Genomic DNA, 57,161 nt, shown 5'->3' on the forward strand with positions numbered 1-57,161 from the left:
AAAAAGTCTTCCAGTCTATCGACACAGGTATCTTTGGCTTATTTATGTTTTCTTAAAATTCTTACAGCAATGGTTTGTAATTTTCATTATACAAATCTTTCACCTCCTTGGTTAAGTGAATTCCTAAGTATTTTTTATGTCATTGTAGATGGAATTGCTTTCTTAATCTCCATTTCAGATTGTTGTTACCATATAGAAATGCAACAGATTTTTATAGGTTGACTCTGTATCCTGCTACTTTGCTGAATTTGTTTATTATTTCTCATAGGTTTTTTGGGGGGAATCTTTAGGGGTTTCCACATATAAGATCGTATCGTCTTTATACAGAGATAAATTTATTTCTTTCCTTTTAATTTGGATACCTGCTATTTCTTTTTCTTGGATAGAACCTCCAGTACTATTTTGAGTAGAAGTGTTGGATGGGGCATCCTTATCTTGTTCCTGATCTTAGAAGAAAACTTTCAGTCCTTCACTATTGAGTATATTTGCTGTGAGTTTTTCATATGTGGCCTTCATTATGTTGAGGTAATTTTCTCCTATTCCTAGTTTTATTGTGAAAGGGTGCTGATGGATGTTTTTTTCTACATCAGTGGCATATTACATTGATCATTTTTCATTTTTTTGAAGGATCCTTACATTCCAGGAATATCTCCCACTTGATAATGTTATATACTCCTATTAATATGCTGCAGAATGAGAAGGTACTTACATTAAAAATTTTTATTTAACAAACACAAGTTATATTTTATGTAATCACTCTTCTAGATATTTTACAAATATTAAGTATTTTAATCTGCATAACAACTCTAAGAAGTAGGTATTATTTTTATCCCCATTTTATAAATGAGGAAAGTGAGTCACATGGAAGTCAAGCAAGTTTCGAAAAGTCACTTGGCCAAAAAAGGACAGGCTAAGATTTAGATACAGGTAGGCTTGGTTTCAGAATCCAAGTTCTTTACTATTGCTTTGTGCTGTCTCCCAGCAAGCCTTTTCATCAAATGCTATTTTGACCTAGATTTTCCTCCTGAATCAGTTTTAGGTTTATAATATTTATTTCCACTTAAGTGTCCATTTGCAGGCTGCCATTCTGTTAAATAATAGATAAACCCATAATCAGCTTTCCTACACACCCTGGAGTGAGAGCCAGGCTGTTATTTCTATCATACATGACACATTCCCCCCCTTTTCTCTAGTTGACTACAGATCTTTATCCTATTCTGGAGAACATTTGATCAGATAATTTTCACTTATAAATTCATAAATTACATGTAGTACCAAGACATTTATTATCAGTGTCTGAGTTGTCAGATAAATTCTGAGACCATATGTGTGAAAGCAATTTGTAAGCTGGGAAGTACTATGTGTCAGTTAATAATAAGGCATTATTATATTGCTCCAGGTTTTTCATTAAGTTCAGCTTTCGTTTTAGGATAAAAAATTTCAATTTCCTAACATCTTATAAAAATGAAAACTTTCTCAAGTTTTGAGGAAGCTTATTTTCACATGCCTGGATATTTAAAGACACCATAGAGATCATCTTATCAAATCTCTCCTTTTTTAATAAAGAAAGTGGGATCTAGAAAAGATAAGTGATTTTCTTTAGGTCTTATTGCTAAATAGGGACAGGTGCAAGATTAGAAAATCCTGCACTCCTTACCCCAAACCTAGGTTTCTTTCCATTATTGTACCAGCTCAACAAACATAGACTGGGCATTTACTATATTCCAGACATGTAATGTTTAGCTTATTTTTAATGTAAAAATGTAAAAAAATATAAAAACATATTTTAATTCATAATTTTCACAAAAAAATAAACATGCCTCTAATGCATAACTTTGTCATGTCCAATTTGACAGTCTAATATATGAGAAAATGGAAAGGAACCTCATTTGTTCAATATCATAGTAGAATTATAAATTTCTATAATTTTTCTAGGTAACAATTTATTCATTTTAAGTGCAAAATAAGCTTAATATTGCCATTTTAAGTATTATTTAAATTTTTCTCATATATTTTGATAATTATTTTGTTGTATTTTCTTTTTTCTCTTTTTTCCATTTTTTAAAAAAATTTCAGTGTAGTTGACACTCAATGTTATATTAGTTCCAGCTGTACAACATAGTGATTCAACAAGTTTATACATTATGATGTTTACCACAAGTGTAGCTACCATCTATCCTAATATATCACTATATACTATTAGTATACTCCTTACATTGTGATTTTTATTCCTGTGACTTATTCATTCCATAAAGGGAAGCTTATTTCGCTCTCTCCCTTTTTCCATTTTCCCTACTTCTTTTTTCTCCCCCACTCTGGGAACCATCAGCTTGTTCTCTGTATTTATAATATCTAGCTATTTCAATAAGTATAGTTGAACTATCTACCATTGAAATGGCATACAGTGGCAATAAGTGCCACCTGCATAAACTATGGTGTTTTTACCCTGCAGAAATCTATTACATAGGTATATACTGCCTCCAATCTGAAAGTTAAAACCATGAGTATTTATCATTTTTATTAAAACTTTATTAGGAAAAACTCCCCATATACAGAAAAATGAAAAAAAAAAACACCAACAACAGCAATTCAACACCATATACCTTCCATTAACATCTACCTGGAATAGACTTAACATTTGCCAACATTTTGTCATACTTTCTTTGCTTGGGCATAGCTAACTTTTTTTCTGAACCACTTAAAATTAGGTTGCAGGGGCACCTGGGTGGCTCAGTGGGTTAAGCGTCTGCCTTTGGCTCGGGTCATGATCTCAGGGTCCTGCCTGGGATCCAGGTCCCAGTCGGTCTCCCTGCTCAGCGGAGAGCTTGCTTCCCCTCCTCCCTTTGCTGTTCCCCCTGCTTATGCCCTCTCTCTCAGTCCATCAAATAAATAAATAAAATCTTTAAAAATGAATAAATAAATGAAAATAGGTTGCAGGAATCATGACACTTTACTCCTAAATTGTTCAGCAAGCATGTTCTAAGAGTAAGGATGTTCTCTTTGTTGTTGTTGTTTAAGTTGATTTGTTTATTTGTTTTCACATAATCTCTACACCCAATATGGGGCTTGAACTCATAACCCCGAGATTAAGAGTCTCATGCTCCAGCAACTGAGCCAGCCAGGTGCCCCTTTGATAGCTTGTCTTACCACACTTCTTTGCAACAAAAATAAGCACGTAAATTTTCATTACCAAAAGCATTTCTTTCCTCTGATCATAAGGCTCTAAATTTTGAAAAAAATTCTTTTGTATTTATTTATCACTCCAGTGATCATAAGTATAAAACTTATGAAGACAATGAAAATATATTGCACATTTTTATAAGTAATTATTAAACATATAAATCCAATTTTATTGGAAATGCATTTCTTAATGAATTGAATGGGTCATTTAAAATTTTTATGAATGAATATAACATTACTATAATGAGAGAGGATTTGGCATCAGTTTTTTGTTTGTTTGTTTGTTTGTTTAAGATTTTTATTTTACTTACTTATTTGAGAGAGAGAGCACAAGCAGGGGGAGCAGCAGGCAGAGGGAGAAGGAGAAGCAGGCTCCCTGCTGAGCAGAGAACCCAATGTGGGACTCCATCCCAGGACCCTGGGGTCATGACCTGAGCCAAAGACAGATGCTTAACTGAGTGAGCCACGTAGGAGCCCCTCAGCATCAGTTTTATTCCTAGTTTTCTGTTTTAATAGATGTAAGCACTGAGAAACCAGTTTACATAAATAAGTAGCTGGGAATGGAAGGAGTTTTGTCAGAGTAATGCCACTCAATTCTTTGAACTTGAATTACAGGCAAAAAAAATCATATAATAATCTATCACCAAAAATAATTTTTAGAGGTGCTTGGGTGGCTCAGTCAGTTAAGATTCTAACTCTTGATTTCACCTCAGGTCATAATCTCAGGGTCATGGAATTGAGCTCTACATCAGGTCCCATGCCCAGTATGGAACCTACTTGGGATTCTCTCTCTTTTTCCGCTCCTCTCCAGCCCCACCCCCACTAAAAGAAAAAAATATTCTAAAAAAGAATAATTTTTACATGGGGTGCCTGGCTGACGCCAGGTTAAGTGTCTGAGTTTTGATTTCGGCTCAGATTACGATCTCAGGGTTATGGAATCCAACCCCTGTTCAGCTTCATGCTAGGTGCAGGGTCTGCTTGAGATTCTCTCTCTCCCTCTGCCTCTGCCCCTCCCCCCACACACACTCTCTCTCTCTCTCTCTCTCAAAATAATAAGTAAAATCTTTACTACTAATAATAATTTTGCTGATTTCTCCACTGACAACTCAATTAAGATCTCCTTTAAATTTCTGGAAAGAAAAAAAAAATTGAAACAACCTGACTTTTAAAGGATTTGCTCCCCCGTCATTCACTTTCTTCATATCAACAACCATATTCATGTTTTTACTTTCTATGGCCTGTAAGTTTTTTGTTTGTTTTTAAGATTTATTTATTTATTTTACGGAGAGAACTTGAAGGGGAAGGACAGAGGAGGAGGGAGAAACAGTCTTAAGCAGACTCTGTGCTGAGTGTGGAGCCTGAAGAAGGGTTTTATCTCACAACTTTGAGATTATAACCCTGAGATCATGACCTGAGCTGAAATCAGGAGTCAGACGCTTAACCTACTATGCCACTCAGGCGCCCCTATGGCATGGAAGTTTTAATACCTTGGGAAGTACATCTAGAAGAATTTGAGATGTGAGGAAGATTTATTATTATGGAATAAGAAAAAAATTGTAAAAGGAGAATCTACACTTCCATCACAAGCTCATATTCAAGCAGATTTTTTCTTTTTTTTTTTTTTCTTAACATATAATGTATTATTAGCCCCAGGGGTACAGGTCTGTGAATCATCAGGCTTACACACTTCACTGCACTCACCATAGCACATTCCTTCCCCAATGTTCATAACCCCACCACCCTCTCTCTACCCTCTCTTCCCCCAGGAACCCTCAGTTTGTTTCATGAGATTAAGAGTCTCTTATGGTTTGTCTCCCTTCCGATCCCATCTTGTTTCATTTTTTCCTTCCCTATCCCCAAACCCTCCACCCTGCCTCTCAACTTCCTCATATCAGGGAGATCATATGATAATTGTCTTTCTCTGATTGACTTATTTTGTTCAACATAATACCCTCTAGTTCCATCCACGTCATTGCAAATGGCAAGATTTCATTTCTTTTGATGGCTGCATAGTATTCCATTGTATATATATACCACCTCATCTTTATCCATTCATCTGTTGATGGACATCTAGGTTCTTTCCATAGTTTGGCTATTGTGGACATTGCTGCTATAAACATTCGGGTGCACGTGCCCCTTCAGATCATTACATTTGTATTCTTAGGGTAAATACCCAGTAGCACGATTGCTGGATTGTAGGGTAGCTCTATTTTCAAGAGAACCTCCATGCTGTTTTCCAGAGTGGCTGCACCAGCTTGCATTCCCACCAACAGTGTACGAGGGTTCCCCTTTCTCCACATCCTCGCCAACATGTCATTTTCTGACTTGTTAATTTTAGCCATTCTGACTGGTATGATGTGGTATCTCATTGTGGTTTTGATTTGTATTTCCCTGATCAGGCAGATCAATCTTTAAAAAGAGTCTGTATATTAGTTGAGGATGTAGAAATTGACTCCTTAAGATTTATCCTCCTGTGAACCTTGGGAAAGTCTTAGGTATCTCACAGGCTAAGCATCATATCTCTGGGAACACTGAGAGGTAGGCTACATGTCTGTTTGAGCAGCTCTGCTCCATCCTGTGACAACAGGTAACATGAGTGATAAATAAATCTTTATAACAGCAAAATCTAGATCACGGATAGAAGCGAGAAATCTAAAGTGAGGTGCTATCACAAGAACCTAAAATATTTGAGAGACAGATGACAGGTAGCAAGAAAACAATTTTCAGAGGATGGAAAGATAGCAATCCATGTTATGAGGTGATAAAGCATTTCATAAAACTGTTTCCTACAGTTCATTTGGCAGACAGAGCATATAATAAATTTGTAGCTTAAACAGCAGATTGAAAAGAAAAAGGAATTTTTAAAAAGATTTTATTTATTTTTTGACAGAGAGAGATCACCAGTAGGCAGAAAGGCAGGCAGAGGGGGCGGGGGGGAAGCAGACTCCCCACTGAGCAGAGAGCCTGATGCAGGCTCAATTCCAGGACCCTGAGATCATGACCTGAGCCGAAGGCAAAGGCTTAACCCTCTGAACCACCCAGGAACCCCCCAAAAGGAATGTTTTATGTTCATTCTTGTTGGCTTGCATTTGACAAGATATTACAAAAAAGAAATGAGGTGAAAAAAGAATTGACTGGTTTGCAAGAAAGAATGAAGAGAATAAAGAATCACCAATTTGAGGACTCATGGGGTTGAAATAGGCAACTACATCTCAACCTCAAATAGTTAAAGATAAAACTGAGATATGCTTGCAGTGACAAAGAATAACTAGAAATCAGCCTGAAGGCAATGCATCAAATTACGAGAATGGCTGTTTCATCAACTTCTTAAAACTCTGAATGGTTTAATAGGTCCCAGATCAAAAGTCCAACCAACCAAGGTTATATAGACACAATGGCTCAGAGAAAAGAGGCTAAGGAGAAGTGACTCTCACATCAAGTCTGATAAAGTTATGTAATCACTATGAGAGACAAAGGGAGAGGAAGGGAGACAAGGAGGGAGGGGGAGAAAGAGAGAGAGAGAGAGAATATGAATATGGATAGGGGTTAGAAAAACAAAGAATTTTACCAAATGAGAGTTATGCCTTGGAAGGAAGTATGGAGGTGACTATTAACTTGTGAAGCTGATGAAAATGACTAGTTTTGGTTTCTTTCCCTTTTCATTAAGTTCCAAGAGAGTTGCAGTTTCAAAATAATTACTACACTGGACTAAATAAAAGAGATCATAACCATTCACCCTTAGGACTCCAATATCTCTGGGAAGAAAGGAGGAGGGCATATCCCTCCAACACCCATTCCAGATGTGGCCAAGGATAACGATGGAAAAAGTCATCCACAGAAAGAATCAGGATCAACAGAGAAGAGTGAACTATGGGGTCACTGACCGGAGGCAGAGTCAGGGCAGGGCTTCAAGAAGAAATATTCTTCATTCCCCAAGGTGATATAAGATCCTCAAAAGAGCTGCCAAACAGAACTTCAGAACTGCCACAGATTGGTGTCTGCCTCAGCTACACGTGTCCTTCTTGAAAGTAATCTTTACAGTGGTTATCTTTTCCATGGGACAGATAACTTGACTTTTCAGGCATAGGTTTTTATGTCAAAAGGAACCATATCTGTATCTCTTGTAGAGGTGACTGCATATCACTCAGAGATTCTGGGTTTTGATCTGGATGCCCTGAGTAGATAGAGCTTCAAGGATGTCTACCTTGGGAAGAGGGTGAATGTATTTTGCATGCACGAGGGAGTATTAAATGAATATTTATTGATCACAAGAAAATATTGCTACTCCCCAATATTTCTGATTTTTTTCCTTTAGGCACATGGTAGGACTACACTTCCTTGCCCCTTTGAAGCTAGAAGTGGCCATGTGATTTCTTTTGGCCAATAAAACTGAATAGAAGTCAAGAGCATCAGTTCCAAGAGGAAGACTTTAAGAGATGTTACACCATTTGCCCTTTTCCCTCCCCTTGCCATGGTTCCCAGTGATGTTTCAGAGAGTGAAGCCTCTGTGATTTTTGCATCTTTTAGTGAGAACAACATGGAGCAGAGCCCCTGCCAACCTAAGATGACACAGAGCATGAGTAAGAAATATACTCTTGCCATTTTAAGCTGCTAAGATTTTGAGGATGTTACTGAAGCAAAATTTTGCCTAGCACAGAAACAAACAAAAAAAGATAAACAGAATACAGCTTGCCTTAACTGAAAAAAAAAAAAAGAAAGAAAAGTATATTATCTTAAAATAATAAAATCTAAAAATAGTCTTTAAAATAAATTTCTTTTCAAAATTTGGTTGCAAACACCATCAGTGTCTAGCAGAAAATAAGGAAGCCTTCTGTTCATTTTAGCCCTTAGAATTTGCAATGAATGTTTAAAAGAAACTTCATAATCTTAATACAGCCTGGCTAGAATTGCACTGTACTACAAAACACATTAAAAGTAATTATGATCGGGGGCACCTGGGTGGCTCAATTGGTTAAGTGTCTGCCTTTGCCTCAGGTCATGATCCCAGGATCCTGGGATCGAGTCCCGCTTTGGGCTCCTTGTTTAGTGGGGAGGCTGCTTCTCCCTCTCCTTCTGTCACTCCCCGTGCTTGTGCTCTCTCTCTCTCTCTCAAATACATAAATAGTCTTTAAAAAAAAAAAAAAAACAGGGACGCCTGGGTGGCTCAGTCAGTTAAGTGGCTACCTTCGGCTCAGGTCATGATCCCCAGTGTCCTGGGATCCAGTCCCACATCGGGCTCCCTGCACGGCGGGGAGCCTGCTTCTTCCTCTGCCTCTGCCTGCCACTCTGCCGGCCTGTGTGCTCTCTCTCTGACAAATAAATAAAAATAAAATCTGTTAAAAAAAAATCCGTGATCCCCAGTTTGCAAAGAGCCAAGGTGGAGCGGGATTGTTGCCAACAGATGAATGACTCTTTAAAATGGTAGCTGAGGTGATAATAACATTGAGGTTTCCACATCCTTTATGTATTCACTACAGAATCTAACAGTGCTTGACATGTAAGAGGCACATGGTAAGTATTTGAAGTATTGGCTACAGCTAAACCCAGTTGCTCACTTAAAAATCTAGTCTCAGTTGGTTAAGTGCCCAACTCTTGATTTTGGATTTTGGATCACATCATGACCTCTGGATTGTGAGATCGAGCCCCATGTCAGGCTCCATGCTCAGCATGGAGTCTGCTTGAGATTCATTCTCTCCCTCTCCCCCTGACCCTCTCCTGCTCTCTCTCTCTCAAAAAAATAAATATTTTTAAAGAAAAAATAAATATTAAAAAAATATTTTTTTAAATTTAATTGAGAAAAGCAGGGGGCATCTGGGTGGCTCTGTTGGTTAAGTGGCCAACTCTTGAGTTCAGCTCAGGTTAGGATCTTGGGGTTGTGGGGCTGGGCTCTGCATTCAGATCCCTCTCCTTCTGCCCCTCCCCCTGCTTGCACTCTTTCTTTTTTCTCACTAAAATAAATAATAAATAATAAAATAGGTGCACCTTGGTGGCTCCATCAGTTAAGTGTCTGCCTTCAGCTCAGATCATGGTCCCAGGGTCCTGGGGTTGAGTCCCACATCGAGCTCCTTGCTCAATGGGGAGCCTGCTTCTCCCTCTGCCTGCCACTCCCCCTGCTTGCTCTCTCTCTCTCTCTCTGACAAATAAATAAAACCTTTATAAATAAATAAATAAATAGATCTTCAAAAAGAAGAAAATTTACTCTCCAAAATCAGCCTGTGGAGCTGGGCTATCCCTGATGAGTGGTGCCAGTGAGGGTAGTGTAGAGGTACTGGGGGAAGTAATTCTGATATCATGGTAAAAGGCAAGCTAGGTTGTTAATCCCCAGATCTTTGTTCCAAGAATAACAAATAAAAAATCCTGGTCCCCTCTATTCATATTGCTAATGATTCCTCTGCCATTTAGTTTCATGAGTCAATAGATTCTTCTTTTTGCCTAAGGTAGTCATGTCAGAGTTTTGTCACCTAAAAAAAAATGCCATCTACTATAATCCTTTCTCAAGGGATTAACATAACAGATATGAACAAATAATTAAACAGTGCCAATTGGTATTGTGGAGCATGTAGAAAGGCCAAACCTAGAAGTCTAACAAAGTCGTTGGGCATAGTGGGTAGACAGATGTAGGCAAGCAAACTTTGAGGCTCAGTGACTTGTTGACCCAGGGAAACATGTTTGAATATTCTTTCATCAGATCTATGAACATTAGTGAAAGAAGTCCAGAAGGGCAAGAAGAGTCTAAATCCAAGAGTGTCAAGGAAGGCAAGGAGAGCTAAAGACTTCAGCTTTGGGGCTGGTATTGGGTTTCCTTTTTTGTCAGCAGGCAGTTTTGTGTTTGCAGCTGAGAAAACGGAGCGACTCACAGATGCTAGAAAACCCAATTACAGAAGGTGGGGGACTCCTGACACACCAGCCATAGTAAGGCCACAGCAGCCCTAGGCTTGCTGGGCCATCTGTAAAATGTGTTTGGCCTGTGGGGCACCTGGGTGGCTCAGTCGTTAGGCGTCTGCCTTTGGCTCAGGTCATCATCCCAGGGTCCTGGGATCAAGCCCCGCATTGGGCTCCCTGCTTGGCAGGAAGCCTGCTTCTCCCTCTCCCACTCCCCTTACTTGTGTTCCCTCTCTCGCTGTGTCTCTCTCTGTCAAGTAAATAAATAAAATCTTTAAAAAAAGAAAAAAAAATGTGTTTGGCCTGGTTCACTGACTAATTGGTTCAATCCCAAAGAGCAATTAAAAGGTAGCTCAGCTCCCAGATCCCAGCCAGCTTGTACTATTGTGGAAACATTTTAGAGATGTCTGGGTGGCTCAGTTGGTTAAGTGTCTGCCCTTGGGTTGTGATCCCAAGGTCCTGGGATCGATGTGGGCATTGGGCTTCCTGCTCAGAGGGGAGTCTGCTTCTCCCTTTGCCTGCCACTCTCCCTGCTTGTGCTCTTGCTCAGGGAAAAAAAGTATTTTTTAGAGCACACCTATGACTAGAAAGAATAGCTTAAGGTAAACGATTTTAAAACTAAAAACATTATTGGGGCGCCTGGGTGGCTCAGTCAGTTAAGCAGCTGCCTTCAGTTTATGTCATGACCCTGGAGCCCCAGGACTGAGCCCGGCTTTAGGCTTCCTCCTCAGAGGAGAATCTGCTTCTCCCTCTCCCTCTGCTTCCCCCATCCCCCGCTTGTGCTCCCTTTCTCACTCTCAAATAAATAAATAAAATCTTTAAAACTAAAAACATTATTTTTGACAGATGTTCTCTAAATGAAATGATTTATATCTAGTTCCTGCAGGCAGCCCAACAGACGTATTTTCATTACTTAAATGTACATTAAAAATACTTTTATTGCAAAAAATTCTCATATACAGTAGAGAGTAGAAAGTAGAGAGGTTAGCATAATTAACTTCCACATACCCACGACTGATTCAATTATGACATTTTGCCATATTTGTTTTATCTCTTTTATGTTTTTTAATTAGTTTTATTTTTTAAAGATTTTATTTATTTTTTATTTTTTTTTTTAAGATTTTATTTATTTGACAGAGATCACAAGTAGGCAGAGAGAGAGGAAGGGAAGCAGGCTCCCCGCTGAGCAGAGAGCCCGATGCGGGGCTCGATCCCAGGACCCTGAGACCATGACCTGAGCCGAAGGCAGAGGCTTAACCCACTGAGCCAGCCAGACGCCCCAAAGATTTTATTTTTAAATAATCTCTACACCCAGCATGGGGCTCAAACTCACAATCCAGAGATCAAGAGTCGCATGCTCCCCTGACTGAGCCAGTCAGGCGCTCCTCATCTGTCCCTTTTATTTTCTTCTTATTAAAGTATTTTAAGGGGGCACCTGGGTGGCACAGTCAGGTAAGTATCTGGCTTCAGCTCAGGTTATGATCTCTTGGCGTCCTGGCATGGAGCCCCACTGAGCAAGGAGTAGCCTAGTCCCTCTCCTTCTGGCCCTCCCCACTCGTGCACACTCTCTCAAATAAATACATGAAATCTTAAAAAAAGAAGATTTAAAATAGTTTAAGGCAAATTCAGACATCACTTCACCCTCACATATTTCAGTACTCATTTTTAACGAAATGGCATGTTTTTACACTACCACCATGCTATTATCACACTATAGCAAGTGGTGTTGGTGCTTTTTCCCACACCACGTTGGCCCTTACCATTTCAGTGGATGTTCTTGGCTTGCGGGCTTTCTCTGGCCACTTAAGAGACCACTCTGCCTCTCCCTCCCGTGGGCTCAGCTGAACCAATGCCTGATGGGAGCTGGTATAAAAGTAACCCGGGTCTCTTGACCTGGGGGTGGGGATTGGCTCCGAGGTATAGTCCACACTACTTCCCCAAGTACATCAGTGAGATCAAGTTCCACCTGTCCGCAGTGGTTAAGTTGCTTAAGAGTGCAGCTTTTAAGTTGCTTAAGAGTGCAGCTTTTATTGGCTTCTAGTCCTTCCTCATTTCACTTCCTCTTCCTCTTCCAGTGTTTTCTGGGATCTTTCCTCAAATATACTACTTGTATTTGAATCTTATCTCTGGGTCTGGGAGAACCCAAACTATGAAACTCACCTAACCAGACTTACAGTAATTCTTTGGTATCATCTAATACCCAGATCTTATTTGAGATTTTCCTAATTATATCAAAATTACCTTTTTATAATTGGTTTGTTAAAGTCAGATTTTTAAACTAATTGCATTTGGTTGTTTCTTAAGCCTCTTTAATCTAGAACAGTCTTCTTCCTCACCTCTTTTTGATGACATTGACCTGATTGCAGGGACCAGATCAGTTGTCCTATTCAATTTACCACATTTTGGATTTATTTGCTTCCTTGTTGTTCCTTTATCTCCTCTATCTCCTATAATGAAAGTTAGCTTTTAGAAACTTGCAGATTCAGGGGCACCTGAGGGGCTCATTCAGTTGAGTGTCTGACTCTTGGTTTCAACTGTCATGACCTCAAGGTCCACGCTGAGTGGGGAGTCTGCTTGAGATCCTCTCTCTACCTCTCTGCCCCTTCCCCCGTGCTTTCTCTCAAATGAATAAATAAATCTTTAAAAAAAAAAAAGAAACTTACAGGTTTAACTTTTTTAGGGAGCAAGAATACTTCACAGGTAGTGTTAGCGTGATATCAATCCTTTTAGGAGACACAAATAGCCTGGTTGTCCCGCTTGAAGTGACACTAAAATTGATAAGTGGGTTCAACTCGTTCATCTCAGAAGGTTTAACAGGAAGCTGTGCTGCTTAAAAACCCTGTTCCATGTGACATTACTAACACTGTTCTATGACTTCAGAGGACAGCTGCTAAGTTCACAGTGAACTTTTTGTAGGGTAAAATAATTTTAAACAGGCTTTAAACTATTAACTGCTTCATGTCTTGGAACATACTGCAAGCTATTTTCTAAGGAAAATTCTAGTCTCACTTACAGCTTGAATCATAACTCAATACATCGTTAAAATGGAAACTAGACCCACCCCGCATAAAATCTCATTAACACACTTACTCAACAAATACTGAATATTGTAATGTGCCAGACAATGGAATAGGTAAGAAGGATACATAAGTAAACTAATCAGTCTTTGTGCTCAAAGAACTTACAGTCTTGTAGGGATCTTACTAGCGATACACAGTGGTAAGCACATAGTAGTAGTATCTAATCTGGAGGGAGGATGTCATTAGGGAACTCTTCTTGGGGGAAGCGATATCTAAATTGAAACCTATATGGCTATTTCTTAAAGAATAAACACCAGGAAAAGCAAAAAGCTTTCCTTTACTTGAAACTAGTATGTTTTTTTCTTAAGGAAAACATGAATCGTATAATTGTTAACTCTTTTTGCTTTGAACCCTAATAATTTCAATTTTGCAACTTAACTCTAATTATGTAGGACCTGATAGTTTGCATATCTTTATTCCAAATGTCTCCTGGTCTTGCTTTTCTTTCTGTCCTTTTCCTGATTTTTAAAGATTATTTTTCTGTTCCAAATTATACGTGTTTCTGAAGCTACCTCAGATAGCAGTCTCTTTTGCTTATATTTGACAACAGGAACAAAAAAAGAGTCCCATATTGAGCTGGATCAGGGATGACTCTAACTTCATCAAAAATGGTCTTAAGGAGCTTTTCCACTTTACACATGGTGGGGTCCATATGGCATTGTTCTGCATTCCCATCACAGCTTAAAGGGAAACTTTCACAATGTCTGGAGCCCTTGATGTCCTGCAAATGAAGGAGTAGAATGTCCTCAAATTCCCTGCGGCAGGGACTCACTTATGTGGCACCAACCTTGACTTCCAAATGGAACAGTACAGCTACAAAAGGGAAAGTGATGGCATCTACATCATAAATCTGAAGAGAACCTGGGAGAAGCTTCTGCCAGCAGCTTGTGCCATTGTGGCCATTGAAAACCCAGCTGACTTCAGTGTCCTGTCCTCCAGGAATACTGGCCAGTGAGCTGTGCTGAATTTTGCTGCTGCTACAGGAACCACTCCCATTGCTGGAGGCTTCACTCCTGGAAGCTTCACTAACCAGATCCAGGCGGACTTTGGAGAGCCGAGACTGCTGGTGATTACTGATCCCAGGGCTGACCACCAGCCTCATACAGAGGCCTTATGTTAATCTATCGTTGCTCTGTGTAACACAGACTCTCCACTTCACTACGTGGACATCGCCATCTCTTGCTACACAAGGGAGCTCACTCAGTGAGTCTAATGTGTATGCTGGCCTGGGAAGTTCGGTGCATGTGTAGCAACATTTCTCGTGAGCACCCCTGAGAGGTCATGCCTGATCTCTACTTCTAAGAGATCCTGAAGAGATTGAAAAAGAAGGGCAGGTTGCTGCTGAGAACTCTGTGACCAAGAAGGGACTTCAGGGTGGATGGACTGTTCCAGCCCCTGAGCTCACTGCTACTCAACCCGAGGTTGCAGACTGGTCTGAAGGTGCCCTTGGTGCCTAGTCAGCAGTTCCCTGCTGAAGACAGGAGCGCCCACCCTGCCACAGAAGACTGGTCTGCAGCTCCCACTGCTCAGGCCATGGAATGGGTAGGAACGACGACTGAGTGGTCTTCCCCTTCCACAAAGGCAAACAAAATGGAAAGAAGGTTGATGGAAAATAAAGTTTCTAAAAAAAAAAAAAAGGTCTTAAGGAGTGTGTAACTTTCATCTCTGCTACCACCCATTAGTCCCTGAGGGAGAGTGATGTAGGAGAAGGTGAAGTGGAGTCAGAGATATGCTTAAATCCCAGATCTGACAACATTGATATCAATCTTAGTTTGAAATCCTGCGGAAAGAATTTCCAGGGACTCCAGGATCTTTTCCTGAATTATAACCAATACCTTTTTTTCATATGTTTAGCTCGAACATAAAAATAATCATTATATTAATTAAGATATCTTTGGCTGCACACCAACAGAGATTTGACTCACAGTTTGTATTATTTCCGATGCTGCCGTAATAAAGTGCCACAAACTAGATGTCTTAAAACAAGAGAAATTAATTTTCTCACAGTTCTGGAGGTCAAAACCGAAAATCAAAGTGTCAGCAGGGTCATTCTCCCTCCAGAAGCTTTTGAAGAAAACCCTTCCTTACCTCTTCCAGCTTCTGGTGGCTCCAGGCATTCCTCAGATTGTCACTGCATAATTCCAATCTCTGCCTCCAGGTTCACATTGCCTTCTCCAGTGCTTCTATTTTTCTCCTCTGTGCATCTCTCCTCTGTGTGTGAGTGTTTTGTTTTTTTTTTTTTAAAAGCTTTATTTATTTACTGGGGCCCCTGGGTGGCTCAGTTGATCAAGTGTCTGATTTTTGCTCAGGTCATGATTTGGGGGTACTGTGATAGAGCCTCACATCATTGGGATCCATGCTCAGCAGGGAGTCTGCTTATTCCTTTCCCTTTTCCTGTGCCCCTCCCCCAACTCATGCATGTGCACGCATGCTCTCTCTCTCTCTCAAATGAATAAAATCTTTAAAAAAATTATTTACTTTAGAAAGAGAGTGAACATGTGAGCAGGGGGAGGGGCAGAGGGAGAGGGAGAGAAGCAGACACCCTTAAGCATGGAGCTTGATCCCACAAACCTGAGATCACAATGAGATCATGACCTAAGCTGAAACCAAAAGTCAGACACTTAACCCACTGAGCCACCCAGGCACCCCACTTTGGTGTGTCTTTTATGAGGACACTCGTCACTGGATTAAGGGCTCACCTGGATAATCCAGGATAATCTTATCCTAAGATCCTTAATTTGATTATATCTGCAAAGACCTTTTCTCCAGATAAGGTCACATTCATAGGCTCTGGGGGTTAGGACATAGGCATATCTTTTTGGGGTCACCATTCAACCACACAGCAGATTAAACAATGAAGTTATTTCAACTATCCTTCATAAGAGGAAGTCTGTATGTGACAGGTAATTTAGGATTGGTAAGGCTCAATGATCTCATCAAAGATGCAGACTCTCTGTCTTTCCCTCTCCACAATTCTCAGCATGTTATTTTTTGTTCTCAAACCTTTTGCCTTATGATTACAGGGGACAGCTGCCCCAATTCCCGGCTTCACATCCCTTACAGATGTAAGTAAATATAGCAGGAAGCGAAAAAAGACGAGAAAGTAGGAAGACCTCTCCCTGAAGCCTCTGCAGCTTCCCTCTATGCCCCATCATGCTCAAATGTATTATTTGAAATGTATTATTGTCAAAGGGGAAAAGGGATACCATGACTGCCTTAGATCTATCAAGATACATGCTTTGGGGTCCACTGCCACATTGAAACTTGGGAGTTTTGATAATGAAAAAGGGGAGGCATCTGTTGCATAAGCAACTAACATTTGCTATAATTTCTAAATGTTTCTTGAATATTACTAATTAAAAAAGTTACCAATCCTTTTATCTACCAATTTACATAAATTCTTTCAACCTTATAACATCTACTATATGTTGGGTACTGTGATAGAAGCAGGAGTCTCAAGATCATCAAGGAGCCCTTGGTTGAGCTGAATAAGATATATGAACACCAATAATTCCAGGACAGCATGACAAATTCTATGTTTGAGATATGTGCATGGTACAGTGGGGGAACAGAATAGGTTGTAGCATCTGGAAAGGCAACCCTTGAGTTTTTGAGAAGCAGTTAAACCGATAAAAGATGGAGGTGAGTAATGGTACTCTAGAGAGAGAAAAGAGCATGTCTTAAAGACAAAGATGATTGGAGAACCCTGCTATACCTTTGTGGAACTACAAAATTTTTACTACGGCTGGAGTGGAGAACTGTGTAGGTAGCAGGAAGGCAGGTCAAGCCAGTAAGATGGGTGGGAGCTAGATGAAGAGGATGCTAAAATAAGATGACACTTGATACGAAAATCGATGGGGAGTTATTGAAAGGTTACAATCAAAGGAATAATTAAATTAGACTGTTTTAGGATAACCCTGACAGTAGATGGATGTATCTGACTGCATTACCCGATAGATGGTGATGCCCTTCCTAAAAATGGCAAGTACAAATGGAGGAATAAGAATTGGGAAAAAGATACTGAGTTGAGGTGTGTGTTTTGAAGTTTGAAATACCTGGCCCAACGGATCCTTCTCTCTTTCACTCTCTCTCTCTCATTCTCTTTTTCTTGCCTTCTAATTTACACGCAATCTGTCATGTCTTGTGGACTTATAGGCCTCATTTTTTTGTTTTATTTTCCTTGTTTTAAAAAATATGCCCTTGGATTAGGAAGGAATACATCAAAATATTACCAGTGGCTGTCCCTGTGGTGAGATTATATGACTTCAAGAAAATACTTTTTGGTATTTCCCAAAGTGAGCACTTTACACACATTTAAAGACCAAGAAACCTTCAATTTTAACCGCCTGAGATGTATTCATTCCAGAGCCAGTATTTTTTCCCTGAGACATGGCATCTTCTTGAGTAACTTTAAGTAAATGTTAATGCTGAGTTTCTTATTGTAAATTAAATTTTAAAATTTCACCATTTGCTTATTTTTGGTCAACTTCCAAATTCTTAGCAACACACCACAATTTTGTGATCATTTGCTTATCATCAGTCTTTCCCCATGGATTAGGAATACCTCCTAGGGAAAAAAAATCTGGCCTTGTTCATCTCGGTAGACCCAAGACTTAAATATTCAGTGAATAGATATTTAATAAGTATTTGCTGAATTGGAATGTATAATATGCATCTTTGTGTTCCTAGTGCCAAGCACAGTGCCAATGTCCAATAGACATTAATGAAACTATATTTCAACTTCTGGGCAATATTCCACCAAAGTCATACTGTCACTGGGTGACAAAAATGAAATTCCATTTTCTCAAACAGTATCTTTTTGTCTTTATCTTATGTGTATATAAATACATTTACATACACATATTTATATGTACACATACATAATTTTCTCATCTAATAAGCTTAAAGATCCTTCGACCTCTGTACCTTTGAAAGACTGACAAGTCAGGAAATTTTTCTAATTTGCCATTAAGAAAACAGGCTGAAAGTTACCTAAGATCACTAGTACTCTAGTTTTAGACATTGGTTTAAAAAAAAAGCTCTTATTTATTGTATCACCTATTTAAAAGCGTAAGATAGAAACTTCTCCATCCTAAAATTCTAGTCTGAGCACAACTATAGCGAGAGCTGTAATTACTATATTCCTTTTGGAAGCTATGGTTATAAGGCCATGTTCCAGATACTGTGATATGTTCAGCATCATCCACACAATTTTATTGTATTGCAAGTTAGAAATTTCCTTGGACTCCCTAGCCAGCAGGAATCCTAGTCAGGATTCAGTCAACAGCAGGCATATGCAAAGAGACTGGAAAGCTAAAGGAAGATAGAAACAATCTTCTAGCTTGGGCAGTGGTGACATCAGCAAATTGCACCCTGTTGTCATTAACAGTCAGCTCCTCTAGCATCTGGATAGCAGCTAAACATGGGCTCCTAGTAGTTTGCATCAGCAGCATGGAGCAGAGGAACACAATTCCTTTAAGTCATGGGGTCTTGCACATAGATCAATGGATCAGAATAGAGAGCCCAGAAATAGACCCTCAACTCTATGGTCAACTAATCTTCGACAAAGCAGGAAAGAATGTCCAATGGAAAAAAGACAGTCTCTTCAACAAATGGTGTTGGGAAAATTGGACAGCCACATGCAGAAGAATGAAGCTGGACCATTTCCTAACACCACACACAAAAATAGACTCAAAATGGATGAAAGACCTCAATATGACACAGGAATCCATCAAAATCCTTAAGAACACAGGCAGCAACCTCTTCAACCTTAGTGGCAGCAACTTCTTCCTAGAAACATCACCAAAGGCAAGGGAAGCAAGGGCAAAAATGAACTATTGGGACTTTAACAAGATCTAAAGTTTTTGCACAGCAAAGGAAACAGTCGACAAAACCAAAAGACAACCGACAAAATGGGAGAAGATATTTGCAAATGACTATCAAATAAAGGGCTAGTATCCAAAATCTATAAAGAACTTATCAAACTCAACACCCAAAGAACAAATAATACAATCAAGAAATGGGCAGAGAACATGAACAGACATTTCTGCAAAGATGTCCAGATGGCCAACAAACACATGAAAATGTGCTCCACATCACTCCACATCAGGGAAATACAAATCAAAACCACAATGAGATACCACCTGACACCAGTCAGAATGGCTAAAATTAAGCCAGGAAACGACAGATGCTGATGAGGATGCAAAGAAAGGGGAACCCTCCTACACTGTTGGTGGGAATGCAAGCTGGTGCAGCCACTCTGGAAAACGGCATGGAGGTTCCTCAAAAACTTGAAAATAGAGCTATCCTACGACCCAGAAATCGCACTACTGGGTATTTACCCTAAAGATACAAAAGTAATGATCTGAAGGGGCATGTGCACCCGAATGTTTATAGCAGTAATGTCCACAATAGCCAAACTATGGAAAGAACCTAGATGTCCATCAACAGATGAATGGATAAAGAAGAGGTGGTATATATATACAATGGAATATTATGCAGCCATCAAAAGAAATGAAATCTTGCCATTTGCAATGACGTGGATGGAACTAGAGGGTATTATGTTGAGCAAAATAAGTCAATCAGAGAAAGACAATTATCATATGATCTCCCTGATATGAGGAAGTTGAGAGGCAGGGTGGAGGGTTTGGGGATAGGGAAGGAAAAAATGAAACAAGATGGGATCGGGAGGGAGACAAACCATAAGAGACTCTTAATCTCATGAAACAAACTGAGGGTTCCTGGGGGAAGAGAGGGTAGGGAGAGGGTGGTTGGATTATGGACATTTGGGGGGTGTGTGATATAGTGTGTGCTGTGAAGTGTGTAAACCTGACGATTTGCAGACCTGTACCCCTTGGGCAAGTGGTGCATATGTTAATAAAAGTAATTAATAAAAATAAAAGTCACAGGGTCGTGGATGAGTTGAATTCTGCCAACAACTGTGGGCTTCAGGGAAAGAAGCAGCTTCTTATAGTTCTTCATCACTGGGCAACATGGACCTCCTTTAGCTTCTCCAGCCTTTCCAACAATTTCATTACCTAATTTCCGTATTAAATCCCTCTTGCCTAAAATACCTCAAGTAGCTCCCACTTCTTAAAAATTTTTATTTAAATTCAATTTAGTTAACATATAGTGTGTTATTAGTTTCAAAGGTAGAAATAAGTGATTCATCAGTTGCATACAACACCCAGTGCTCACTACATCAAATGCTCTCCTTAATGCCCATCAACCAATTATCCCACACCCCCAGCACCTCTCCTTCAGCAACTCTCAGTTTCTTTCCTATAGTTGAGTTTTTCATGGTTTCCTCCCCTCTGTTTATTTTATTTTATTTTTAATTATTTTTATTAACATATATTATTTGCCCCAGGGATACAGGTATGTGAATAATCAAGCTTACACGTTTCACAGCACTCACCATAGCCCATACCCTTCCCAATGTCCATAACCCAACCACCCTATCCCTAATCCCCCACCTCCCAGCAACCCTCAGTTTGTTTCATGAGATTAAGAGTCTCTTATGGTTTGTCTCCCTCACGATCCCATCTTGCTCCCTCTCTGTTTTTATCTTATTTTATTTTCTTTCCCATCCCCTTGTTCACCTGCTTTGTTTCTTAATTTCCATATATGAGTGAAATAAAATGGTACTTCTCTTTCTCTGACTTAATGTCGCCTAGCATAATACAATCTAGTTTCATCCATGTCGTTGCAAATGGCAAGATTTCATTCTTTTTGATGGCTGAATAATATTCCAGTGTATATAAATACCACATCTTTTTTTCTGGGCTCTTTCCATATTTTGGCTATTGTGGACATTGCTACTATAAACATTGGGGTGCATGTGCCCCTTTGAATCACTATGTTCGTATCTTTTGGATAAATAGATAGCAGTATACTTGCTAGATTGTTGGATAATCCTATTTTTAACTTTCTGAGGAAACTCCATACTGTTTTCCAGAGTGGCTGCACAGTTTGCATTGCTAGAACAGTGTAAGATGATTCCCCTTTCTCCACATCCTTGTCAACATTTGTTGTTTCCTGAGTTAGTCATGTTAGCCATTCTGACCAATGTGAGGTGGTATCTCATTGTGGTTTTGATTTGTATTTCGCTGATGCAGGGTGATGTTGAGCATTTTCTCATGTGTCTGTTGGCGATTTGAATGTCTTCTTTGGAGAAATATCTGTTCATGTCTTCTGCCCATTTCTTGACTGAATTTTTTGTTTCTTGGTTGTTTAGTCTGGTAAGTTCTTTATAGATTTTGGATACTAGCCCTTTATCTGATACGACATTTGTGAATATCTTCTCCCATTCTGTAGGTTGCCTTTTAGTTTTATTGATTGTTTCCCTTACTGTACAAAAGATTATCTTGATGAAGTCCCAATGGTTCATTTTTGCTTTTGCTTCCTTTGCCTCTGGAGACATGTCTAGCAAGAAGTTGCTATGGCCAAAGTCAAAGATGTTGTTGCCTGTGTTCTCTTCTAGGATTTTTTTTTTTAGATTTCATTTATTTATTAGACAGAGATCACAAGTAGGCAGAGCAGCAGGTGAGTGGGGGGGAGCAGGCTCCCTGCTGAGCAGAGAGCCTGATGCAGGGCTCAATCCCAGTACCCTGAGATCATGACCCCAGCCGAAGGCAGAGGCTTAACCCACTGAGCCACCCAGGCACCCCTCTTCTAGGATTTTGATGGATTAGTTCCCATTTTCTGATTATGTGGTGTAACATTTAATTTAGTGTTTCTAGAACCAGAGAATGTACTATGCTAGGAAAATTATTTGTCCAGAAAAGTTTAAAACTTTCAGGACTAAAACACCAATTTTCCTGAAAATCTTTATTATTAAATGATTCATACATGGTCCTTTCTTCCTAAACAGAATATTTAAAAGGCATTTTTTGTCCTTTTCCATTATTATTACCATTGAATATTCACTGAGTATCTCTCTTTAGGCCCCACATTGAAGCATCAAGAACAGATGGTATAGGACACCAGACTAAATTAGTACTGACCACAAGCAGATATGTGTAAGTTCAATTGCAAAAACCTTTACTGTGACAGTTACTAGAGATATGGAGATGAAGATGACACAATGACATGAATGTCCCCTAGACATTTGCACAGAAAAACATGTAAGCAAACAAATTATAACAAGGAATGATAGACACAAAAATAGAAATATGTACCACAGGCAAAGACTATATGGAAAAAGCGGCTACTGACTGTGCATTGAAGGTATCAGGGAAGGCTCTAGATGTGGGCTGAAATATAAGCTGGGTCTTATAGTTTGAAGGGGAAGAAAAGAAAAAAAAAAAAGGCATTTCAGAGCAAAGAAGAAGCATGTGCAAAGACAAGTATGGCAGCTGGTCTCTAAAGACAGCTCCCAACAATTCATCCTCTTCCCATATGCTTATACAGGTCTCCTCTGCTATCTGAAAATAGAGTGTTCCCATGAAAACTTTTGTAAACTGAAATGCATGAGGCAAAGGAGCAATTACTATTAATTTAGGAGAAAAAAAATTTTTGAAAAATTATTTGAAAAATTATTTGAAAAAATAACCTCTCTTAGGCTTTTCTGACACCTTGGGACACATCTTGCTAACAGATGCACAAAATAAATCACAGTAAAGCAGAGATGCTCACAGACTCAGTTCCAAGCTATGGCTGCTTGATGATGAGAAGGTAAGTGTAGTTTCCTGGGAAGGAGTTAGTGATGCTACTCTCTGCTCACCGTGCTGACAGCCTGCTCTCTGACAAACAAATCTGAATGCTATTTTCCCTTTTCACCTTTTTTTGTAAAAGCAAAAAGCCCCTTCAGATTTCTTTTGGTTATGGAAAACAGGAACTAATATAGGTCTTTTTAAAATTTTATTTATTTGAGAGAGAGTGAGAATGAGAGTGATCACAGAGAGAGAGTGAGAAGCAGTCTCGCCGCTGAGCAGGGAGCCCAGTGTGCGGCTCAATCCCAGGACCCTGAGATCATGACCTGAGCTGAAGGCGGGTGCTTAACTGACTGAGCCACCCAAGTGCTTCAGTGTAGGTCTTTCTCTAAAGTGAGTGGTGTAACTTGAACTTTTGAAAAGTGAGAGATACCTGTATCTTCTCTCTTTGAATCTGAATTGGCCCTGAAATTGCTCTGACCAATATAATGTGGTGGAAGTAATGTTCTAGGACTTCTGAGCCCAGGGCTTGAGAGGACTGGCAGTTTCTATTTTCTTCTCTTGGAAACACTTGTGAGACACTCCTTCTTAGAATCCCACCATGCTCTAAGAAGTTCAAGCCATATGGGGAATCAAGGCGCTGCAAATGACCCCTCCAGCTGAGATTCCACCCGACAGTGCTAACTACCAGCCATGTAAGTGAGTTAGTTATCTTGGACATTTCATTCTGGTTGAGCCCTCAGATGACTGCAGCCTCAAACAGCATGTGAAGCAGAACCACTCAGCCAAGTCCAGCCAATTCACAGAACTGTGATAAATAATGATTGTTGTTTTAAGCTGCTGAGTTTTAAATGATTTCTTATGCAGTAATAGGGCTCCTGCATGAGTGAAAGTTGGTAGACGAGCAGAGGTTCTGGCGAGTTCTCATAGTTCCTCATTACTGGGCAATACTGTCTGCCTTTCTTTGCTGCTCTTCTAGTCTCTAGTAATTTATTGCCTAATAGCTTGTGTTATATCACTCTTTGCTTGAAATACCTTGAATGCCTTCTGTTTTTCTGGTTAATTACGTGGTATAACATTTTGTTATCTTGTATTCCTAGGACCAGAGAATGTGCTATTCCTGAGGCAGGTATTGGGGGGGGGGGGGGTCCTGATAATTTCAGCACTTTTGGTACTGAAATACCTTATTCTTGACAGTTTTTCTTTCTTCTTGTTCTTCTTCTTCCTTCCTCCTCCCCCTCCTCCTCCTCCCCCCCTTCTTCTTCTTCTATCACCATAAATATTTATTTACCGAGTGACCTGTATATTGTGTTATGGCTCTAGGAGCAAATGGTATGGAGCATCAGGTGAAAGGAGGGCTGACCACAAGCAGATATTTATAAGTTCAATTGCAAAAAACTTTATTATATCAGTTTCTAGGGATACTGAAATAATGATGATACGGTCCCTTTCTCTAGCACCTCCCACTGTAATACAAATAATTTGTAAACAAATAAATATAGTATGGTATCATGGGTTTGAATATAGAAATATGTATCACAGGCACAGATAGGCAGAGAAAGAGTATCTAGGCACTGAGGCATTAGGGAAAACTTTACATAGGATCCAAACTTTACATATGGATTCCATAAGATCCATAAGCTGGATCTTATGGAATGGTTAGACATTTGTCAGGTGAAGAAAAGGTCCATCCAGAGTAGGGAAGAAGCACATGAAAAGGTGGTAAAGCGTAAAAGAGATGACATTATTTAGCCCATATTCCAGGGCAACTGAGAAAGTGTAGAAAAGGTTGAATCATGTTATGAAACATACCTTATGCAATGCTTATGAGGTTGAACTTAATACTACGGTCACTGCAGAGGAGTCTCATACTCATATTTGTATTTTCAGAAATAACACTGTTAGCAATGTGACGGAGAGATCAGAACAAGGAGGGACTGGCAGCAAGGCCAGTTACGAGGCTACAGCAAGATTCAGCGGAGAACATCAAGAGGATGTGAAGTAGGATTTACAGCTGCTCTATCTCTAAAACAGCATGACTGGAATACTATGAAATAATTCCAACATTAAAGGTAGAGGCAACACTTTCTCTAAGGCTTATCTGCATACATTAATAGCTGTTGATTAATCAGTAACATTAAGAACACAATCCTTAATTTCAAAATTCTAAATATTGGGCCACTATTACCAGATCTTATCTCCTATTTGTATAATAGTAAGCTTGTTACTGGGCTATAAACAAATAGGGGCCTTGCAATTAAATTTTTTAATTTGGCCTTGATTGAGAGCTTACTTCAAAGAATTCCAAATTTCTACTACATTTGGATAAGATAAAATTCTAGAAACTTGATTCTAGGTCACATTTTCCTATAATCTTTGAAGTATTTTGATCAGAAGAGAAGTCTTATATAAAACCTGTACAATAGCAGAGACTGGCTGGCTCTGTTGGCTAACATCCAACTCTTGATCTGACCTCAGATCTTAATCTCAAGGTTGTGAGTTGACCCTGCACTGGGCCCCACGCTGGGTGTGCAGCCTACTTAAAAAAAAAAAAAAAAAAAAAAAAGAAGCATGGGCTCCTGGGTGGCTCAGTTGGTTAAGCAACTGCCTTCTGCTCAGGTCATGATCCCAGAGTCCTGGGATTGAGTGCCACATCGGGCTCCCAGCTCCAAGGGGAGTCTGCTTCTTCCTCTGACTTCCCTATCATGCTCTCTCTCACTGTCTCTCTCTCAAATAAATAAATAAAATCTTTAAAAAATAAAAAACTAAAAAAAGCCAAAAAGCAAGCACCTGGTGGCTCAGTAGGTTAAACTTCTGACTCTTGATTTTAGCTCAGGTCAAGATCCCAGGGTCATGAGACTGAGCCCCATGGCCAGAGAGTTAAGATTCTCTCCCTTTCCCTTTGCCCCTCCCACAGCTCATGCACACACACACACATACTCTCTCTCTCTTAAAAAAAAAACAAACCCTATACAGTAAATCAACATTCTGAAATAGTTTCTCTAACAATATTTTGTATTCTGCATAACACTGAATCATTTGGACAACAGTATGCAGGAAAAGGGAGACAAAAACATTACCAGACATTACCTCTGCTTCCATACTATGTGCTCTGTAATTATCCTGCAATAGCACACAATTTGCGATCTTCAGGAAGGGTTATAATTTTTTAAATGACTTCAAATAAAGATATAAAGATTCATATCCCCAGTATCCCCAGAGTACTTCTGGAGGGAAAGAAGAATGATCTAGTGGAAGAAACATAGTCCTTAGAACTCCTTAGATCAGTGTTCAAATTCTGATGCCTCCACTTGGTACATATTATTGTATTACTTAATTTCTTTTAAACTTAGTTCCCTTATTTATAAAATGTTTATACTGAAGACAGACCAAAATTTGGCTACTATTACATGTATGATTCAACTGTATATGCAAATCTTAGGCTTATAAAACATACCACATTCAGTGTAACACACCAAATAAATGTTTCTGAAATAAATAACACTGTTGTCTCTTAAGTATACTACTACACCCTAACATAGATCTTGGAAGTTTATTAATGACATAAATATGATGTTAATGGTATCTTTTATAGGCACAATAAAGGAAAAAACGTAGGAAAAGCATCTTGCATCACCAAGCAACTCTGAGCCTGCCACATTTTCCTTCAGCAGTCAGAGGATCTTAAGCTGCCTTAACAGCAAGCATAGCTTCTTCTTCCATCACCAGATACATCCTTCCTAATACTATCACTTCCCCTCTCTAGTAAAAAATACTATCACTTCCCCTCTCTAGTAAAAAAACCTCTCAATCACATATTTTTCTGGAAAATCTCCTTCTAGCTCCACTACTGTATTTCATGTTAGTGACAAATAAATACTATTCATAAGAAGTATACAAAAGTAGGAAACTACTAGATCACATGAAATTGAAAGGAAATAGCTATGGACTATAATATTGTTCTTGACATCTATTATATTATGTATAAGCTACAAAGTTTTGTAAGTAAAGTAAAATTCTATATATATCTATAAATATCTATATGTATCTTTTGATGGTACACCTGTGTTACCAGTCTGCCACCCTGGACTATCAAGACCTAACTCTCAGAGGTGATGAGAAAATGAAATAACATAGGTAAAGATCTAATACAAAAATGTCCCCTTCATTAATGTCATACTTATCATATATTATAAACTATCTTTCTATGTGCATTTGTACTATACTTCTTGTTTCAATTCTCAAAATACTGATCTATATGCTCAAAAAAACAGGGACCAGATATTCGTACACCTATGTCCCCAGCAGCATTATTCACAATAGTCAAAAGGTGGAAGTGCTCCATTCATCAACAGATGAATAAACAGAATGTGGCATATACACGCCATGGAATATTATTCAGCTGTAAGAAGGAATGATGTTCTGATACATGTTATGAACCTTCAAAGCATGATGCTAAGTGAAATAAGTCAGACACAAAAGGGCAAATATTGTATGATCCCACTTATATGAGATTCCTAGAATCATCGAATTCATTAGAAATAGAAAGCAAAACAATGGTTACCAATGGCTGCAGGGGGAGAAGAATGGATTATTGTTTAATGGGTACAGTATTTCAGTGTGCGATAATGAAAACGTACTGGAGATACTGATGGTTGTACAACAATATCCATGTACTTAATGTCACTGAACTGGCCACTTAAAATGATTAAAATGGTACATTTTATATGTATATTTAAGCACAATAAAAGCAATTAAAAATACCTGTTAAAAGATATATACTGTATTGAGACAGATCTATTTTAAACTGGGTTTGGCTAGGATCTCTGGGTGAAAAGCAATGAGCAGGTAGATTTTTAAGAACTGGACCGGCTTTCTAGGGGCTAAAGGGATCTGCAGATGTGAAGTCAAGAGCCACCTTTAAGATTTTACTTTCCTCAGAATATATTTTAATCCTGGGCCTATTCTCTCCAAATCACGTTGCTTCTTTTTGTCTTTTTCAACTTATACCTCGTGTTGCTTCCAAACAGAGGTTCAATTTCAGTCTTTCCCCAGTACTCTATCCTAAAAGTAAAAACCTAGATGTTGTAAGGCGGTGGTTCTCAACACGGGGTGATTTTGCACCACCTCTCAAGACATCTAGGAGTGTCTGGAGGCATTTTTGGGTTGTCACAAGCGGTGCTACTGGACCCTAGTACATAGAAGCCAGGGATTCTACTAAACTCCTCACAACACACAGGACGGCCTCTCACAACAAAGAATAACTGACCTCAAATGCCAATAGCATGGGGTTGAGAAATCCTAAGGAGTTCTAAGAAATTCTAAGGTTCTACTAAGTTGCTTGATTTCTGGTAGAAATTGATTATAAGTTAAAAGTTGCTTTCTTTGCTTCCCTACTTTCTCTTTTCACTTATATCTTGTATAGGGAAAAACCGAATTTAAGTATATATTTAAGAGTAGATCTTTTATTTTGAGGAAATAGGAGAAGGATCAGTAGTAATGCTGGGGTTCGGGAGTAGGTGAAGGGATGCTATTTATGCAACCATTCTCTTCACCCTGGCCAATCCTACCCATGATATTCTATGCCATGCGGCAAAGCAAAGAGAAGGGGCCAAGGTGTTGGGAACAGAGGAGAAGAAAAGAAACAAACACAGTCCAAGTGAAGCCAGTGGAAGGCAGTGTCTATGCTATCTGGATTAGATAGTTCTTGGTGGCCATTTGTGTATGGGGAAATATCTGTATTTCCAAAAAAGATTCTAATAAAAACGTTATAATTCAATTAAAAATGTACATCATACATTTCCATAACTAAACATTCAATTTATAAACTCCACATACTATTTATGATTACCTAAAATTTGCATTTCTTCTGAGGAGCAATAATCTGAGTACACAATACTACTGTGTCTGTAACAAGAACAAATGCTTTTGCTTTTATTTTCATCTTGTGTGACATTAAATAACAACAGACCAGCTGTACCAAACATAACTCATTTGGTAAAATTTAGGTATTTTGAGAAATTCACTAACATTGTCAGGCCTCTAGACCTTTAGAGTAATTCATTATAATGGTACATATTAAAATAGTGCCCTTTTATAAGCCTTTGGAAAATTGACATACATACTAAAACCAAATATATGTATACCCCATGACCTAGCAATTCCATTCCCAGCTATATATTCAACAGAAGCGCATATATACAGTCACCAAAAGACATGTATAAGAGTGTTCTCTACAGCATTATTCATGATAGCCATTTGATGATAGAAATTCATCAAATATCAAATTCATCAATGGTAGAATGGAAAAAATTTGGATATAATAAAAATGGTTGAATTAATGAAGTACTATTCAGTAATGAGAATAAATGACTACAATACACTCTGAGTAAATCTCACTCTAGCAAATTGAATAATGGCCTCCAAAGATATCTAGGATCTAACTAAGGGAACCTGTGAATGTTACCTTATAGGCAAAAGAGGCTTTGCTGGTGTGATTAAATTAAGGATCTTGAACCGAGATTATCCTGGATCATCCAGATGGGCCCTAAAGGGAGAGGCAGAGGAGGATTAAACTACAGAAGAAGAGAAGGTGACTGTGATGTTGAAAGCAGAGGATTTAACACCAAGTAAGGGCCACAAAAACTACAGGCAGCCACTGGAAGCTGAAAAAAGGCAAGGAAACAGATGTTCCCCTCACAACCTTCAGAATCAGATTCAGGAACAAACTCTGCTGATAGCTTGACTTTGGTCTAACAAAAATAGTTTGGGACTTCTGCTCTCCAGGACTATAAGAGAATGAATTTGTGTTAAGTCACTAAGTTTGTGGTAATCTGTTACAGTGGCATCAGAAAACCAGTACACTCACAAATATAACAATGATCAAATAGAAGAGTACACTGTGGGAGGCAGGGCGGGGGGCGCCTGGGTGGCTCAATCAGTTAAGTGTTTGCCTTGGGCTCAGGTCATGATCCCAGGGTCCTGGGATCGAGCCCCACATCGGGCTCTCTGCTCAGTGGGATGCCTAGTTCTCCCTCTCCCACTCCCCCTGCTTTTGTTCTCTAATAAATAAAATCTTTAAAAAAAAAAAAGTACACTGGGGTGCTGAGTGAGGTGGCACTGGATTGGCATGCAGGCAGGGCTGCAGTCCATGATGCTGGGCGGGCAGCTCCAGGGCCCAGGAGCGTGAGGCAGAGGGTGAAAGAGCAGGGTCTGCCTTTGGCACCTATCATGGACTTCCTGGCCCAGGGCTGGGACTTCATGTACGACGGACAGGCACCCGGAATGCTGAGAGCCCTTTCCTTTCCCCCATCTACCTTAATTCCTGTAAATTCAGAGCAGCAAGGTTCATCCTCTGAGTGAATTGGGCTGGATATGGGTTCAGTGCTGAGGTGGGGAAGGGGCAGCAGGAGGGCTGTCTGGAATCTGATGTTCCAGCAGAACTCCAAGTGTTAAAATGACCCTATGACAGTTGACTTTGCCTTTTGCAGTCGCAAACCAATTACTGCTTGTTGCTTTGCTGAAACACTTGAGCCATGTGCATGAATCTACTTTGTTCAAGATAGGTGTTTAAATTGCTTTTTCAGACCTTTATCAAAATGGAGCTGCTGGCAATATCCACAATAGCCAAACTATGGAAAGAACCTAGATGTCCAACAACGGATGAATGGATAAAGCAGAGGTGGTGTATATATATACAAATGGAATACTATGCAGCCATCAGAAGAAATGAAATCTTGCCATTTGTGACGACATGGATGGAACTAGAGGGTATTATGCTGAGCGAAATAAGTCAATCAAAGAAAGATAATTATCATATGATCTCCCTGATATGAAGAATTTGGGAGGCAACATGGGGGGGTTGGGGGGTAGGGAAGGAAAAAATGAAACAGGATGGGATCGGGAGGGAGACAAACCATAAGAACTCAATCTCACAAAACAAACTGAGGATTGCTGGGGGTAGGGGTTGGGGAGAGGGTGGTTGGGTTATGGACATTGGGGAGGGTATGTGCTATGGTGAGTGCTGTGAAGTGTGTAAGCCTGATGATTCACAGACCTGTACCCCTGGGGCTAATAATACATTATATGTCAATAAAAAATAAAAATTTTTTTAAAAAAGCTGCTGGGGCGCCTGGGTAGCTCAGTCCATTAAGCGGCTGTCTTCAGCTTAGGTCATGATCCCAGGGTTCTGGAATCGAGTCCCGCACTGGGCTCCCTGCTGGGCGGAGACCCTAGTTTTCCCTCTCCCTCTGTCTGCCTCTCTACTTGTGCTATCTCTCTGTCAAATAAATAAAATCTTAAAAAAAAAAAAATCGAGCTGCTGTCTTTTCACTTGTAGTGATGAGTTTAGCTCACAAAAGAACTATTGCTTTTTTTTTTTTTTTTTTTTTAAGATTTTAGTTTTTAAGCACCTGGGTAGCTCAGTCAGTTGAGTACGACTCTTGATTTCCCCACAGGTAGTGTTCTCTGCTCATCAGATGGAGCCCCATGGTGTTGAGGTCTATGCTCAGCAGGGACTCTGCTTCTCTTCCCCTCTCTCTCCCCCAACTCCCGCTTGTGTGCTCTCTCTTGTTTTCTAAAATAAATAAATAAATCTTAAAAAAAATATTTCAAAGTAATCTCTACACCCAACATGGGGCCTAAACTCACAACTCTAAGATCAAGAGTCACATGCTTTACTGACTCAGCCAGCCAGGTGCCCCAAGCTATTGCTCATTTAATGAGGTCAGCTAAAGAAAGAGCTCCTCAAGATCCTTGTGAGGATAATTCTCACATCTAGAACATCAGATCAAGGGAAGTAGCTTTGAAGAACAAACTTCATGATACTTAAATGAATTACAACAGCTTGCCACCTTAGAAAAAGGAGGCTATAAAAGAGTATACAAGATCAGGAATAAATTAGATGGTCAGTATTCTGAAATTTAAAAAATCCTGATTAAGGGTGCAACTAAACAGACTGCATGAAGGTACTATGGTGAGTGAAGGTGTTGGCAGGTCTTTGGTATCCTAATATCGTAGGGCTATCATAATGCTTGAATAGAACATGCATGTGTGGCGTGAATGCAAGAATTTCTGTTCAGCTGCCATCTCTGGAATTGAGCTCCAACCAGGATGACAAAAATCAATATACTGTTAAAAATGATTAAAGTAACAGCTCATCCATTATCCTCCCCAAATTTACCTTAGAAAAAGAAAAATCCTGGGACGCCTGGGTGGCTCAGTTGGTTGGACGACTGCCTTCGGCTCAAGTCATGATCCTGGAATCCCGGGATCGAGTCCCACATCAGGCTCCCAGCTCCATGGGGAGTCTGCTTCTCCCTCTGACCTTCTCCTAGCTCATGCTCTCTCTCACTGTCTCTCTCTCAAATAAATAAATAAAATCTTTAAAAAAAAAAAAAGAAAAATCCTTAGGAAAACCTGTCATTGAAAATCAGACTAACAGATTGATTAACTGTATCACCAATTTAGTCACAAAGATGTCAGTGAATTTGAACCATTCATTTTACTCCAAGAAAATGGTTTGGGTGATTTGTCTTCCAGATTGTTGAACATCGGCTGCCACTTAGGCATGACTGCGACTTAGAAGGGAATTTCACATCCATCGAGGAATCTTCTCAAGAAAACTTAAAACTTGTTGGGGCAGACATCACCTGATGGTGTGTCACCTGATGCTGCACATGCAGATCCAGTTGTGGGACTCTCTGTGGGACTGGATAGCTGAGAGAAACTAGCAGGGCCAGGAGTGTGGGGACCAATCTGCATGTCCTTATGTTATGACCAGTGTTGCAATAAAAATCTTTCAAGAATTGGAGGAAGGTATATTTTATATTCATAACATGAGAATAGTACACAGTTATCCGAAGGCCAGAAATATTTTTCTCATGGCCCTGATCAGCAAGTAAAAATAGGAGACTGGTTTGACCTGCAGAGACATCACACAGAACACAGACTGGATCAACAGACATGGCAAGAGAACACCAATGCATACTTCCAGAGCAGGTACTTGTCTGTACCCCTTAACCTGAAGTTAGAAGGAACTGAGTGTGACACCATGTCAGATATGTATAGCTTCGGTGTGATCTTACTAGAGCTATTTAAGCCGCTTGGAACAAAAACAGACCAAGTACAAGTTTTAACAGGTTTAAGAACTGGTCAGATACTTGAATCCCTCAGTAAAACACAAGTCAAGTATACCTAGCACTTAACCAGAAAGAATGCAACTCAGACTGTCTGCTCTGTTCAGCTGATGTAAAATCCAGAATTTACAAAATTCTGGAAATTTTAATCTCACCCTACAAAGATACTAGAACAAGAAAAAGAAATTGAAGAACTGAAGAAACAGCTAAGACTCCTTTCTCAGGACAAAGGGGTTAAAGATGACATGGAAGATGGGAATGAGCCTGTCTAGCCTTTATTAGGCTCTGTAAATGTGAAAGCAGTCTTAAACTCTTTAAGCTAGTCAACTGGAATATAAATTTTCAATTTTTATTAGGGTATACAGAGTATAACACTTTTTAAAAAAAGATTTTATTTATTTATGACAGAGAGAGATAGCAAGAGAGGGAACACAAGCATGGGGAGCTGAAGAGGGAGAAGCAGCTCCCTGCTGAGCAGAGAGCTATGGGGCTTGATCTTAGGATGCCAGGATCATGACCTGAGCCAAAGGCAGAGGCTTAATGACTGAGCCACCCAGGCGCCCCAACACTTTTCTTTAGTTAGCCCCTACAAGACTTAAAGTGAAGATATAAAAGTTTAAAAAAAAAGTATATTATTTATGATTGCATTTATACAAAATAAAAGACAAAACTAATCAATGGTTTTAGAAAACAGAACAGGAGTTACTTCTGGGGAGAAAGAAGGCAGTGTTAAAAGAGGAACAAGAGGGGCTTCTGGGGTGTTCATACCCCAGATCTGATCTGAGGGCCAGTGATAGGATTATGTTTAATTTGTCAAAACCCTCACTTATATATTCTTCTATATGTATGGTATATGCAGTTTTAAGAAAAATTGGTAACTTTTCAACATTTATCAGTCTGACAGTCTACTGAAAAAGATAGATATGTATTCAAGGAAATGGGGAAAATACTTACTAAACAATAACTTTATTTCTCAAGAACCCTAAAGATTTGTTTTTCTCTCCACAAGATTTTAAAAATCTCAACGGACAGTATAGTGACTTTTAAAATGTTAAAAAATAAGCTAAAAGTAAAACACTGCTTAATTAGCTTTGTTATGCCTAGATCCTAGGACTGTAAATTACAAAAGTACAAGTAAAACCACATTTTCTGAAATAACAAGAAACAAAGGAGAAAGTCAGGTACTATACATCAAATGATCAAAATATTTTCTGGGCCTAAGATTCTTGAAACTAGTAAAAATGTTAATAACAGAAATCTGCTGCTAATCTGTGTAGACTATTAAATGTAAAAACAATTTATAAAACACATCAGAATTTTATTGCTTGAAGAATACAGCATATGAAATCACAAGAATGTCAAAACGAAAAGTCACTAGGCTTCAAACATATAATACATTATCAGATGCAGTAAAATATTAATTAACCTGAACTCTGCATCAGGGAAAAAAAAGTGTGGAAAAATATCTAAGTTGTTTACTTAAGAAAAGGATAATCTTAAAATAGAAAGTATAAGGATGTTACAGTACAAATTAGAAAAGCCAACACTTATTAACTTATTATTTCTTAGACTAGACTACCTTTGGTACTTAAACTTTTAAAAGAACAACCCCTTCTATCTTGTCCAAAGCACTTCATGAATACAGTAGCAACTTCAACTTAAACATCCAACAAGATCAACCTTTTCATGGCATGGAGGAAGTGTATTTAATAAATGTATGCTAATATTTCATTTTTTTCCAAAACTGCAAAATAAGGTCATTAAGAAATCTAACACTTATAAACTTTACTTATTTAGCTCTTCAATTAAAATTGGAATCCCAGCAGCCACAATTTATCCTTGGGCCTGGTGAATATATAAAATTTAAATGATTTGGTAAATGACATAGGAATTTAGATTACTTTATACTATCTTAAGTGGCCTTTCCATTCTGTTTCCAAAATACAAACAATATGCCATTTCTTCAACTCACTGGATTCCTATAAAAATCACTACCATACTTTATTTATTGGAACCAAAATAGAGCTTCTCCCTTTTAATGAGTAGGTTGAAATTACTTATGTTTCATATAAGGCTGATCAGTTATGACATGCTTTCTTAAACAAAATAAAGCCAATCATTTTTAAAGCTATCACTCAATTATGATGGAGACAATGATGCCATTTCAAAAGGAAGCATTGGACACTCTAGGCCATCTAGTCAAGAAAATGTAAAAGTAATGCTAAAACAAACAATAAGTAAACTATAACTATAAGTTAAATTACAAAAAAAAAATCCCTCTTTTACAGTAAGCATGCTTATTAACTTTCATTTCTTCCCCCAGCAAAGGCTGGAATATTCATGAATCTCCATTAAGCAATTGTTTAACAAGGTCCAATAAACATGGATGGACTAAGCAAGTAATACTATTAACAATTATTGGAGTGAAATAGTGAAATAGTAAGAATCATGACAATCCTCAAAATTGGGCAGTCTCTGAAATGTAAATAGCGTAGCTCAAGATGAATTATGCCATAATAAAACTGTAGTTTTTACCTCTACATAAAACAAAAACAAAATCAAAAACATAACCCACTGAATTTATACAACTATTGAACATACTCCTTCCTAGTTTTTGAATGTTTTGAGATTTTTTTAAACAAGTATATTTATCTGAGCATATATATTTACTGCCTCTCTCTCTATATATATATGTATATATATATATACTCATTTTAAAAGACAAAAAATTCAGATACTACAAAACTGAACTCTTTGTTTTTTCACCAACCTGATCTAACATCTACTGCATCACACAACACCCTCCCCCCAATAATTTAAAATTCCCAATTTTTAGTTTAGTTAAAAGGGCAGAGGAAATGCAAATGCAGATTTAGTTTCTGTATGTATAAATTCACTGTATTTTATAAACCTGACATTTTCTGTAACACTGTTTATTGATCAAATAAAGGACTCACTGCTATCTAAAATTTCATAAACACCATTAAAAATTCAAAATTGATATTATACTGAACCTTAAATTTTCAATAGTTCAAAGAGAGAGTTTTTACATGAATAGCACACAATAGATGAAACTTAACAACAGATATCCCTAGAATACCAATGGCAAGTCCACCAAAATGCATACAAAATTACAGATAAGCATTTCTTTCACTGTTTTCTTGTGCAGGGAGAAACATTTATAGAGGAAATAGAAACTCAGCTGGTAAATTTCAGATATCATCATCATCTTCTTCATCCTGAGAAGATCCTGCCTGGTTAGACGCACTGGCTGTGGCAGCAAGCTGTGCTTGTTGAGCAGCTTGCTGCATCTGAAGCCATTCCTGCTGGGCCAATTCTGCTTGTTGCTGTCTAGCCTAAACACCAAAAACATAAAAAAAATATATATATTTTTTAAAACTCACAACAAATACACTGTGGTTAAATACAAAGTAAGCCAATTACAGACTTAATCATCAAATTTGGATTATTTTCCAAACACTCTATAATTGTTATACATCTGGAAAACATGAACTACATAAGAAAATATAGATGACCGCCTCTCTGTCAAACAAGGACATTTTGCAATACTTGGCTCTTTTATAGACAGTCCCCTTTATGCCACATAATTTTATGACCTTTGGCTCAACTGAAGTGGAAAACGCTGGTAGAAAAATCACAATGTCCTCTCTTTGGTTCCTTTTTCTGCTTCTCATTCCTTTTGTTTCACTTGATTCTTCTGACCTCTCAACTTACAGGTAACATGTAAACACTTTTCAATCTAAAAATTATTTCTGTGGCTTAAAACTGTCTAGTATAGTACCTCTAACTCTTAAGGAGGAGTACTATACATGAATGCAATAGCTACCTTGATGTTTAAGGGTTTTTTGTATTTTTTTTAAAAGTATTTATTTTTTGAGGCACTCAAGCCGGGGGAAGAGCAGAGGGAGAGGGATAAGTAGACTCTGTCCTGAGCACAGAGCTGACCAGGGTCTCTAATGACCCTGAGATCATGACCTGAGCCAAAATCAAGAGCTGGATACTTAACCGATTGAGCCACTCAGGCACTCCGATGTTTGAGTTTCTCTCACAGTTCCCTACCCAACATATACATTTATCTTCTGTCCCCATCCCCATAAATACACACACACATACACCCTTCCCATACACACACTAGAGAAAAGGCAATTATCCAGGACTGAATTTAAGTGAGAAAGTTAAAATCCATTCATATGATATATACACCCCCAACAACCATCACAGAATTTTTAGAAACCAGGGCACCTGGCTGGCTCAATCTGTACAGCATGCAACTCTTTATCTCGGGATCAGGAGTTCAAGCCCCACACTGGGCATGGAGCCTACTTTGAATAAATAAATAGAGAGATAAAAAATAAATAAATAAATAAAGCTTTATATTCTAAAGCTTTATTCTTAGTAATTTTATTTTATTTTTTAAGATTTTATTTATTTATTTGAGAGACAGACACACAGTGAGAGAGGGAACACAAGCAGGGGTAGTGGGAGAGGGATCAGCAGGCTTCCTGCTGAGCAGGGAACCCGATGTGGGGCTCGATCCCAGGACCTTGGGATCATGAGCTGAGCCAAAGGCAGACACTTAACTGACTGAGCCACCCAGGTGCCCCTATTCTTAATAATCTTAGAAACTAAGATACAAACATATGCATTACACGCACTGTTGCCAACAGCTAAAGCTCTTTCCCAACTTAATTTCATCCACTCACAGAAAAATCCCACAAGAGGAAAAAAATGAATGTGTTCTTGAAAGGATCACATAATTTCCCATTGGCTTCTACCAAAACAATGCTATTTCTCCTTCTCTGCCTTTTCTCAAAATTGTTCCTTAAGCCTGGCTCATATCTTCCACCCTCCTTTATGCATGGCCAATTCCTAGTTATCATTTCAAATAGAAATTGGGCTTTCTTGATCCTTCTAGGTAATATTGTATATTCTATTTCATATGCTATAATTCTCTATGCATTCCTATACCTACTTACTCTATTCTTTAATTATCTGAGCATATTATCTTTTTTCTACACTAGACTTGAGAATAGACACTATATTCATACTCTTTGTTGCATTACCAACACATAGGTCTCCACTATTTTCTGAATGAATATTTGGTGGGGAAATGCTAATACTCAGGATAACTCTAAGATTTTACCATGTACATTCCTAACTTTTCTTAATAATCTGTCATGAATTTATAATCTAAACATTTCTAAAGGAGAATTCTAATCAGGCCATTATTATACTTAAAAAAAAATCATTTGTTTTACCAATTAAGTCCAATTTCTCAGCCTAGAGTTCAAGGTCCTCAAAATTACTGCCTGCCCCAACCTATCTTCAAAATCAACTTTTGTAATATATACTTGGTACTCCAAGAAAACTTAGAACATAAAATATTTCCCAGATACACCATATCCTCCCATTTTTCACTACCTTAACTCATGCTGATATTCATTCTATTTGAAATTTCATAATTTTCACCTACCAAAATTTCACTCTTCCTTCAACTCAAAATGAAATACTATTTTATCCATTAAGTTTTTTCCTGATTCCTAACTGTATCATTCAGAATCTAATCAAGATGGAAGTCACACTAGTTAGGGGAATAGAGAGAAGGAAATATAAAGGACTGTTAACTAAGTATAAAGCTGGTAACTACATCATTGAAAAGGCAAGAAAAGAACACTAAACATCATGTGACTGGTAACTACCAAAACCAGCCACCATCCTTAAAACTGGGGCAACAAAGGAAGAGGCTGGAATTTTGAAAACTCAGAAGCTTAAAGGAACAATTATTGGAACTGAAACTTAGACCTTTGAAGAAGGGGCATAGATTGGCTGCTAAAAGCATTTCTGAGCTTCGCAGAATGCCTCAAAGTTTGAGACCCACATCCCTGAAGAAGAGAATGAATGTTTAGGCTGACTCTGTAACAATGAAAGAACTGGATCCAGTTCCTGCTACAGGGGGGGAAAAAAAAAGCAAAACTGATGCAGCCAGAATGAAGAAGCAATAAGTAGGTTATTCAGCTTGAAGCCAACAGGAAGTAAAAGAAAGGAGTTCAAGTGCTGTCTTCTCCTTCAGGCTGGCAATCTCCCTCCAGAACCCCCTACTGGCAGCAGAGTCTGTAACGAAGTCTGCAAGAAAAGCAGAAATTTAATTTGCAACGTACTAGGCCTGGTCACAAATCAAATCATAGAAAGGTAGGTTTCAGCCCAAGAAAACTGTTTAGCAACTGGCGCATGATGATTTTTCTTTTTAAAACTTTAAACATAATTATGTTTATAAAAATACACTCATATTGGGTAACAGAAGGCAATAAATATAACTTACTCTACTTAATTTGGACCAAAACCTTAGGATTTTTTTTTAAAGATTTTATTTACTTATTTGAGAGAGAGAGAGAGAGCTTGAGAGAGCATGGGCAGGGGAGAGGGGCAGAGGGAGAAGCAGACTCTCCACTAAGCAGGGAGCCTGATGCAAGACTCAATCCCAGGAACCCTGGGATCATGACCAGAGCTGAAGGCAAATGCTTATTTGACTAAGCCACCCAGGCACCCCAAAACCTTAGTATTATAGTTTGAGATTCAAGGATTAAAAAAAGGATTTGCAATTTGGTTTATCTCTCACCTACTACAAGTGTATATAAAAGATTCTCCATCAAATGCTACAACAAAACATTGTAATGTTTCAATGCCAGTTTACAAAGTTCAATAACTAGTGGATATTGAAGAGGGTGGGGAGAGCCTATGGTACAAATGTGAAAATGTAAAAGCTATCCAAATTTTTTTTTAAAGATTTACTTATTTTTCAGAAAGAGAGACTATAAGCAGAAGGAGTGACAGGCAGTGGGAGAAGCAGGCTTTCTGCTGAGAGGGAGCCTGATGTGGGATTTGATCCCAGGACAACCTGACACAAAGACAGACGCTTAACAGACTGAGCCACCCTGGAGTCCCAAAAGCTATCTAATTTAGTTAATATTGCATGTGAATCTACATAATTAATAGATTAATAGTTAATATTGCATACTGAATCTACATAAATCAAGATTCAGATAATTTCTTGAATGTGATTAACACTATCAGCTCAGTTCATCTGCTGAGGTCAACAAGAAAACTGCACACTAGCTGTTTTTCTGAGTTACACAAAAAAGAAAATTTTCTTCCCCAGCTTTTTAGTCCAGAACTGATATTATACTACGGGCAAGGTATTCCTTCCATTGTCAACATTCATAAGGAGACATGTAATGAAATCGTCTTGGGTTTAAATTTGTATTAGCATTCACATACAAAATAACTGGCACACTCTTACACCACCAAAATCTAATGTGATGTCTCTGTACTTGGGATCTTTTTACACCTTCTTCATGAAACAGTCAGCCTTATTATAGTTGTTAGTGTACCTATATACCTGTCCTACAAGACAAAAACTTTTTTTGTTTAGAAAATCAGATATTCTCATCACCACTTTCATCCATTTTTATTTAAAAAGTATGGAAAATAGTTATTCTAACACCCAGGCATATTTATTTTTACAGCAGGAGTACCTGGAGTGTAAAACAGACTAAGAGTGCTTCATAAAAAACATTTTAAAAGTTCATAATGGCTGGGGCGCCTGGGTGGCTCAGTGGGTTAAGCCGCTGCCTTCGGCTCAGGTCATGATCTCAGGGTCCTGGGATCGAGTCCCGCATCGGGCTCTTTGCTCAGCAGGGAGCCTGCTTCCCTCTCTCTCTCTCTCTCTCTCTCTCTCTGCCTGCCTCTCCATCTACTTGTGATCTCTCTCTGTCAAATAAATAAATAAAATCTTTAAAAAAAAAAAAAGTTCATAATGGGCACCTTGGTGGCTTGGCCAGTTAAGCATCTGCCTTTGGCTCAGGTCATGACCCCAGGGTCCTGGGATGGAGTTCCACATCAGGTTCCCTGCTCAGCAGGAAGTCTGCTTCTCTCCTCCCTCTGCTCCCCTTTCCCCACTTGCATTCTTTCTCGCTCATGCACTCTCTCTCTCAAATAAATCAACAAATAAAACCTTAAAAAAAAAAAAGAGTTCATAAGAAAATTATAGGGCAAACCAAATATTTGAATTTAATAAACTTAGGAATACCTACTCTGTGCCTTAATCAACTATAAATAGGTATAATTTTGTAGCACAGGAAAAAAACTCAAATAATTTCAGGTCTCTACATATGTAGGTTTAATTGCAAAAGGCGCTGATCTCGTAGTTTATTCAGTGATCTGCAAAGACATGTACTGGTTACAATTAAAATTTAACTGACTTTTAAGTACCAAGGCCCCATATTAGCAACCGTACTTTGCTGTCTGGACATTAAAACATTTCTGTGCCTTTAAAATCTTTGTTGACTGATAAATTTTATTTATATTCATTTTCATAAATTAAAATTTTCAGTGGTACTTTGTCTAACTTTTTTTCCCTCTTGCCTCTTATTCAATGTACCCCAAGTTGTTTTTTTTTCTAAAACAGGAGTGAGGGGCGCCTGGGTGGCTCAGTGGGTTAAGCCACTGCCTTCGGCTCAGGTCATGATCTCAGGGTCCTGGGATCGAGCCCCACATCGGTCTCTCTGCTCAGCCGGGAGCCTGCTTTCCCCTCTCTCTCTGCCTGCCTCTCTGCCTACTTGTGATCTCTCTCTCTGTCACATAAAAAAAATAAAATTAAATTAAAACAGGAGTGAGAAAGAGAGTAGGTGTCTACTTCCTAATTCAATTCTTCCTTTGGAGGGTTTCACTATGTTTAAAGAATCTCATCCCAAATACTAAAGTGATTCATTTATAATTTACAGTTAACCTTAATTTCAGTATACTAATGGTTCCCCCTTTCCAAATACTTGTTGCCAGCAGGTAGAAGACAGCTTCAAATGAGGTTGCTATTGTTTTAGTATTTAAAATAAAGTCTAAAAGATGAAATGAAATGAAACTGATGAAAAAGATACTATATTTACTTAACAGTTCCTTTCATATTTTGGACTGAATTGCTTTGTGCTTTGGGGAAGAAGTACTAGATAGGTGTTATAATTTTCTCTCTCTGATGATCTTCTCACAAGAGCAAAGAAATACTAAGGGATCATGACTCCACAGATGAGGGCAAGAAAGAAGGGAAATAAGGAAGAGGAAAAAACAGATGACAAGGATAGAAAAGTAAAGACAGATTTGGCAGATTTCTTTTATTCTTTTTGCCCTGGAAAGGATAAGGAATATTTCACTTAAAAGTTCCAAAATAAAGTTAAGCAGACAAAATAGTGGCTAGAACATTAGCATGGTAATGAAGAAAGAGCAAGTTTTTGGAGTCAGAAGACATGAGTTTTGAATTTAGACTCCAACACTTCCTAACTATATGAACTTACTTGTTTTATTTATTTAACTCAATCCCTTCCAGTAAACTACGTTTCAGAATAGCAAGAACCATGTCCCTTTTTTATACTATTATAAGCCTAGCATTTAGCACGAGGTCTGGTAAGTAGTGAGGACTTCAGTAATTATATGTAGAACAAATGAATGTACAACCTCATGCAAGTTTCTCTATCTCTTAATCTGTTTCTTAATGTGTAAATGGGTATAATAAAATTTACATTTATTTTATTCATATTTATAAAAAGTCTGCAAAGTATGTAAATTATCTAACAAAGAATCTTTTTCCTTTCATCAAATACCTAATTTCGGGGGGCATGTGGGTGGCTTAGTTGGTTAAGCATCTTGATTTTGGCTCAGGTCATGATCTCAAGAGTTGTGAAAAGGAGATCGGAGTCAGGTTTCGCGCTGTCATGGAACCTATTTAAGATTCTCTCCCTTCCTCCCCTTCTGTCCCTCCCCCACGCTCTCTCCCTCTCTTAAAAAAAAAAAAATCTAATTTGGAACTCTCTAGGTGATCTGCAATAGCAGAAAATCAATAAAAAATAGCCATTAATTTTTTTAATCATCATCTGTCTTTGTAACCTCATATTCATATGGATTATAAATTGCTTATGTTCATGCCTGCATCAAAAGCTTTTGGTACTCTTTAGTACTTACCTTGTAGGTTGTTTTGAGGATTAAAAAACCACAGGTAACTTAATTAGCAACATGATTAACACATGGTTAGAACTCAATAAATGTTGGTAAACTTTTATTTTTCTTATGAATTTAAATCATTTCTAGTGCCTAGTACCTGACAACACTTAAAATTCAAGTGCTATTTGATTCAAGCCCAACTGATTGTTATTACTACAAAGAGATCAGGTATGGTGCCAACCTGGAAGAGATTACCTAAAATGATACTTTCTCAGTTCTAATGGTAATTACATGGTTCTAATGGTAGGAAATCTTACCTTTTCTATTCAACCCAAAATTGCCTTACAATTTCAAATGAGAGGCCAAAACTTAGTGGGGAAAAAAAAAACTTCATCCTCTCCCTTACTTTTTTATTTTTATTTTTATTTTTTTTTTCCTTTTTTAATTTTTAAATAGAGGAATATTTAAAAATAAAATAGAGGAATATTAGTACCCGGTGCTAATCCTTTACAAACTGGTAATTAGAACTTTAATAATAAAAAAAAATTTTCTCCCTTTCTCTGTTCTACTAGTCCTTCAATTTTTTAGGATTAGAATGTTTTATTATTTTTTTAAAGATTTTATTTATTTATTTGTCAGAGAGAGAGAGAGCACAAAGCAGGGGAAGTGGCAGGCAGAGGGAGAAGCAGGCTCCTCATTGAGTAAGGTGCCCAGGGTGGGACTTGATCCCAGGACCCTGGGATCCTGATCTGAGCCAAAGGCACACACTAAACCGACTGAGCCACCTAGGCATCCCCAGAATGTTTGTTTTAAAGGTGTGTTAAAAACTTAAATTAACTAGGATGACGGGCATTAAGGAGGGCACGTGATATGATGAACACTGGGTGTTACATGCAACTGATGAAATTACTGAATTCTACGTCTGAAACTAATGATGGATTCTACATCTGAAACTATATGTTGATTAACTGAATTTAAACTTAAAAAACTTACTTTAACTATAAAATAGATATTTATCAAATTTCCCTCATATGCTACTCATCATAAAGTTTGATATAGTATTCTCTCACCAGTCCATCATTTTAAAATTTTATGAATGTTTAAGTATACTTTTCATGCTTTTAAGTGGTTAGTAGTCTGAAAAGGAAAAAAAAAAAAAAAACCCATCAAAGTAAAATCTCAGTAGTTATTTGAAGTTATTCTCCTTAGAAAACAGGTTGCTACAAATATTTACTTTTATATGAAGTAAATAACTGACCAGAGTCAAACCGGTTAGTTAGATCTAAACATCAGACTATGATCAAACAATCAGCCACAGAAAGAAAATCCTCTGGGTATGTATGTTGATTTTAGGAAATGATTTCAGAAACCAGTAAGATTTCTGTTAGCAAACAGGGTAGGACTCAGGTGAAAATAATTTAAAATGCATTACTTACTTTTGCAAATAACTCTTGTTGCTGTCTTAATAATTCTTCTTCAGGAATGCCAAGGTTTTCCAAACGAGAACTGGCCTTTCTTCTTTTTAACGCTACAGTCTTGCATTCTTGTAAGACTTCCTTTACTTCACTGATGTAGGAGCCAAAGCCCAAACTTTCTAGTGCTAGGGAAATGAAAATAGGAAAACATGAAAGAGCGATGAAATTTAGTCTTTTTCCCATCTACAGAACATTAACTTTTGTTAATGTTAATGTAACATTAACTTTTTGTGGGTTTTTTTTTTGGTGGGGGGAGCGGGTAGCTTTCTCTTAATAATTTTACCTATTTTATAGTTGCACAGCAACTAGCTGAATGGCTAAATCTATTTTATCAACTTTCTTAATATTAAACTGCAAATTAGATAAAATCTGAGGAACATTTAACAGCATAGGCCTTTTACTTTTCCTTTTCTAATTTTTTAAAAACCAAAACACTTCCTATGCAAAAAAAGTCCAATGTAAGAACATGTGCTTTTAGTAAGAAAACCTTTTTCCTATACCACTCACAGTAAATCAAACATCAGTAACTCAGTCACTTTGTCAAAGAATACAAAAAAAGGGAAATAATTGGAATCTATTTGTTAATAACATATTTTGTGCCATTTGGCTTAGAAAAAGTAGGCTGATAACACATGTTCTAAGTTTTAGTAGGATAGGATTGAAAGAATAGATAAGTTCTTTTGTACAATATATCAACAGAAAACTATTTTTAGCAAAAACACTCAAACTGCCAAGTTTAAGAAATCCTGGTAGAGGGGTGCCTGGGTGGCTCAGTAGGTTAAAGCCTCTGCCTTCAGCTCAGGTCATGATCCCAGAGTCCTGGGATCGAGCCCCGCATTGGGCTCTCTGCTCTCTCGGGGAGCCTGCTTCCTCCTCTCTCTCTGCCTGCCTGCCTACTTGTGATCTCTGTCTGTCAAATAAATAAATCTTTAAAAAAAAAAAATAATAAGAAATAAGTTGTGAAATTCAGCATTTATATTCAGCCAACAAGTTTCCCTTGAAAATAAAAACGGAAAGCACTATAAAAACATTTTAAATGATGTGGTAGAAAATCGGGATAAAGGAAAACTATAAAGATAGAAGCATTAACAAAAAATTCTCATTTTTTCACATTTAGAAAGAAAATTTTACAATAACGCACTTTCTAAATGCCTTCTGTAATCACGACAAAGCATTAAATTTCCTTTTGGCTTAGAGTAATTAAAGTTATATTTTATAGTTTTCTATCTGTTGATAAGTGCCCCAAAGGCACTTTTGTTTTCTGACCCAATGATGAAATATAGGTAGTGAAAAACATAGCACATGAACTTAAATTAGTTCATCAGTTCTTATAGTTTTTCAACAATTATGATGTTGTGAACCAGAGTGACCTCAGTAAAGATGCCCTGAATTCTAACATCGGGGATTTGCTTTTCAGAGAGAATACCAAATACACCTTTATGAATACACATTCCCTCCTGTGTAAGCTGTGGTTTTTAAGACATTTTGAAATGATAAATAACTTTAATTACTTCAAATATTAAGCTGTTTGCATCAACCTTCTTTAGAAATAACCTGATGCCAAAAAGCATAGTACTATTATTTGAATTTTAATTATATTAACTTACTGCCCCTCTTCGTTCCCCAACCCCCAAAAAAACTTCAGTAATGCATTACTCTGAGTTCTGTATATCAAAGTAACCACCACATAATTCTTGGCCTCAAGGAGCTTGGGGTATAGCAAAAAATTAAGTGAAGATTAGGCAACTTGCATTTTTTACCTGAATTGACAGATGGATTATTGTCAGTGATAGAAGCCAAAGTTTTTCTTTTATTCTCTTTTTAAAAATTAATTTATTTTATTATTTTTTTTATAATTAATTTTATTTTTTATAAACATATATTTTTATCCCCAGGGGTACAGGTCTGTGAATCACCAGGTTTACACACTTCACAGCACTCACCATAGCACATACCCTCCCCAGTGTCCATAATCCCACCCCCCTCCCCCCATCAACCCTCAGTTTTGTTTTGTGAGATTAAGAGTCACTTATGGTTTGTCTCCCTCCCAATCCCATCTTGTTTCATTTACTCTTCTCCTACCCCCTTAACCCCCCATGTTGCATCTCCTCTCCCTCATATCAGGGAGATCATATGATAGTTGTCTTTCTCCGATTGACTTATTTCGCTAAGCATGATACCCTCTAGTTCCATCCACGTCGTCGCAAATGGCAAGATTTCATTTCTTTTGATGGCTGCATAGTATTCCATTGTGTATATATACCACATCTTCTTTATCCATTCGTCTGTTGATAGACATCTAGGTTCTTTCCATAGTTTGGCTATTGTAGACATTGCTGCTATAAACATTCGGGAGCACATGCCCCTTTGGATCACTACGTTTGTATCTTTAGGGTAAATACCCAGCAGTGCAATTGCTGGGTCATAGGGTAGACCCAGTAATTTATTTATTTGACAGAGAGAGATCACAAGTAGGCAGAGAGGCAGGCAGAGAGAGAGTGAGAGGAAGGGAAGTAGGCTCCCCACTGAGCAGAGAGCCAGATGTGGGGCTTGATCCCAGGACCCTGGGATCATGACCTGAGCAGAAGGCAGAGGCCTTAACCCACTGAGCCACCCAGGCACCCCTATTCTCTTTTTTAAAGGCATGAACATAATAGTATATTTTCAGTAATATTGGCTGGAGACAAAACCAAAAGAAACCAAAAATGGCGTACGGTTTCCTCTCATATTCTGAAGAAAGGCTTATTTCCTAAGTAGCCCCATCTTTATTTCTACCATTAAGTCCCTACATACTTATGCTAAATCTGACAGTTCAGTGCTTCCCAGCAGACCTCAGTTTCCCACTTTCATACTGAGAGTAATGCATTCATGGCTCAAATCAAGTTTGCCTGATCCTCCTAAACAGAATTAATCTCCCCATTGTAAAATCAGACAGATATCTTAGAATTAGAAATTTGGTTGTCAATATATTCATATAACCTTGGATATATATCTCTAAGCTTCAGTTTTCCTTCTTTGAGAATAGCATCTATTTAATACCTTCCTAAAACATATGCAATACAGTGATTATACATGCAGGCCCTAAGGCTACCAGAGACTAATCCCAGCTCTGCCTCTTATCAGCTGTGTGACCCTAGATAAGTACCTTCATCTGTGCCTCATCACATCAGGTTACTGTGAAGAATAAATGAATTAATATAAACAAAGAGCCTAGACCAAAAGATGGCTCATATTATTATATTTTTATTATTTTTGGACTGTGAGATCAACAAGTAATCTAAGGCATTTAACAGTGTCTAGCACATAAGATTCGCTTAACCACTTGGACTATATATTATTCATCTTTTTTTTTCTTACATTTAAAAGAGTGCTCTAGGGGCGGGTGCCTGGGTAGCTCAGGGGGTTAAAGCCTCTGCCTTCGGCTCAGGTCATGATCTCAGGGTCCTGGGATCAAGCCCCGCATCGGGCTCTCTGCTCAGCGGGGAGCCTGCTTCCCTCTCTCTCTCTCTCTCTGCCTGCCTCTCTGCCTACTTGTGATCTCTGTCTGTCAAATAAATAAATAAAATCTTTAAAATAAATAAATAAATAAATAAATAAATAGAGTGCTCTACCAAAAAAAAATTAATTAAAAAAATAAGAGTGCCCTGATAAGTGTACAAGACATAATTATATGTAGAGATATGCATTATTACACTAAATTCAAGTTGAATGAATATATTCATTATAAAAAATATTAAATTTATAAAATTAATAAATACAATGGAGACAACTTTTCAAAATATCATAAATTACTATACTAGACATCAAAAAAATCCAATCCAAACTATGTTTAACCATGGACGGCTTGAGTTAAAATTAAAAAGAAAACAAAGAACTCACCTTTAAAAACATCTAAGGTTGAGAGCACTGCCTTCAAAAAATTTTCGAGTGAATCCAAGGTTAATATCTAATATTATTCAAAGAGCTTCCATATACAAATCTATACTCTCAACAAAATGGCTCAAAAAGAAGAGCCATAACTTTAATTTCAAAAACTACATTGACTTTAATCCAAATTTTAAGTACATTTTGGCTAACAGATAGCCATAAGTGGTTATAGTATCTTCTAAACAAGGAGATATTTTACATCATTTGTTACCACGTAGTAATAATTATTCCTATTTTACACAAAAGAGAATCTTAAAGGATAAGGGAAATGACTTATAAGCAGGGCCATCATCTATAGTGGTGCAGGTTATTCAGTGCACTATAGTACCATATCTAGGCCATTCCTACTGTAAACATGGATTTGTATGTTTATTATGGCAGTTTTCTGGCAGATGGTAGTAAAGGTTTTTAAGGAAAAAGTGCCTTTTTCTAGTTTGTATAAAGAGACTTAATGGACTGTTATGGCCCTGGCTCTAGGGATCTCAGAGTAAAACCCAGAAAAGAAAAATTAAAAAAAAAAAAAAAAAAAAAAAAAAAAGGTGGTTAAAATACATACATCGCTTGCTCCTTAGAGGTCTGTCTGCTATCCTCTGTCATGTATTTTAAAACTACACCCAGGGGCACCTGGGTGGCTCAGTGGGTTAAGCCGCTGCCTTCAGCTCAGGTCATGATCTCAGGGTTGTGGGATCAAGCCCCGCATCCGGCTCTCTGCTCAGCAGGGAGCCTGCTTCCTCCTCTCTCTCTGCCTGCCTCTCTGTCTACTTGTGATCTCTGTCAAATAAATAAATAAATAAATAAATAAATAAATAAATAAAACTACACCCAGAAAAATGTATGGTATATTAGGGAAAAAAATACTTGGCACATTTTCAATTTGAGAGACAGATGTTACCAAGATAACCACGTTAAAAAGAAAAAAAAAAGAAAAGTAAAACTTCCACCCAGCAACAATAATTCTAACAGTCTTTCCTATTTTATAAAAAAGTGATATAATCTTTTTTTTTAAAGTGATATAATCTTACAAAATTTTATTATAAGACTTTGCGTGACTTACTTTGTACTTCACATGAAAAATCGAGTTTTTCATTAAAAAATTAAAATACACAAAATAGCATTCTCAAATTTCTCTATTTTCTTTTGTTTACATGTTAAAGGAAGGGGGGGTGATGTAGTTCACTCAAATACATTAAGAGGATAATATAGGCCAAAGTGACTTCTTGGCTCATCAGCCTGGCAAAGGTTTCTGAAGACCCTTAACTATGTCCTCTATGGATCACTCTTCCTGGGAATCTGGGAAAATAACGAGACTGATGGTAGAGCAGGAACCAAATATCATCCAGCTTTCTTTCTTTCTTTTTTTTTTTTAAGATTTTGTTTATTTATTTGACAGAGGAAGAGATTACAAGTAGGCAGAGCGGCAGGCAGAGAGAGAGGGGGAAGCAGCCTCCCTGCTAAGCAGAGAGCCGATACGGGGCTCGATCCCAGGACCCTGAGATCATGACCCAAGCCGAAGACATTGGCTTAACCCACCGAGCCACCCAGGTGCCCCCCAAACTTTCTATCCTTAGCAGTACCTAATACAGTGCCAAGTACTTAGTATTCAAAAGTAATTGTTGGGTGGCAGAAGGAAAATAAAAACAAAGATGTATCAGTTTTATGGAAAATAATAAAATCCTAACTTGAACTAATTTATGTGATAAATGGTACAATGCCATATACAATGTGTCCCTTTGGAAAAAATATGAGTATGCATGATTATTTAGGTAATACTGTATCATTCTCATTCCCATTATTATTACAACTTCTCTGCAATCACTCAGATTCTCTGATTTAAAAACTACTTCACACCCACTTTCTAAAATAGACTGTGGTTTAGGCTTTAGAGCAAATCCACTCAAACTGTGGTCCACACACTTGTGCTAGAATTGCTTATAATGATCAGCAATGGGTTAAATATGAAAATCAAAGTAAGCATTTTGGAACATTCACAGCAAAACTGTAACCATGTGGGATGATGAATGTGTTAGCCAACCTTAGTGTGGCATCATTTCACAATTTATACATATATCAAATCATTATTGTATACCTTAACCTTACACAATGTTATGTCAATTATATCTCAATAAAGCTGGAAAAAAAAAAGAACCTTCATAGTAAATTGACAGTAATTTTATGTCTATTGAATCTAACAACAAAAATGGAACTTTTACTTATGTCTTTTTTAAATTTTGTTTTCCTAGTGATCCATTTTTATTGTGTTTTCAAAAGTACCAGTATGAGAGGGATTGGAATTTTTAAAAATCCTTCAACATAGATAGCTTGGATCAACTCAATTGCTGAAAATGCAGATCTTCAGAGACTTTTTCAAACTTCCACTACTTTCAATTACTATTGTTATAAATGTTGGGGGGGGGTAGAATTTAGCAGGAGATTAAAATGCAAAAAAATAGTATCACTTAAAATATCCTTACTTACCATTTGGCTTAACAAATGGCATCATGCTGTAAGGTTAAACATAACAGACTTCCAGCTTTATGTTTCAATCAGTACCACTATACATTTAAAAAATTATTATTTATTACAGCATATCATGTAAGGTTCTCAACCTCAACTGATTCTCAATAACTGCAAGTAATACCTGAAACAATTAGGTATTATTCATACATAAATGGGGAACCTTTCAACAGATTTGCATAAGCCCCAAGACTTTCCAGTGTAGAACCTGCCACTCTAAACTCTCAATGTCAGTTCTTTCCATAATACAACAAACTATGCTAAAATTCATTTAAAAATATGTGTTCCCAGGGGTGCCTGGGTGGCTCAGTTGGTTAAGCATCTGACTCTCCATTTTGGCTCAGGTCACGATATCAAGCCCCACAATGGGGCCTGTCTCCTCCCCTGCACTCTCTCTCTAAAATAAATACACTAAGAAAAAAAAAAAAAAAAAAGAATACATGTTCACAGAAACCAGCAATGAAATAAAAGGAACACCTTTTGTAGCTTAAAACCCCTCTGTATATCTGTGATCTTCAATACCGAGTCCACTTTCTTAAAATAAGCTGTTTAACATTTAGAAATTTTTTTAAAAATTTAAGTTTTTCAAAGATTTTCTGGCAATAAAATTATTTCTACTTTAGTAACTTGCATTCTACAGAACTGCCTCAAATGCTTAATTTGCTCTGACAAGGTAAAGCAAAGTACCAAGTGAAAAAGTGACATGTCCTGAAGCAAAATCTAGTTCATTAAATTTATTACTAGAAAATCTGAACGTCAACATGTGAGATCATACAACTTTAAATATATATTATTATTTCACTTGGATCTATCCTACAAACTAAATTAATCAATGCTTACAGAAAAGCATAAAAAATGTCATAGTTACCATGATTTCACAAGCTTTCCAGAATTATTCTGTAAAAACACATTTTTATTTTTTATTTTTATTTATTTTATTTTATCTATTTATTTGACAGAGAACACAAGTAGGCAGAGAGGCAGGCAGAGAGAAAGAGATGGGGAAGCAGGCTCCCTGCTGAGCAGAGAGCACGATGCAGGGATGCAGGGCTCCATCCCAGGACCCTGGGATCATGACGTGAGCAGAAGACAGAGGCTTTAACCCACTGAGCCACCCACGCACCCCTAAAAACACATTTTAAATACCTAAGAAAATACACACCTTAAGGATTTCTTTTTAAAAATGTAACCACTCAAGACAAAAATTCTTTAAATGATTAAGCAATGTGAGATTAATAAAAGATTATCACGTATAAATTTTATTCCCCTAACTGGAGAGAATTGGGGCAACAGCAATGTTACCAAGAAAACCTTAATTTATAACAGTATAACAGGTCAATGGATGATTTATTTTTCCCCCAATGAATGACTTTTTAAAAATTATTCAATCATCCTCAGTACACAAAGGAAAATGCTTTCACTGGAACTTTCTGACTCACACCTTAAACTGAATTTAGCATATTCCAAAGTTGAGCTATTTAGCATACTACATGCTACAGCTGCTGCATTTTTTACTCCATCATGTCAATCAGAAATCTAAATATACTCTAGAAAAGAACAAACTCCGCAAGAAGACAGAGTGTAATGTGTTATCATATTTTTGGAATGATCCCCACTTCTGTGTTGTAAACAAATGTTAGGCAGGTCCTTTAGAAATCTTACGGAATTTTCATTAAAAAGGCAGTATTGATAAAAGATTCTTTTTCTTTTTTATGAGTTGTAAAGGGAAATTGTAGCTATCTGTGTTGGATAATCTTATGAAAGACTTATGACAATTGTACATACAATGTAAAAATAGAACACTAGACAAAAAAATAAAGAACTTGACTTTCATTGTACTTCCCAGAGTATTCAGCACACCAAACGGAGAAAAAAATACTAGCTTTAAAATCAAATATGGCTTTTCCTAGAGACTTTTTTCCTTCCTCATGTACTGAAATGGAAATAGCAGAGTGTATTTAAATCTACCTTGCACACATCATTAAGGACCAAAAATGAATCATTTAATTCTTGTCAATATTGACAGTAAAATACTGGACATGGCAAATATGAGCAGATGTGTTCGCACTTCAGAATAACAGTTAAGTCACCTTTAAAAAGTTAAATTATAAGAAATAAAATAGTAGACAACCGTCTGCCTACTAAAATGATTAAAATTAATCATGATTTTTTGGCTTCAAAAGCAATCAAGAAATTGTTAGAATTTTATAAAAGGCAAATTATCCCCTCAAATTGAATACAACTTTTTCATAAAGAGTATTTGTAAGTGGTTTCAAAACATTAGGACTAGTAAATATGTCTCCCTGTGCCTGAAACAAACCATAAGAATGTGGTCCCCCAGATCCCTACCACTGGACTAATTCCTTTCAAGATCAGAAACAGTTGAAACTTTCAGAAATGCTGTTCAATAAAAGCTTAAGCATATACATCTAAATAGGAATGGCAGCAGGAAAGGACAGGGAAATGTTCCATGAAAAAAAAAAATCTGTTACAACCTTCCAATCCAAGTTTTAAAAATTTATCTCCATAGAGCAAAGCAAAAGAAAAACAAAGAAAGAGAGAAAAAAAGAAGGAAAGAAGGAAGAAGAAACTATAAAGATAATTCTTCCTTTTCTTACAGAATAGAACTGGAGAGTTTTATTAACTTGATGAATGGCAGAACCACTGAATCATTTTTAAAGCAGAAAATAAACTATCTCTATTCAACATCACCAAACTTTCCAACGTTGAACACATTCATGTTCCAAATTCTTTTACTCATGTGTGAAAATTTCTCTCTCCCTCTACACTGGTAAAAAGGGCAGGTGGGGAAAGGGTGCTGCCTCCACTCATGCTTGAAGTTCCTGTCTGAATTTTCACTTTCCAAGGGAGAACTGTGGGTTCCTCTCCCAGATGCCATGATCGAGGTTCCACTTTAGGCAGACGACTTCTCAGTTGTCATGCCTCGGTTCAACTTTAGGCAGGCAAAATTCTTGTTGCTTCGGCTTACCTGGCCGTAAACTGAGACGGCAGCTAATACTTTATCTTTGGAGGAAGTGAGCTGACCTAAACGCTTGCCATCCTTACTGGTATTCGCTGGATGGAAAGCACCACCACGATGATACGACACAGGAGTTTCTCAAGGGACCGGCTGCTTCCATGCCCGCGTGGCTTTTTCGTCTGCCAGTACTTATTGGGGGAGAGGAATGAAGGCTTTGACATGAACGGGTCACGCGACCAGCAGGCTGCCCCCAACTCTCATTTAAACAAAACCCCACACCTACCACTTACCTTGTATGACGTGCTCGGGTGAAATGGTCTTCTTTTCTGATTTGTTGCAAATCTCATTGGCTTCAGAAGATATAAGGTGAATGAATTCAGTGCAGCAGTTCACCACCAGCTCCCGGGCATCGTTGGCCACCCGGACGTTGGGGAGAGTCTCTTTGATCATCTTATTGATAGCAGCTCTAGGTATAGTGAGATCATCATCGTTGCCAGAGGAGGAAGCCATCGTGCGCGCCCCGACTTTTAAAAACTCCCCAGCTCTGGTCCACTATTCCGCGAAGATTTTTCAAAGGCTGCCCTCAAAAGTGTGATCCCAGGAGCGCGAAAAGAGGGTGCAGAAAATGAAGGGGGTTGGGGGGTGGGGAGGAGCCGGTTCGTGAGGGTGGGAAACACCCGTGTGAGAGATTTAGGCGAAATTGGGAAGGAAGTCGGGGGGCTGGGGACTGCGGGGGCAGCACTGCTCAGGTTGGAGAGGAGAAAGCAAAGGTGGTCCGGAAATCTGAGCACTGGGGAACCACCTTCGTGTCCCCTCAGAGGAGCGGGCGCTGTCGCCTAACCGGTCCCCAACCGCGCCGGAGCAGAGGCAAGGTCCAGGGGCACTGGCCTCACCGCGGTACCGGGCGGACACTCAGCGGGCTTGGCTCTAAAGAGCCGCAGCCCTCGCTGCCGCCGCCGCCAGCAGCCGCTGCCGCCGCCTCTGCCAAACCATCCTTCAGACACCCGCGCCGCCGCCTCACAACATGTCGGCCGCGGCCGGGGCTGGAACCGAGACGGCCTCCTGGGAACGAATACTGACAGAGCCGGGCACAACGGGAGCGACAGTAGCGGCCGCCGTGGCCGTTTGCCCGAACGCAGATCGTGGAAGTCGAAGCCGCGGCAACGGTGGTTCCTCCAGAGGCCAAGGAAGAAGGTTTGCTGGAAGCCTCTCCCGACACCCTTTGCGCTACCGGAAGCCTCACCCCCACCTTATCCCCCACCCCCCCTTGCAGACCGACTTCCGGGTGTGGCTGCAGCCCTTCCCCCACTAGCCCCGGAGAGATCGGTCGGTCTTCGCCGCCAGCCGCTTCCGCTTGCTGTTGTCTCGGCACGCGCCTCAGAATCCCAACCTTTACACTGGGAGCGCAGCCCGGCGAGCGCGCGCCTCGTGGTACCGGAGATTCGCTCAGCACGCGCTTGCTCTCCGGCTGCGACGCCAGAAGGGATGGGGAGAGGGTGGGTCACGTCTACCATCTCTACCAGCTGAGGCCTCAAAACCCCCTCCCAGCCTTGTTTGAGGACACGGGAGCACTGGATTTTGTCTGAGGAACTCTGTTTGCTATCCCTTAAAGAGGGATTGGGATTGAAAGAAAGAGGCCTGGTTCAGGAATGAGATGGGGGAAAGCAGAACGTTGTGTGCCTAACCCCATCGTCCGGAAGAAAGGCTTTGGATATCTGATTGACATTGTTCGGATCAAAGCTCTTTATGGTCCTTTACCCATTTCCTTGTGTTATGTGAAATGAAACATTCAGAGAAGTGACCTGCTAATAACTAAGGGAAAAACTAGAAGTAAGATCCAACGTAGTGGAAATGAGTGGCATGCAATGAGCCACGTTAAGAGGTTACAACCCAACCGTTTTTCATGGTGTAGTGCACGTTGGCTTCTGGAAAGGCTGTTTCCGAAAAAGTATGTTAAAGTATCAAGCAGCTCTTATCTCTGCTTCTCTCCAGGGTGGCTTGTAGTATATGTCAAGGTCTTCACAAAATTTGCCGTACTGTCATTTGGAAGAAGAGGCTATGTTGTAAATAGTGGGGCGTTGCAATTTTAAAAGTTAAAAGATCCCATTTAAGTCACTTTGGGCACTTTATTTATTTATTTATTTATTTTACTTTGGGCCCTTTAGATACATTGTTCTTGATACATTGGACAGCAACTGGTTTGCTTGAAATGTTGCCTTAAAACGTTTTATTTCCTTCTAAGAGCTAGATGTGGCACCTGGAGATTTTGGTTAACTACACTTTTTTCATTTAGCGATTTTTCCAGTACACTTGTGGTTTCTGTAATTTGTAAAGTACTGATGCTTGTTTTTCGGTGATACTAAGTTTAGGCAAAACAAAATTTCCTTGATAAAACCGTATTTTTAAATGTTTTCAAAATAGGAATGTGAAACTCTTGGCTCAGATGTTGGCACTTCATGAAGTGTTTTTGTTAAGTCAGTTTACTTTCCATTTAAACACTCATATTATCTAAATTTATCTTGGCCTTACCAAGTGTATTAGTCTGAAAAACCTAGCTAGCAAAAAATTCCCCAGAGTTACCAACGTTGTTGCTGACCCAAATCTCATTTCTGAAAAAAAAAAAGTCATAATTACAATCTTGCTTTTTTTTTTTTTTTAAGATTTTACTTATTTATTTGACAGAGAGAGATCACAAGCAGGCAGAGAGGCAGGCAGAGAGACAGGAGAAGCAGGCTCCCTGCTGAGCAGAGAGCCCCATGCGGGACTCCATCCCAGGACTCCGAGATCATGACCTGAGCCGAAGGCAGCGGCTCAACCCACTGAGCCACCCAGGTGCCCCACAATCTTGCTTTTTTATATAACATTTATGCTGCATAGACTTACAGGCTAATGATACATGGATCCAGAGAGCTCATGTGAAGTTCTTATTCCACAGTAATAGTTTATTATTATTATTCCACAGGTAATAGTTTATTACCACAGAGTTCTGTGATGGCACAAGCATGAAATATGTAGTAAAGAGACCTAGGTTGCAGTCCCAGTTTTTGTTACTTTAGACAGGTAACTGTCTAAGTGTCAATTTCTTCAACTAGAAATGGAAATATTATATAACTCGCAGGATTCAAAGTCAAATGAGACTGTATGTAAAAGCACTTTTAACATTATGATGAATTAAGATAGATTTTAGTGCTCATTATTATCTTTATGAGGTCTGGGCAGCCTTCAACCAATAGTAAACCATACATAATATGGCTAGAGAGAAAATTTAATTAAATTTAATAGTGCAAGATGTCAGGGCGCCTGGGTGGCTCAGTTGGTTGAATGTCTAA

General features: G+C 38.4%; 1 protein-coding gene and 2 pseudogenes across 1 annotated transcript; 2 read left to right on the forward strand and 1 right to left on the reverse strand.

Moving 5' to 3' along the window:
• The first annotated feature begins 13,842 nt into the window (after nucleotides 1-13,842).
• LOC125097358 (40S ribosomal protein SA-like) lies at nucleotides 13,843-24,800 on the forward strand (annotated as a pseudogene).
• Nucleotides 24,801-30,025: 5,225 nt separating this feature from the next.
• Nucleotides 30,026-33,203, forward strand: LOC125097359 (eukaryotic translation initiation factor 2-alpha kinase 1-like; annotated as a pseudogene).
• Nucleotides 33,204-34,228: 1,025 nt separating this feature from the next.
• On the reverse strand, nucleotides 34,229-55,065 carry DR1 (down-regulator of transcription 1). The gene is made up of 3 exons (XM_047726983.1): nucleotides 54,123-55,065; nucleotides 44,373-44,536; nucleotides 34,229-36,287 (listed from the first exon to the last, which is right to left on the reverse strand). Exons 1-3 carry the CDS (start codon nucleotides 54,340-54,342, stop codon nucleotides 36,144-36,146), a joined length of 528 nt encoding a protein of 175 aa, XP_047582939.1. The 5' UTR covers nucleotides 54,343-55,065; the 3' UTR covers nucleotides 34,229-36,143.
• Between the last annotated feature and the right edge of the window lie 2,096 nt (nucleotides 55,066-57,161).

This window comes from Lutra lutra, chromosome 4 (genome assembly GCF_902655055.1).
Source record: "Lutra lutra chromosome 4, mLutLut1.2, whole genome shotgun sequence".
NCBI lineage: Eukaryota > Metazoa > Chordata > Mammalia > Carnivora > Mustelidae > Lutra > Lutra lutra.

Excerpts from the sequence above, each read along its gene's own strand:
- DR1 (XM_047726983.1), bottom strand. The coding sequence starts at position 54,342 with ATGGCTTCCTCCTCTGGCAACGATGATGATCTCACTATACCTAGAGCT. Across the intron at positions 44,537-54,122 it reads ACCCGAGCACGTCATACAAG|CACTAGAAAGTTTGGGCTTT; the intron begins GTAAGTGGTAGG and ends TCATTTCCCTAG. Across the intron at positions 36,288-44,372 it reads AACAAGAGTTATTTGCAAAA|GCTAGACAGCAACAAGCAGA; the intron begins GTAAGTAATGCA and ends TTTGGTGTTTAG.